This window comes from Camellia sinensis, chromosome 9, assembly GCF_055761805.1.
Source record: "Camellia sinensis isolate YWXY chromosome 9, ASM5576180v1, whole genome shotgun sequence".
Taxonomy (NCBI): Eukaryota; Viridiplantae; Streptophyta; class Magnoliopsida; order Ericales; family Theaceae; genus Camellia; species Camellia sinensis.
Window position 1 is genome coordinate 116,816,299 of NC_138969.1, and position 72,089 is coordinate 116,888,387.

Here is a 72,089-nt window from a genome sequence, read left to right on the forward strand (position 1 = left end):
GCACTCAGCCTCAGGTTTTCCCTTTACTTCTCCTATGTTTACTATTTTTGTAACTTTGGCATTCTTTAATTTTTTTTTTTTTCTTCATGTTTTCATAAACAACCACTCAAAAATTCAAAGTAAACACCTGTCGTTTATATATGTAGGCTAATATTTTCTGTATTTTCCTTTGTTTGATGGTCAAAAACTAAGTAAAATATTTTTTACCTAAAATATATTTTATCATAAAAGGTAAATTGATTAACCTATATAGATTTTTTTTTTAATCAGGCTCAATAGTATTCAACGTAGATTTTAAGTTGAGCGTCTTTATTCTCTCTATCTACATTTATATAATAAAATATCACCAAATAATCAAATAGAGATATGAAGAATGATGTAATCGAATCGAATATTCAAATAGCCAAATAGAGATATTTTTTTTTTGATCAGCAAAACGAAAGACTTTATTGATGAAAAACCATACAAAGTATGAAAAGATACATCAATAAAGAGGAGGTTGGAGCTAAACAAAGCTCCAACCTCCTAGTTGGTGAGAGACCAACAAAGAAGATAAAACCAGCAAAACCAGAGGAAAAGGGACCAAAACAAAACTACAATTTAAATCAAAGAGGCAGCACAACCCCAGCAGTGCAAGGGCAGAGGAAAACCCCAACAGTGCATAGCAGAACCCCATCAGTTCAACAGCAGCAAGAGAGTGAACTTGTGGAAGGCAGCTCAACCCCATCAACATAAACAAAAAACATCCACATAACAGCAGCAGCCTGCAGAGAATTTTTCTTCATCAGATTATTTCCCACCAGCAGCAGATCATCATTTCAGCAACAAAACCAGATCATCACTTGTTGATGATCTCTACTCTAAAAACCAGCAGAACCAATCACCCCAAAACTCCCACACAAAACTGCAAAGCATTCAGACTAAAACTCCCACACAAAACTCCCACACATATTGGCTGCTGAACTATACAACCTTAGAGTTACATTTAGGATCATGCTCATCAGAATCACACAACAGCAGCCCATAGACCAGCAGAATCACAAACAGCAGCCCATAGACCAGATCTGGAAATGGAGAAGCAGGACGACCTAGCAGAGAACCAAGTAGACCAGCAGCAAACCACTGGGCCATACCTAATGCAAAATTGGGTAGCATAAACAGTAGATGCACCCCCACCCCCCATAACACATATAGCAGCAGTTGGGAGAGGTTGGAGAATCCACCTTTCAGACCACAGCCACTCAGATCAACTGGCGGAATACACCCCGAACACCCACATCACCACAGCAGCTTATTAAGGCCCCCATCAGATAGGCTACTTCTGATCACTGCACTCTTCTCTGCCTCTAGGCAACCCAGAACATCGGTTCGGAATCCTCCACATCTTCAGACTATTGATATTATTTACCCCAATTTGCTCACCAATGTGGACCATAAAACCCCCAACAATACCACCAAGTCAGCCACAATGTAATGCATGCCTTACCTGATCCAAATTGGCCACCACATCATGCACTGAGTAATGGAACTCGCTAGAGGTTGCAGTAATCCACAGTGCAACTCTAGTTTTAATTAGCTCACAAACCTCCTCCAATATAGGTTGTTTTTTATTAAAGATACACTCGTTTCGAAGCCTCCACACAGACCACAGTGCTGCCAAAGGAATTGCCTCCCAGATTTTCTGTTCAAACTTTCTCCATTTGTACCCTCTCCACCAATCCAATAGCCCTTTGGGCTTTTCAGGTATCACCCAAATCAAACCCCACCAATTCAGCAAATTTGTCCAGATCCTCCAAACAAAGGGGCACTGCACCAGAACATGACACCCTGATTCCACCTCACAGCTGCAAAAAACACAGTTCAGTTGAGCCTCATCACTAAGACACCTCACTCTTTGGAGGAAAGCTCTTGATTTGATTCGACCCTTCCAAGCGAGCCAACCAAAAAACTGAACTTTTGGTGGAGAAATATTATTCCAAATCAACCTTGATGTCTCCAAGCACTGCTCTACACATCTTCTATTATACATTGAATTAACTGTAAACACACCTGAAGATGACGCCTTCCAAGCCAATGCATCAGCTTTTTCTGATAAAGACGGGTCATATGAAAACAAAATGGACTGTAGTCTTTCCATCTCAACCTCCTCCCAAACTCTCAGATTCCTTCTGAAACTCAACTTCCATTCAGATAAGCCATTTCTTTTATCCATCATCTGCTTAAGAGTGACCTCTTTTTCTACTGACAACTCAAATAATCGAGGAAAATCATCCTTCAAACATTTGTAGGAAGCCCAACTATCCTCCCAAAATCTAGCCCTCATACCATTCCCTACTTGAATGACAGAATTATCCATAAAGAAGCAAAATAGGTTAGAATTGCTGTGCTCCAACCTGAGAATATCACTCCAGACTCTTGAACATTGGGCACTGCTACCAGAATCTGGTCTCCACCTACCTCCAGAGCTGCCATATTTACTAATTAAAATGTCTTTCCACAACACTCGGTCCTCACTGCCATATCTCCACCACCATTTGGCTAGTAAACAATCATTGACTTCCTTCAGTTTCTTAATCCCCAAACCTCCCAAGTGCTTTGTTTTGGTAACCTCCTCCCATTTTACCAGATGGATCTTCTTTTTAATTTCTGAACCTCCCCACAGAAACCTGGCCTGAATTTTGTCCAGCAATGTTGATACATTTGTAGGCAATTTAAACAGAGAGAGGTAGTACACTGGTAGAGATGATAGCACTGCTTTGATCAATGTTAACCTACCGCCAAATGATAGTAACTTCCTTTTCCAAGACGCCAGCCTAGACTTGAATTTATTGATTACCGGCAACCATGTGCTTTTCTTCCTCGGGCTGGCCCCCAGTGGTAAACCAAGATACATGAAAGGTAACTTTTGGATCATACAATTCAATCTTCCTGCGAAAACATTTACCTCTGCCTCCTGTACACCTACTCCGCAAACTGTACTCTTATGAAAATTAATCTTCAATCCAGAGAGCACTTCAAAACACCTCAAGATTCTCTTAACGCTCAAAATGTCGTTCTCTTCGGCCTCACAAAACACAATTGTATCATCCGCAAATTGCAAATGGGTGACATTAACCTCCCTTAGGCCAATCACAGCACCTTTGATTAAGTCCAATGCTTTAGCTCTTTGGAATAATATATTCAAACCCTCAGCCACCATATTAAAAAGAGAGGGAGACAATGGATCCCCTTGCCTGAGTCCTTTTTCTGGACAGAATTCATTAGTCGGGGAACCATTGACAAGAACTGAAACTCTAACTGATTGTATACACGCCTTCATCCACCTAATCCACTTATCCTGGAATCCAAAGCTTGACATCATATTAAAAAGATACCCCCAATTTACCGTGTCGTATGCTTTTTCAAAATCTAGTTTCAAAATTACCCCCTTCTTCTTTTTCCTCTTCCACCAATCTATTACTTCATTGGATACTAAAATCCCATCTAAAATGTTCCTCCCCCCAATGAAAGCGGACTGAGATTCTCCAATTATTTTAGGCAATACCTTCTTAAGTCTAGAAGCTAGAACCTTAGACAAAATTTTGTACAGAGATCCAATAAGGCTAATTGGTCTATAATCTGAAACACCACCTGGATTCTCAGTCTTAGGTAACAATGTGATGAAAGAGCTATTAATACCTTTTGCTAAGCATCCATTATCATAAAATTCCTTGAAGAATTGCAAGATATCCTTTTTAAAAACTTTCCAACACTTTTGAAAGCAAAACAAATTAAAACCGTCAGGTCCTGGTGCCTTATTTCCATCACTCTCTCTAATAGCTCTCCAAATCTCCTCCTCTGAAAAAGGAATAACCAGCCCATTATAATCATTATCATGCCCAATGGTCTTGAAAACACCTTGGAGCTTAGGTCGAACTTTCCACTCTTCACAGAATCTATTTTTAAAGTGTTTAGCTACCTCAACTTTGATCTTTTGTGGATCCTCATGAATCTCCCCATCCACTTCAATTGAATTCAGCAGATTTCTATTATGCCTGCTTGTAGCTATGACATGAAAGAATCTTGTATTCTTATCTCCTTTTAAACTCCAATTAACTCTAGACTTCTGCCTCCATAACCATTCTTCTCTCCTATTTAATGACCAAACTTCCTTTCGAACTTCTCTCCTTCTTTTAACCTCATTCTGCAAAAGTCTTCTAGATTCAGCCACTAGATCAATTGCATGGAGTTCCTCCTCCGCTGCTTTCAATGAATGAGTAACATTGCCAAAGACCTCTACATTCCATTTTTTCAAAACTGAACGTAGAACCTTCAGCTTATTCATAATAATAAAACCTGCCCAGCCAGTAAAAGCAGAATCAACCCAGGACTTTTTCACAACTTCTCCAAATTTCGGATGTGAAGTCCAAGCGTTTATGAACCGGAATGGCCTTGGACCCCAATCCCTGCCATCCTCAACCAGTAGCAGGGGGCAATGATCTGAAACACTTCTCTCTAGACCCCATAACTTTAAATTCAACTTTTCCACCCACTCCGTTGACATGAGTGCTCTGTCTATTCTACTCCATCTTTCACCTTCATTAGAATTGCACCAAGTGAACTGTCTTCCCAACATGGGTAAATCAAGAAGCTCCATATTTTCTATAAATAGATTAAACTCTTTCATCCCTCTGTCTCTTCTAGAGCACCCCCTTCTTTCCCCAAGATTCCGTATCTCATTGAAGTCACCAACTAGACACCAGGGATTATAGAAGCTAGGTCTCAACCCATACAGGACATTCCAGAATCTACTTCGCTCATTAACTTCATTAGGAGCATGAACATTGACAAGAACACAGTTAAAAAAAGGAAGAAGAGTACCTGAGAGTACAATGCAATGCCTTGTACTACAACACTGGGATAACTTGAAAACAGTTGGTTTCCAAATGCACAGAAGCCCACCAGCTCTCCCTTCAGAGTCGACTGCCATGAATTCCATTTCATCCACAGGCCATAATGATTTTACAAAATCTGGTGTAACCTCACTTTTCTTTGTCTCTTGGAAAAAAACAAAATCAATTTTCCTATCCTTAAGTAGTAATTTGACCCTCCTTCTCTTTACAGATTTACCCAAACCCCTTACATTCCATGATAAGAGCTTCATAGAGACACATTACATAACACCTATAACCACCTGATACATTCAATCAATTCTGCGCATCAGCTCCCAACTGTGTATGTACAGCCCTTGAAGCTACCTGAACTTTATCCTCGATCTCCATAGCCTTTAATTTTTCCTTCACCTCCTCTTCCTTCCCACCGAAACATATGCCTAAGGCTTTGCCCATACGTATTGTTGCTTCTGCCTCCTCCTGAGGCGTCAAATCTCTATGAAAGTTTCTCCCAATCACCTCCAATTTTGATCGTGCCCCAGACTTTACTTTACTTGTGTCTTTCCTTTGTGCATCCGATCTTGCTTTTAACCCAGCTTTACCTCTTAGGACAGCACCTCTGCTCCAGCTTCCCATACCCACTGCACCTCCATTCCTTCGTACTAACTTTTTCCTCTGTTTTAATTCTCCTTTTTTACCAACTGTGTTGCCACTATCAACTGAAGCCTCAACACGAAGTGATGATGAGCCAACATCCTGGGCCTGTGACACCTCATTATCTGAATTACTGTGACTACCCATGAGTCCTGATCTAGGCCCATCACACTGGGTATGAACCAAATCCACTTCCGATGTTATCCCTTTCTTTTTTGTCTTCAGCCCATTAGAAAAGTTGCCATTGCAACCTTCATGCTTTGTTTGCCCCATACACCCACTAGGCCTTGTATCTGCCCAACTAGTAGTGGTAGTGAGATTTACATTTGGGCCTCTCACCCCAGCACCTATATTGTTCGGCTGAGTTTTCAAAATTTATGGTCTTACCAAAAAAAAAAAAACCTAGCTAGGTAAAAGTAACAAAAAAAAACATTCATAATGATTTTCTCTTTTTTCAGGAAAAAATAATTTTTAACAATTTGAATATATACATATATATATATATATATATATATCAGTGCTTATTTTCGTCAAATTAATTTCTATTTTGGAAAGAAAAAAAAAATGAAAATTCAACCAAACATAAACAATTTACTAAATAAGTTTTGAAAGTCAACACTCTGTTTTGTAAAATTTGTTTTCTATTTCGTTTTTATTTTTTATTTTTACTAAAATTTGTTTTTTTTTATTTGTTCACTATTTTTTTTTTTTGGGGGGGGGGGGGTAAAATCAACACTAGTTTGGTAAAAAAATGTAAGTGTAAATTTCAGATACATTCATTGAGATTTGCATCAAATACAAATTTGTAATTTTCAAAATTTGTCATTTAACATAATTGATAAATAAAATAAAATTTCTCACTATCCTCTTATAAAACAATGAAATTATTAGAATTGTTAATTGAAATATATTCCTGACATCGTTAAAAATTGTTACTCCCTCCATTCCAAAATATTAGTCCGTTATTTCATTTTTTATTATCTCAAAATATTAGTTCATTTTCAAAAATTAAGGATTAAAGGAACATAAATTTCTTATTTTTTCATTCTTTTAAATTCATTAACATTAATATTTTTGAAGTGTAATAATTGCATTACCAAAGTGTAGTTTTCGAAAATTAATATTTTGAAGTGTAATAATTATACCATCAAAAAAAGATAGATTCTCCATAATGGTTGATTAATGAAATGAGTTAATTGTGATGTGATTAAAAATTTCAAGGAGTGAGGTATAATTTCTAAAATCACTAGTGGTAATTAATATTTTAACCAAATCACATAGAGTATTTGTAATTTATCTAAAAATTCTAAAAAATAAATCATCATTTTCATATATGATTCTCTCTTTTGGGACCAAAATAATTTTTGAAATTTTAAAAATATTATAATTATTACTTTTTGTGTCAAATTAACATCTCTCTTTTGGAGAAGAGCAAATGAAAATAATGCCAAATGTATCCCAATACTTACTTGCTGAAAAACCATAATTTGTTCAGTGGTGACCAATTGATATATCAATTAGTGTACTAATATATGTTATAATATTACACTTTTAAATTATGGATCCTACCCATTATACAAACTATAAAGATCTAAAATCTTTAAAATTATATCACATTATTTGTTAATATATTAATTGATATATCAATTGATTCGAATAGATTTATTCAAATTTGTTTGGATAATCACAGGTTTATATTGTCTACATTGGAGAGCACCTTGGGGAAAAGACTTATCAAGAAATTGAAGATGCTCATTACTCTTATCTACTATCTTTAAAGAGTTCTAAACAGGAAGCTAAAGCTTCTCTGGTTTATAGTTACAAGAAGGTCATCAATGGCTTCTCTGCATGGCTCACCCCAGATCAAGCTGCCAAGTTAGCTGGTAAACAACCTTGTTATAATTACAAATACATCCCTTAGGGTTTGTTTAAAATATAAATTACTCCCTATAGTTCTCAAAATTACCTGCCACCTTTCAACTTTCTAATCGCATAATGAATGATCCCCTTTATTAATAAATTATGAAGTCAATTAATAATTTTTAATGATGTCGAAAATATATTTCAATTAATATTTAGGTAATTTTATTGTTGTATATGAGGGTAGTCAAGATTTTTATTTTTTCTTTTAATTTTATTAAATAAAAAAAATTTGACAAGGAAATAATTGTAATTTTCAAAATTAAGGGTAATCCATATTGTAAGTAAATCTCAGGAGGTGTGTTTATAATTTATCTTAATATTTTTAATAAAAATAACCGTTAATATTTTAAACTTCTTTTGCATAACCATTTTAAAAATTATTAGCATATTTAAATTAGTTAAATACTCCTTTTTGTTTGTGTGTGTGTAGTTTCCGTTTAGTGCCTTAACAAAAAGATTCATTCTTTCTGTTTTTAAAGATGAATTTCCTAAGCATGGTTTTTTAATGCCTACACGTATTACATTGAAGGTGGTGTTAAAGTTTTGTAATTTTAATATAAAAATAAAAATATGTTTATTATATATTTAATATATTTGTTTTGTGGTTTCATTACAAAATCAATGCATACCATCAAGTTTTCAAAATTAAATGTATAGTTAAACCTTTTTCCAAATTTATGTTTCTGTTACAAAACTAGCTTTATACTATTTTGAGTTCTATTTGATATTGATAGAAGGGAGATGTTATTTGATCACTATTGTTCATCCCGTTTAGCAACAAAAGCTATCATCTACCCGTGTGATTATTACCTTTTCTATTGAGACAATTTCCTTTATTTTATTATATTTTGGATGACTTTAGTTTATTGAACAAGGAACATTGTGAAAAAATAGAATTTATCTTATAACTCGTTCAATTCATAATATTGCAACATATGAATGTTTTAGAGATCAAACTCCTCCATCTCCAAAAGTAAAAATATTTTTTCAAAAACATTAGTATACCATTTTCAATCATGCCGTAAGTCGTCACGAAAAGGCTGTTAAAAAAAGTCAAAAAAAATTACCTATAGCAACAATTTAAAAAATGTCACTAATAAATCAATTTTAGGGACCATAATTTTGTGCTAAAAGGTTTACTATTTTTAGACGAAACAGTAATTCATTACTAAATATCTAATCCTATCATTAAAATTACAACAACCATATTCCATACTCAAAGTAATTTTGTCCCCAAATTTTTTTATATTAAAACTTAGGTCTCTTTTGCAACATCTAAAAAATAAATTTATTAGCTTATTTGAGTCACATCATTTCTTTATTTTTTTTTAACGTATTTTCATAATAAGTAAAAAAATCAGTTTATTATAAGTATACCCAAAACAAAGCTTAATTTCTTGTACTTTTAACACATTCACAAGGGGACGAGAAATATTTTGTGTTCTCCATTCAAATTTTTTAGTGGTTGTGAACCTGGATGAGACATACTTATTTGGGTCAGATTATCTCTTTACTTTTTTTGAACGTATTTTCATAATAAGTAAAAAAATCAGTTTATGAATCATACCCAAAACGATGCTTAATTTCTTGTACTTTTAACACATTCACAAGGGGACGAAAAATATTTTGCGTTCTCTATTCAAATTTTTTAGTGGTTGTGAATCTGGACGAGACATACTATAAGGCCCCGTTTGTTCGGAGAGTTAGAGGGTGGATTGGGATTAGTAGTGAGGTGAGACCCACTAATATTGTATTTGTTTTGAAAGATAGGGAAGGAATTGATAGTGAACTTCAGATTAGGATGGATCTCCCCAAGGAAATTCAGATAGGCTTCTAGGACTTGGTATTAGAAAAATAATCCGGCGGACTAAAAAAAAAATTTTTAATTTATTTTTTATTTTATTTTTTACATGTCGAGCATTTTTTTTTTTGAACATTAATGTTTAATTTTTTATATTTTTTGTTAATTAAAAATCATTATTTTATTTTTTTTATTTTTTTCTAAGGATTTTTTATTTTATTTTTAATTTTTAATTTTTTTTTACATTTTGGACATTTTTTTTTAAAACATTAATGTTTAATGTTTTTATATTTTTTTTATTTGTTTTATTATTTTATATTTATTTTATATAAAAATAATTTAACAATCTTTACACTAACAACTATCATCAAAACAAACACAATTTTATTTAATCTCATCACTATCAATCCCCTCACTAACAATCATCTCACTATTAATATCTTTACTATCAATCCTCTCCATTTTACTTCTGAAAACAAACGGAATCTAAGTAAACTAATTTTATCTTGGACATGCTTTAGTCCGTTAACAACGCAACTCCAGTCTCTCAGAGGCCAACTTTTCTACTTCTGCATTTAATGCAATATTTTGTGTTCTTGAATTTTATGCTTACTATTTTATTTGTTTAGTTTGGTATATGTAATTTCTAATTCGTTTGTGAATTTTACTATAGAAGTTCCAACAAACCTAGCTTGAAATGGATTTTTTTTTTAACAGAGAGGGAGGAAGTGGTTTCGGTTTTCAAAAGCGAGCCCAGAAGATACAGTCTTCAAACAACAAGGTCATGGGATTTTGTGAACTTGCTTGAACAACAAGGACAACATGGTTTCACCAACACAAACAATCAACAACTATTGGACAAAGCCAACTATGGAAAAGATGTCATTGTTGGAGTCTTGGATAGTGGTAATTTCAATTCTAAATTACATGATATGTATATATATATGTGTGTGTGTGTGTGTCTGCGCGCTGTGACGAATATTTTTTGCTAAGTGGTATATCAACTACTTGAAAATAATGAGTTCATTATATCTGATCCATAATATTTTTTGCTACACTATTGATTTAAACTACTACATAAACAATAATACATTGTGTTCCCAAAGTATCAAATAACTACTTGTTGTGAACAATGCAATAAACTCTTAACCAAAGAACATGTTAAGAAGAAAAAAAAAAGAATACATCTTATATATGAGAATAAAAATAAAAATAAAAAAAATTTCAAAACTGAGGGGAGGGGGGGGGGCACATGACCCCCTGGCCTTGCTGTGTCTCCGCCTGTGTGTGTATGATATATTCTATCATTCCATATGCATTTCATCCTTTTGTTTCACCTTCTACTATTTATCTATTTAGATTTTGATATTTTTCATTTCATAAATAAGATAGCAATTTTTTTTTTTTCATTTCATAAGATTGCATCACATTCAACTATTTATAACTTCCGTTCATGTCATTCTAAGTGGATTTGTTGATGTGTATCTTTCACAACAATTAACTATGAAATAACGATCTCCATTCCATGTATAAAATGTAAAGGAGAAATGTCATTTTTATATGCAAGACCTACGGTATTTGAAAGATAATAATTAGATGTACCATGTCATATGAAAAGTCACGTACAAAGTGAAAAGTTTCGGTAAAATATTCTGATAATATGTAGTAGTTGTCATGTCATATGTGTTATCTTTGGTTTATTTTTCTTTCTCTGCTCCTCCATTGTGGGTTTACCACATTGTTAATTTTGAGGGGGGAATACTACAATATGCAGCCCTAAAAAGGTATACATTATGGTAAAAGTTCTAAATGTTTAAAAAATAAAAAATAAAAAAATAATTAAAATTTCACTGTAATTTTACTCTATAGATATTTTCAAGAATTAAAATTTCAATAAAGTATTTTCTGATGCTTTTCTTTTAAACCCAGGGGTATGGCCAGAGTCACAGAGTTTTAGTGATGAAGGGATGGAACCAATTCCCAATTCATGGAAAGGAATCTGCCAAAATGGGGTTGCTTTCCAACCATCTAATTGTAATAGGTAATTTACTAAAACAACTTCAATTTATATAATTTTCCTTCTATATAATATGGATAATTTGGATATTCAATCCACCAAAGTCCAAATTAAAAGAGGACGATCTCATCATAGTGGATTATCTTGTTTTATCCTTAGATTTGGACAAATTATTTTCATGAATTAAATCTTATGACGAATAGTTTACAATAGAACAAATTTAACACTGAGGTAATGTCCACCGGTTACACACCATAAACTCAAGTTTCATGAACGCACATGATTTAGAATTTTTTTTTTTTTTTTTTTTTTTTTTGTAACAAGTGCTATGTACTCATATTTTTATTTTTAAATAGTATGTAAAATTTTAATGTATAGTATAGTTTTAAATTTAGTATAGTGTAACTCACACATAGTAAATTCAATTCACATATAATGTTTTTCTAGGAAATTAATTGGAGCTCGATACTACCTAAAGGGATATGAGGCATACTATGGGCGACTCAATGACACAGAGGATTATCGGTCACCCCGTGACAAAGATGGCCATGGAACTCACACAGCCTCTACCATCGGAGGCCGAAGAGTTGCTAATATTTCAGTCCTCGGTGGTTTGGCCAGTGGCACAGCCACTGGCGGTGCCCCACTAGTGCGTCTAGCCATCTACAAAGTATGTTGGGCAATTCCGAACCATCTTAAACTAGAGGGAGACACATGCTTCGATGAAGACATGCTGGCGGCCTTTGATGATGCCATTGCTGATGGGGTTAATGTGCTAAGCATCTCCATCGTACCAAGCAGTCTTAAACCCTACGAACAAGATGGGATTGCAATCGGTGCATTACATGCAGTGAAGGCAAACATTGTAGTGGCATGCAGTGCTGGTAATGAAGGCCCTAGTCTGTCAACTGTGAGAAATGTGGCACCCTGGATCATCACTGTCGGTGCAAGTAGCATAGACCGGGTATTCAATTCACCAGTTCTGCTAGGAAATGGCATGAAAATTGAGGTAAAACTTTAAATAATTTAAATCGATATCAAAATACAAAGAGAAGTATATATATATATATATATATAATACTCTTACAGGTTTTTTTCATCATGTGGATTTTTCGTTATTGGTTGGTTTGGGGTGTCATAAAAAAGTGCACTTTTTGTCTTTTTACGAAAAGATATGCAGAAAAGTAGAAAGGTGATGTGATGAAAAAAAGATAAAAAGATAAAAAGATGGATTATATAGGTTATGCCAAACGAGACCGATTTAAAATAATCAATCTCTATATCACACATAAAATGCTAATCCATTATTTCAAAAGAAAAAATAAACGTTTCTGATATGGAAAGTGATATACAAGTCTACTTTTTAGACCCACTTTCTAAACCTAATTATATGTGAAGAAAATGATTGGTTGACACATCACTGTGTCTATAAAATGGGTCTAATTTTTGTGCCTGAATATCAATATTCTTCTTGTATTGAATTTTATTCATAATCTTCTTGTATTGAATTTTATTCATAATGTTTTCTCCTCCATCTATACATAGGGACAAACAGTGACACCCTTCCAGCTAGACAAAATGTATTCACTAGTTTATGCTGGGGATGTTGAAGTCCCTGGAACAACCACGAATAGTACGACTGGGTAATTATTCATTTCTTTTTGTTCAAAAATGTACAGATTTAATTGATATTTGAACCATTTGAATTTGAGTTGTTGAATTTTTCCAGACAATGCCTAGATGGTACTCTCTCACCGGAGCTTGTGAAAGGAAAAATTGTTTTATGCCTAAGTGGGTATTCATATAATGTTAAGAAAGGTTTAGAGGTCAAAAGAGTCCAAGGAATTGGGTTCATTCTACAAAACCCTGTGAATGGCATTGGAATATCAGTTGATGCTCATGTACTTCCAGGAACAGCAGTATTTTCCAATGATTCAACCACAATTCTCAACTACATACGAACTTCTAAAAATCCAATGGCAACATTGATCCCACCGGAAACTATTTTGAATAGTAAACCAGCGCCTTTCATGGCATCCTTCTCTTCAATGGGTCCAAATGGCCTTGAACCCAATATTCTTAAGGTAAGAAGTATACTCATTGGTATAAAATTATACTTTTAAATGTCCATAATGAATCCCAAAAGGTGACACATTTTGTTTCTAGTTATAAATCGCATTAACAATCTTAAAATAAAAAAAAAAATTTAAAAAAAATGTTGGCAATACTATATTTAGTGCAGTGTGTACTCCATCCAGGACAATGTGCATCATTCTTTTCAATGGAAGTTTTATATCTTTGTTCATTATTGAGAAGTCCTAGAGTATTGGACATGCGACTGCAATATCATTATATATGAACAACAAGAATAGAAGAGGTTTCAATTTTAGAGTCTCTTTGGCACAATAAAACAATTTATTAGTAGCTTTTATGTCTTCATACTTGTGAATGGTTTCATGAACTGAAGGTTAATGGCTATGTTGGCAGCCAGACATTACAGCTCCAGGACTGAATATCTTAGCAGCATGGACTGAGGCATCCTCTCCCACAAAGTTGCCTGATGATCATCGAGTTGTCAAATATAACATCGACTCTGGAACTTCCATGTCTTGCCCTCATGTGGCAGCTATAGCTGCGCTCATCAAAGCCATACACCCTGATTGGAGCAGTGCTATGATAAGATCTGCCCTCATAACAACCGGTACACTTGCATGTTTTAAGTCATTACATGTTCTCTATTTTCTAGCTTTCAAGACATCTTTCATGTCCTAATTTTTATAGGTTTTTCTTCTTCTTTTGGCACAGCCGGGCTAAAGAATAACATGGGTCAACCAATTACAGATGCTAATGGAAGTCCTGCCACCCCTTTCCATTATGGTGCTGGCCACTTCCAACCTTCAAAAGCAGAAGACCCTGGTCTTGTTTATGATACCAGTTACAATGACTATGTTCTCTTCCTTCCCAACAATAGTACCAATAAATTTGTTCCATCACCAAGTAACCTTAACTACCCATCTCTTGCCATTGCGAAACTTGAAGGCATCATGACAGTGAATAGGACTCTTACAAATGTTGGTAGCAACAGCAGTTCGTACAATTCAACGATCATACCCCCAGTTGGATATTCTGTTGAGATCTCTCCAACAACATTGAACTTTAGTTATTTGGGGGAGAAGAAAAGCTTCAGCATAACAGTGAAATCAGAAATTGGGAGCAGGAGAGATGAGTATTCATTTGGTTGGTACATGTGGAGTGATGGGATTCACATGGTAAGAAGTCCCATTGCAGTGTCTTCTGCATAGCCAAGATTTCAAGAACATGAAATAGAAATGAAATCCTTCACAATTTTTTCTTTTTCTTTTTTCTTTTCTTTTTTTGCTAAGCTTGAGAATGAATGTGGTTCCTCACACCACTTCTATCTCCACATACAACAGTGTAAGTTGTTGAATATTAATGTACATAAAATAAAATTAATTTCTAAAATATTTTTTTGGTTCAATTTAATTATTAAAATATTATTTTTCTGTTATTTTTATTTAACACAAATAAGCAAATATTCATATTGAAAACAATATAAAAATTTGTAATTAAAAAATTTTAAAAATAATTTTTTTATCAATAAAAATTTGTTTTGTTACCGTGAAAAAAAAAAACTTTAAAAAAAAACTTTTAAAAAAAAGGTATAATTAGTTAATAATGGGACAGAAAGAAAATTACCAAATCGTTAGAGTTGCAAATACAAAAATGCTTTAGAGCACTAATTAGTGGTGGCTCTAATGATGTAGCAATGGGTCTCACCCACTACCACATGTGTTTTGTACCTTGTTTTTTTTTTTTCTTTTTTTTTTTCAATTGCCACCTCACTAGTGATGACATTAGTGATGGTAAATTAGTGGTCTATAACATTGCTCGTTGCAAATAATACTGTGATGAAATGCAAGTAAAAAACTTTAGAGGTGCAGCATGTTTGGATACTTTTTTGACTTGTCTAACTGATAAGTTATTTCTCTTAAAAAAACAAATAAATAAATAAATAAATAAATTTTAAATTTTTTTTATTAAGCTAGCGAGAATTTCCGTGCGGTGAAGGTGCGCTGTGATTGGATACAATCATGTGTTTTAGCTATCAATTGCTTACCGGTCCACTCCCTTATGATTTATTTAAGGGTGTAATTTTGATCCGGGCCGGACCCGGCTTATGTCGGATCGTACGGACTCTCGTCAAAAATAGGGTCCGGTCGGGCCGGTTCATGGGTCAAGAAACTAGGTTCAAATTCAGGGATATTTGGGTTTTGGGCAGGCCAGTGGACTAGACTTCGATCCGGACTGCTGGGCTCAGACTTTGGGCGGGTTTGAGCGGGCCTAAATAATTTTTAAATTTTTATTTATTTTTTTTTATCAAAATTTTATTATTTTTCATTAAAAATAAAATTGAGTCTCGGGCAGGTCGAGCGTTGGGCTGGGCTTTTGAGTGGGCCTTGAGTTAGCTGATGGATTGGGCCATGGGTCAGGCCAAGCGGACCGGGCCCATAGGCCAAGTTTCAAAACGATGGCCCAAGCCTAAGGCCTTGGGCTGGGTTTAGGCCAGGGCCTAAACGGGCCGGGCTCATCCCGAGCCGACTATGAGTCACGGGTCATTTTTACACTCCTAAATTTATTTAAGATGTTATTTTGGATTATTTAAACACTGCTGGAAAATAGGCTTTTAGTGGCGTTTAAAAAACGCCGCTATAGGTACCAAAAACGTCGCTAATTATTTTTGTGACGTTTAGTACCAAACGCCGACGACGCGGCCGTCGCTATAACTTTATGGCGTTTGGGAAACGTCGCTGTATAAGTGTATAGGCGGCGTTTTTAAAAACGCCGCCAAATATCCTACCCTAATAATACTATGACGTCACTATGATTTTAGCGACGTTTTTAAAACGCCTTCATAGGTTTTTTTAATTTTAAAAAATTCCACCTGCTATAGTGGCATTTTAAAAACGCCGTCTAATCTTTCTTTTTTTTTTAGTTTTGAAATTGTGCTAATTTTATGTGATTGAACTAAAAGAACACCAATAATAAAACTAAATAACACTAATATGAAATAATAACTCCCATTCGAATAACAAATATAACATTAATTCACTTCCCCATTCAATTTAACATTACCCTCCTCTCTCTCTCATCACTCCTCCATTTAATACAAAAAATAAGAAGTGAACCAAAACATCCACTGTCAGATCCGAGAAAAAAAAGAAAAAATAAGAGAAATAAAAAACCAAAGGATTTTAACACAAAATCCTGAAAAAATTGCTGGCCCTTTGGCAACTAATTCAGAAGTTGTGGTTGGATCCGATGACAATTTGGTAAACAACTTCTTCACTTCCTCAACAAGGTTCTCATGCTTCACAGCTCCAGAAGCAACAATTACCTAGAATAGTAGCTCCAGGTAGAACACCCAATGTTTAGGACTTCAAGAAAGTAAATTGACGGCATTGAATAATTGATAGATTAATGAAGGTGAAGCCAACATGTTAACAACTAAATAGAACTAGCAATAAATTATGAACAGACAAAATGCTCATAACTTTATAACACCACCTACCATTCTGGATGTAGTATAGTGTGTCGATATTTACTTTTGAAGATGATCTTTGGTGACTGTCCTGACAGTTTGAGCAACAAAGTGTTGTAGATCATGGAATGACAAATTATTAGGGACTTGATAGTATACATTATGATGCAAAACAAGAAACCTAAATTCTTTGGAGGGAAGCTAATCGTTGTGCAGACGAGCTAGCCAAAGCAGCTATATGTATGGATGTTAGGGATGAAACTGTGTTGACAGCCCCTCCTTCTCTGGAGTTGGCCCTAGCTAATGACAAGCAAGGAGGGAGTTTCCCTCGTAGTGTCAGTTTGTAGGTTTGGCTTCGGCCCCCTTGTAATCAAAAAAAGAAAAAGAAACCTAACTTGTTTTACTTAGGCAGTGTTTGGTTTACGGATTTGAGTAGGGATTTAAAAAGAGAAAAGTAAAAGATAGGTGAAATGTGAATGAAATATAGTTACATTACACATACTTTTTTCTTTTCCCTTTCCAAATTGCTACCCAAATCTATGATCCAAGCACAGCCTTAAGAGATCCCTAATAAGACATTGAACTAGATGATATAGATAGTTCCCCATCTATGTACCATTCACTAAAACCAGAAACTTCTTAATAAGTAGAAAAATTATATAAAAATAAAATAAAAATCCTGACATCCTGCCCCCATTCACATGAAAATCAGGAAATGGCACCTCAAAAGTCACAACCCAACACCTCTTAATTTCCCCTTTCTCCAAAGTAATGAAGAAACGGAACTTTGATCAAAATGTATAATGATCAAATTTGGAAAAACACAGAAATTTTTGGGCATGCATTTAGAGAGATCAAAGCAAAGATCGAACACCATAGATGAAGCCATTACCTAAAAACAGCATGAGTGCTGCAAGCATAGACTTCCATGGCCCCCTCCTCATGTAACAGAGCTGCACCTTTTGCAATAGTACCTACAACCCAGCAGCCATGTACTAGTTAACTACAATAAGTCGAAGACTGTATTTACAATCTAAAAAAAAAACCACCTTTGTGCTTTTTTTCAAACCTCCTGAGGAAGCAAAATAACACTCGGTTATTTATTGGAAACAACAAAATATAGAAAGTACTTCACATTGCCTAGACTGTAAGCTCAAGTCCAATCCGAAGGACATGATCATATTTGAGACCCAAAATTTAAAGCAAAGTGGAGAGCAAGATGCATAACAACTAGACATGATAACAAACGATCATGCCCTTACAAAAAGTTGTTTTCATAATATGTGATATTCTTATGGCTGTATATATACAAACATATTACACTAAACCAAAGATAGGTTGTTCTTAAAAATAAAATAACATAAGATATGAATGAAAAACGTGAGAGAGGGAACCAAGGATGGACAGTTAGTATTAACCAGCCTTAAATGCAAATGTAGTCTAGAAATTTTGGAGCATAAAGTGGTAGGATATTTGCTCATGATGGACAACACTTGGAAATTGAAATTAATAACTCGCCATGAAAATTGCATGATAAACTAAGTTTCTTTTTCTTTGAATTTTCACTTTTTGAAATCACTTCCTAATTAATGGCCTATAAGCTGGGATTTTTTACATCTAGATGACTTAACTCACCAGCAGTGTCAATCATGTCATCCACCATTACTGCAACTTTTCCTTTAACATCACCAATGAGATTCATCACCTGAACAATAGCATTTAAAATAATGGACATTAAGAAAATTTCATGAAAAAGAATAACAAACAATGAGCTGCAACAATTCTTTCCATTGATATCACAACTCTTAACTGTAATAATCGATCAAATCCCTGCACTTTAAAAAGGACAAAGCACAACTGTTCAATCAAATCATGGTCTATCTTACAACAGGATCATTATGGTTTTGACAAAAAAAAATAGTCCAACATCAATGATGTAACACATTAGCAAGTGATTGTACTAAAATAATAATCAATTTACATAGCATAAAATGCTTTCCAACACAAATGATCGTACATAATTCCAATTTCCTGTTAACTCGTATAAAACATTTTGAAGTACAAAACCCAGCTAAAAAATGTTTGAGTTTAACAGGACATTGAGCTTCTTTCAATGGTTCCTGACATCAGCCAGCTCCAAAGCCCCAGTTTCAAGCATACTGTTCAGGGTAAAGAACTGCAGAAGGATGACATAAACACTCCTAAGATGGCTCACAATTAGACAACTCATATTTTTCTTGCATACGGATTACATCTCATAGATAGATAGATATACCTTTAGTATCTAACATCTAATATCATGCCTGCACCTGTGTAATGTGTACTTATATATACTAGAGGGCATTGGAAGACCCTCTCTATGATCTATCTAGCAACAATATCTAAGGATACCTTGAAACAAATCCCAAACAAAATTATTTAATGGAATACAATTATATAAGTAAGCAAGTCACCCAAACCCTTAAAAAAGGATCCTAGAGAAAGCAAGACAGAGAAAAAAATCATTGTAAAATCCAATACCTCAGCAAGATTGTGCCCATACCGTCTTTTATCCACAATGGCTAAAGGCGCATCAGATAATTTTTTTGCAAAAGCACGTGCTCTGGCCACCCCTCCAACATCAGGTGAGACCACGACCATATCATTAGAGCAAATCATCTTGCTAGATAAAAATAATGAAAAAAAATATAAGGAAAAGGGAAATTTCAATATTGCCACATAAAAGCTTTTTTTTTAATCAAATCAGAGCCATCATCTAGATATTCCACATCACATGCATTGAGCAGTGGCAAGCTAAAAGCAAATATATTTTAGCCATTCAAAGGTCAACCAGAATTGTCAACTAAGTTGGTCAACCAGAATTAAGGTCGGACACCTCGATTGTTATTTAGTCGTTCCGATAAGAAATAATCACTTAAATTGCAAATTGATTGTAATTTAATCGTTCTTGTTTCTACTTGTGAAGATTAAGCCAAAACTGAAGAATCCTGGTTGTTCCCTATCAACCATGCAATGATAATTATGGTCAAACATGGCTATTTAAGCACAATCCTATAGGAATATAAATAGAACATAGGAATTAACACAGTGTAAAGCTATAGCATTGAATATTTTTGAAATGGAATTACCTCAACATTTCTTAGCATTGAATATATATATATATATATATATTAATTATGGGTCCTTGTGAATGTTGACTTGATGTTGTGTAGGATAACTCTTCACAGTTTTCTTCAAATGAAAGTAGAAAATTTAGGAGCCCTTTCACAAAATAAAATTATAGGGCAGATTAGTAGTATTGCAAACTGTGAGCAGCTAAAATTTTTAGAATTAAAGATGTTTGTCATTCTATGTTAAAATTTAAAATCACAATGGATTAAACTTATCAACTATTCAACATAGTCAGCTACACTCTGCTTGAAATTTTAAGTGGTAGCTAATGTACATTACCAAATGTGGTTATGAATATATCACTAAAATCTCAGTTAAAACCACTTAATGGGTTTACAAAAAGAACCATACACAAATACAAAGGAAAATGTTCTTCCATTATATTAAAATGCTACACTTAAAATTTGTACAAAAACTCTATTTACAACCTGATGTGACACCCACATCAACCTGTGTTTTAAAAAGAATAAGTTTACAGTTAATAATTTATACCAACAGGAAGAAGCCAAATGTGTAGTGTCACAAGCAAAGATAAACGAATTTCAATATAACGGTTCAAATAAATAAAACCACTTTCCTCTTTGTCATTTGACACACTACTATTAGACCTTGAATCAACATCAAGCCAATCCTCAAGAAGTATAGAATCTACTATGGTAAACAACAGAAAATGGAGACACAGATCATTAAGATAAAAGGTACACTCATTAAGATAAAAGGTACTATATGTAATACCTTGCTCAGAAGATATGCTATCCAAGTTAACACAGAACCAGTGGTCTCATGCCCAGAAACTAACACTGACAAAAGGTCATCTTGTAATTGTATGCTTGATACCTGCAACACAGTGGCACAAATGTAGAAACAAAGACCAAAACAATAAGAGCAAAACTTTGCATGTCAATTTAAATGTGAAAAAGCCCATTAAACTGAACAAAATATGTTATCAACCCAATCAAGCACAAGCATAACCAAATTTGGATGGCAAGATTAACTATTTTTTAGTTTATTTTTGACAAGTATGCCAAGCTTAACTGAAATTATGAGGAAACAAGTGCAGTGAATTACCTCTCTAGGCATAAGAGTTTTTGGAATCACCCTGCAAAAAAATAAATAATGGAGTTTATGAGTGGAGAAGAGAGAGAGAGAGAGAGAGAGAGAGAGAGAGAGAGAGAGAGAGAAATTACCCTAAGACGTGGTGGCCACCATCATAGACAGCTTGGGAGATTAGACCCATCAACCCTTTTGGAACCAAATGGTTATTTCAGCAAAGATTATTTCATATTTCAGCAAAGATTATTTCATATTTTTTCAGCAAAGATTATTTCATATTTTTTTTGTTGAATATGACCTTAAAATGCAAAACTTGCTTTCCACAACCCGTGACCTTGAGATGTAGCCATAATTTTTTCTTACTATTTTACTACCCTTGGAGCACAAACCAAAAACTCATTTATTTGGCTATAAGGTTCATTTATCCTGTTTAAGGGAAATGATACATACAATACATGTGAACAGATAAATATGCGTGAAGTGTATAATTGATTGCTAGATACATTTACTTTCTATTAACAAATAACATATTAGATATTAGATAAAATAAAACAATGAAAAGTCTAATATTGCAAACCCAGACATTTTATAACAGAGAATTTTCACTCATTCTCAGCAAAGCATTTCCTTTAAGCCAAGTGTAAGTATTTACTGAGCCTGAAATCCTTTGAAGCCACTGTTGTCCAAAATTGCATACAACAGTTAACGTGATTTGTAAGACATTTTACATACCCTTGTCAAGCTCCCAAACTGTTGTTCTCTTTCCAGGAAGACTGTCAGAGTCTTCATAATAGGTTATGTACTTTATAGTTAACCCAATTGAGCAGTACGAGACAATTATAAATCTTACGGCCATAAAAAAGTAAAGTTGCAGTCCTTCAGCAGGCCTATTAGCTTATTTCTCATGTTCTCAATGATCCAGGAGTGGTTACTATGTTTTATAGTTTAAGGTCCCAAACTATGAGATATGCTTTCTAGATAGGGCGGAGTGAAGCAGGAGGGTAAGAGAAAATGAAAATCAGCAGAGATGGTTCTAAAACAGCATGTCAAGTTTAAAAAATGAGCATACTAATAAACTAAAGTCAGTTGAAAAATGATCATTCTCCAAAGAGTGACAAAATAAACAATTTATTTTCAACTTACATGAAGCACAAACAAACAATTTACCAAAACAAGTCCAATTATGTTTGTAGGTTGCTCATAGTAGACTGGCACTCTTCTATGCCCTTTCTCCAAAATTAAATTCATCAGCTCCCTATTAGATATCAAGCATCATCATATATATGATCAAAACAAAGTTAAAAAAGACTTCAAGTAAACCTTCTATTCAAAAGTTTTCCAAAGCATGCAACACCTGTCAAGCTTGGCATTGATATCAACAGCAAAAGTGTCAGATATGGGAGTCATGGCATCACTGGCTGTTTTCTCAGTAAGCCCAAGTGCTCCAGCAATAATTGTTGTCTCATCATGTGTGAGTTCTCCACCTTTTCCAGCCTGTTTACAGGTAATCAGAAGACTATCAAGTCACAAGATAAAACAGAAGGAAAAAGAAGCTCTTTGCAATGGAGTTTGAAGTGAAAAATAAAAATGGGATAACATTAACTTCGGGAGACGTTTTTATAGACGAGAAAATTAAAATTCCTGCAAGCAGCACATTTTGTAGGAAAAAGGGAGGAGTATTGGATGGATGTTTTAAGGATTCCTCAATTGGAGACCTTTTTTTTCTTTTCGGTGTGGGTGGGTGGGTGGGTGGGAGGGGGACGGACCAGATTGCATCATAAATAAAATAAAAATAATGTCGTTAGTTCATAATACTTTCACAAATGTGTCTACTTACCTCATTACCATGCAAATCAACTAGTGTTTTCAACTCAACTCTACGGAAAAGTGCTACATGTCCATGTCCTAGCAGAAAATCTAATAGCTGAAAATCACAGACAATAAGGGTAGCCAAGAAGACTAATTAGAAAGACCAACCAATGAATTTGCTTTAAGTAATGCAATGCAATAGTGCTGAGCAAACGCAAGTACCTTGCTTATTGGATATGCTACAGGAAAACAAATCCAAACAAGAACGCGGACAAATGGGGCTACAGCTGCACCAATAGCCAACCCATGTCTAGAACAAACAGATTGTGGTATAATCTGTTCACACAGACTAGTAGTAATTAGCACATGCAAATTCACCATGCTGATTTAACCAGGAAAATTGAAACATCATGATGCGAAAAATAGATTTGAGTTTTCTAAAAGCAATTCTTTAGAAAATGTATCCATGCTACAAGAACATAATTCAAGTTTTCTAATAAGCACTTTTTCTATCAGAACAGATGGGCAGACACATTCAGATGAATTCAGACTAGCATTTATTTATATTAAAAAAATATATAGAATGGCAATTAAACAAAAGAGAGAATACATATAGAACAGAAACTCTTCAACTGCCTTCTCTCTAAGGCTTCCCCCAATTCTTGATCCTTCTCTGCACAAACGAAAATCAACAACCAAATCAACATTGTCCTTTCATAATGAAAGTGCTGAAAATGAACCAGATTTTTAGAAGAAAATTTGTCTATCACTACAACTCCTTCAAAACACTGATTGTAAACCCAAACACAACACTAAAAATATAGAAAATAAATTATTATTTTTAAATATTTTGGGAATAATTACCAATAAATGTAAAAGCGATGATGATCGAGGCTTCAATCAATGCATCGCCATAGCCCTAATGCGGGAATCAGGTGATGCTCACCTTAGTAGACGATGGTGTTCGCTCCCCTCGCCGGTGCAGATGGTGGCGGCGGTGGCGCTTCGAAATCAAGAGAGAGAGAGAACTTCGAAATCAAAATCGAAATCGTCAATCGCTCAGAGATTGGATTTGAGATGAATCCCCAACCGCTCTGAGATTGGATCTGAGATAAATCACCAATCGCTCTGAGATTGGATCAAACGGGGCTGAAGAAGGTTGATTCGATCGGTTGATTCGATCGGTTGAGAGAGATTAGGGTTTAGAGAGGGTTGTGAGAGAGAGAGTGAGAGTGAGATCGATCCAGAGAGTGAGTGAGAGAGTAAGCGAGTGTTTTGGGTCCTTGACCCAAAATAAGACATTTGAAGAGAGAGAGATAGAGAGAGCGCGCGCGCGTGGGAAAGTTGTACATTTGCGCGTGGGAGAGTTGGACATTTGGAGGCGCTTTAACACGCCCTCTCTTATAAAAACGGTATCGTTTTATTTTTAAAAAAATGTGGCGCTTATCAAACGTGATAAAATATTGAAAAAGATGACGTTTAAAAAAACGTCGTTAAATGAACGTCGTTAAATCTCATTTTTCTTGTAGTGAAATAAATAAAAATTTTGATTTTTGTATAAAAAAAATATAAAATATGAATTAAATTTAAAATGATATAATAAAGAAATAATGTAATTCAAATAAGATAATTGTGACAGAGGTAAAATAATGTGCAACATACCAAACACTTCCTAAATCTCAAGTAACCGAATGGACAACAAATGAGGTGGGACCAATCAAAAGAAGACGATTTAGGGGAGTACGTAGGGAGTGTTGACTTGGTTGACCAACATTGGAATGATGGGGTGATTTGGACGGCTGTGATTGAATTAAAAAAGAAATGATTAGGGAAATAGAAGTGGCCCTTGTATATTTGATAGTGGTGACCGCACGAGAACATGGGAACGTGTCCGGGTCAAACCGGACCAAATCCAAAACAAATTGGGTGAACAATACGGGGGTGAACAATACGGTGGTGGGAGATAGGAAAAAAAATTATTAATATATGGAGGATTATAGTCACAATTTTTTATTTGCATCCTATTACAAACATACTTGTATTCTTCATGTGTTTATAAATTTTTTTCTCAACTCCTAACTGTATATAATTCTCCAAACAAATTTCATTAATCCAAGAGACAATCCTGTTTGGAAAGTGTGATTTGAAATAAAATAGTTAATAAGAATAAAATAAGTTAAAATAGTTAATAAGATGAAATATTATATTTAAATTATAATTATTTTATTTTTTCTTACAACTATCAAATTAACTATAAAAAAATAAAAATAAATAAAAATCAATTATCATAAAAAACATAAATTTTTAAACAAAAATAAAAAAAAAAATCCAAAAAATAAACTAAAATAGTTAAAACAAGCCCAATAGACATTGGCCTCGTTTGGGAAGTGGGTTGGCTTTTTAGCTTTTTTAGCTATTTTAGCCTGAGTTAAAAAGCTTGGTTTGGGAAGGGTTTTTTGGCTTTTTTTGTGAGAGAATAGTGTAATAATTATGGGTTGGAAGTGATGTTTTGTTTTTTGTAACTAAAATAACCTATTTTGTCTTTTGTGACTAAAATAGCCAAAAAGCCCAAAATTCATCTTCCCAAACGGAGCTATTATCAAATTGGTTATTTCACTAGACATGGACAATGTGCTTGTGATTTCATTCTCACTTCAATTGTTTATAAATATACACATTTTTTTTATAGGAGAAATAACCTAATTATAACAATTCTGCTTTAGACTCGACCCATTTTCTTGAATTTGAATCCAAGAATTCATGTACTTAATTGTTGTTCATCTCATTTATATATTATTGCTTGTTGAGTTTGACTTTTAGGAGTTTTGGCTGGATTTGGAAACGGTTGGGAAGTCAGTTTTCAATAAGTTATTACCCATATTTTTGCATGTTCGCTCAAACGGTCTTTCTTGAGCTCGAGCGATCTTTTACAGTCTGCAAAGCTACTAAAAGTGTGATATCTGCGCTCAAGAGACACTTCTTGCACTCGAGCGGCCTTCTACAGTCTACAAAATTGCTAAGAATGGGTTATTGTGCGCTCGAGCAGTGGTTTGGTTGCTCAAGTAATGTCAACTTTTTGTGTCTGTTCGCTCGAGCGGTGTTTTTGTCGCTCGAGCAGTCTATGCGTATATGAATCCGAGAGAGGGCTATTTTGAGTCACATTTTCATCTCTTCTCTCTCTAAACATTTCAAAACCCTAAGAACCTTTACTCTCTCTCTCTCTCTCTCTCTCTCTCTCTCTCTAGCTCTTACTTCTATCTCAAAATACTCTTTATCCTTTGATCTTCCTTTGGAGAAAAGCGTTGACCACATCGAGGGTTACGTTTTAATCAGTGAAGTTATTATTTTTGGCCCTGACAAGTTCTATCCCTTGTTTCCCTCTTGTCTTTTACTTTGAGGTAGAGATTTCTTTAGCTCTTTATATGATTTTTAACTCAATTATTTTCTTTTTGAAAAGGGTTAATGATTTGGGGATTTTGAAAAAAAAAAAACCTAGGGTTTGGGTTTGAAATCAAAAGAGGTGTTTTCCAAATGGGTTCTTGAAAATGGTTGTGGAAATGTGTTTTTGGCTGAGATATGTTACAATGATGGACATTTCTTCTTGAAATTAATTTGTAAGAAAACGGGGTTTTGTCCTAAATTTCGGATATTTTGAATTGTGTAAGGAAATGAAAAATGTTGTGAGTTTTTGTAAGATTGGAACGATGAGGATGAGGATGACAGTGATGATGATGGTGAAGTTAGATATGTAATATCACTCCCATTGTAAAAGAATGGAATTGTATATTTTGATTCGAAACTATTTGTGCATAGAAACAACTGTTTTGAACAATCGGTAGAGGATAATCTTGATTGTTATAGACATTGCATGAGGATTAGGTTAAATTGAAACTAGTTTCTCATACATTGTGCAGTAAGCATCATTTCATATTGAACATTGTAAATGTAATGATTTTGAGAAAAATGAGTGAATACCTTGGTAAATCTGGTTAGGGGGTGTGGTTGTGGTTATGATGTTGGTCTGTGTGTCCTTGGTGAAAATCCAGAAACTTGCGCAGTCAGGTGCCAATCCTTCAAGTTAGTATCGGTAAAATGGCTTTGGTAGTGCTTGTATAACTTACTGGCAGACACGTGCCTAGAGATTCCTAGTGTGTTGTATCTACTACCCTATTTTCTATTATAAAAGGATTATTTTCATGAACTATATTGTAATGTGACATTACATTGTTTTGGAGATGGAAAACGAGGAATGTTTGACAAATAGCATATATATGCATTCACCCTATAATTTTGCTAATATTCATATATTATGTTAGAGTATCTCTACTGAGTTGTGGCTCACCCTATGTGGAAAAATAAGTTTCAGGTGCTGATGATATACCTCTACCAAGGACATAGTTTGTGAGGACTTAGATCTAGAGGCTTCATTTTTGTTTGTTGATGTAATTATTTTTGTTTAAGCCCAAGCTTTACTTGTATTGAGTTTAAACTCATTTTGTAGTAACCAAACATTGTCTTGAAAAGTTGTAGTCATTAGTGCATTTCATTACTTGGTTTTACTTTTTTATTTATTTATTTTTATGTATTTATTTATTTTTTTACTCTTGTATCCATACCATATACTATAGATTCAGAATCTGGGATTTGCGAATATGTATTGTATATGTCATCTTTTGTAATGATCAAATATATAATGAATAGAAATTATGAGATTGTTGATCAATTGTAGCACCATTATGAGATGGGTTAATGCTAATTATTTTGGGGCATTACAACTTGATATCAAAGCTACCAGGTTAGAATACGTTGGAATCGTGGGATGTGATTTTTACTACAATGGGTTCTTTTGCTTGATGATAGTAGAAATAGACTTGGTATGCTATGTGATAACATGCTTATGCGACTTCATGGGTATGAGATTTAATTTCTTAAATATTGATTGGGTCTACGAGTTTCTAGAAGTCCTGTTAGAATAGCACTTGATCACTACTATTTTTAACTAGAACTCTGGCAATGTCGCGGGACGGTTATTATCTAGAAAGGAAATTCGTTTGTGTTTATTTGCTTAAGTGCTTAAGTGGAGTGAGTTATTTGTTGTACACCGCATTAGGACGTGAGTGAATTAGTTTCGACACATTTGTGAATGTGCTAATCTGTTGTGTTATCTTTATTATGATGTCAGGACGAAGACGTGGACGTGGTGGTGATAGGTGTAGTAGGCCTAGACGGCAGGAGGTGTCGTTACTGGGTGACATTCCGGCGCAAGAAGAAGGAGTTGGTTAGGCTAACATGGTGGAGCTAGCAGGTTAGCAAGCCATGGGCACTTTGGCCCGAGAAATGGCTAGTGCTTTATAGACATTCTCAGGGCTGAGAATCAAGTCCAGGCCCATGTTGTCGAGACAAGGTCGTCTTTTCTGAAGAGGGAATTATTTCGGTCTAATTCGGATGAGTTTTGGGGGACCCGAAAGAGCCACTGACGGTAAATGAGTGGCTTGAGCAGATGCTGAAGACGTTCAAAATGCTTGGTATCGAGGATGATGGTTTGAGGGTAAACTTCGCATCCTTCCAACTGAAGGGAGATGCGGGTCAATGATGGAAGTATGTGTGTGGTCACATTAGGGTGACTTGGGAGGCCTTTGTCAACGCCTTCCAGGACAAGTTCTTGCCTCCCACTGCTAGGGAAAAGTTGAAGGATCAGTTCTTGAAGCTCAAGCAACTGAACACATCTCTAGCAGAGTTTGAGGTAGCTTTTACTAGCCTCTCTAGATTTACACCAGAGCTTGTGGCGACGGAGGAATGCTGTTGTGTTGAGTTTGACAAGAGACTGAGGACCGAGCTCCTTTTCATGGTGGTCGGGTCTATAATTAGGAATTATGGTCATCTTGTGGAGACAACGGCTTATTTAGAGATCGTGATTCAGGCGAATGAGGAAAATGATGAGGGGCTCCAAGTAGAGGAGTCAGAAGGTTTAGTAGGAGACGCGGGACAACAAGAGACAGAGGGATTCCACCTCACAACTATCCCAAGAAGCACAATTCAGATCCACTTTTCATGTATCGAGTTCTGGTTTAGGAAGAGGAAGTCAGGATGGGATCACTTACTTTAAGTATGGCCAGCTGGGCCACAAGTCTTCAATTTGCCCATAGAAATGAGGAAGGTAACAGTCTGCACCGTCAATGGCTTGTTCACAAAGCCAGAATCAGGAAAGAGGGCAACCGCCTACCTGTTATCAATATGGGCAGTCAGGGCACTTGATGAGGTTTTGTCCTCAGGTAGGTGGCACACCTGGTGCGTCTAGTTCGAGGCAGACATAGAGTCATCAGCCTACCCAGTCAGCTCAGGCCTCGAGGGCCACATAGGGGCTCAATCAGTGTACCGGTCTTATGCTCCAAAGGATAAGTAGGTGAAGTAGAGACCTATAGGGCGTGTGTATACTGTTACTATGCCAAATCAGTTGCCAGCACCCTTTATTATGAGAGGTAATTTTCTGTTGTTCAATTTGATTGTTAATGTGTTGATTGATGCTGGTACATCTCATTCCATCATTTCGTCTGCATTTGCATCAGTTTTGGGATTAGAGGTGGCTCAGTTAGCATCTCCGCTCAGAGTAGAGTCTTCAGTTGGAGGTAAGGTTGACTTGGACCGGGGATGTCGTGGTTGTAAGATAGAGGTTGTCAGGCACCGACTTTTTTTGCGTTTGTGTTGTTAGACATGTCGGGTTTCGATGTTATCCTAGGCATGGACTGATTGTGTCACGACGCTACCCAAACCTGCCCCTATAGGTTTAGCGTCGTGACCGACCAGTAATCTTAGAATTACCAAAGGCCTCTGAATGGATCATCATAAAATAAGGGGCTGAGGAAGCAAATATAAAACATTTATCATCTATTGAGCTATGCTGACATACATATGACAGGAATTTAAAACTTAAATATATACATATGATGTCAAAATTATATAAGTCACGCATCACCATACAAATATTATCAAAAGGGACTTAGCCCAGTGTACGGATAAACAAAAACAAAAATAAATCCTTAACATAATCCATGAAAAACTTGACTTCTTCAAACGGGAACCTCCCTAGGAGGTGCAAAGGTTGGCTGACAACAAACTTCCAAGCAGCCATCACTGAGCCTGGTCATGCTCCTGATCACCTACATACATAATATAAATAGTGAGCGAAAGCACAGTGAATAATAATAGAGTTTGGCTTCTCCAGGCGGGAACCTCCCCAGGAAGTGCAAAGGTTGGCTTACAACAAACTTCCAAGTAGCCATCACTGAGCCTGGTCATGCTCCTGACCACCTACATATATAATATAAATAGTGAGGGAAAACCCTGTGAATAATAACAAAGTAAAGGATTTAATGAATGATGTCCCATAAATAGATTCATATTCTTATTTAGAGTTTAGAAGCATATACTTATTCAATTTCACAGATGATCATACGTGGTACACCCATTAGCGCTAACAGATTAGATACAGAGCATTAAGGGTCATACTTGACTAGTTCCATAAAAGAACCTTTGGTACCAAGAATAGATAACATACTTAAGCCACGATATTGTTACTCCTGGGCGAGAGCCATGTGACCACAATATTATAACCCCGGGCAAGGGCCACGAGACCACGGTATTGTTATCCCCAAGCAAAAGCCATGTGCTAAGGCTGCCACGAATACTTTTCAATACTTGGACAATCATTCATTGATACAGAACATAGCATTTCAAAAACAGGTCATTTCTTGTTATATCATATAAAAAAATACTTAAACGTGAACATAATTTCACAAAGTTATTACTCACAAATGGCTCCAATAGCAAAACAGATACTTGGACTCCTTTTATATACAAAGAAAGTAATGTTGCATTTTTTTTTTTTTTCAATTTTGCTTCATGACCCACTCCAATAGAACAACCATTAAAATGAAATGTTATTTTCAAACATTTTTTTAACTATGTGAATAAAATTGCACTCGTGCGGATAGAGGCATGTACAATTTTTTTATTATTTTTATTTTTTTTAAACACGTCAATAACAATTCATTCTTGGCAATTTTAGTAATTTCATTTGAGGGGATAAATGTATTAAAAAAGGAGCTTCAATTTACACACCATATACCATAAATGTGTCAAATTTGTATTACAAAAAATGGATGGCTATTCTTGAAATTATATTTGTCATCTATTTTTTAAAAACAAATATGATTCAAACATATAACTACTGATGTCCAATCATTTTTGATTTTTTGCATGAATATTCTGCTTAACGAGTCGTAAAAAGTGAATGGTTTGGATTATCAAAATTGATTCCAAAATGAGCCTACCAAACTTAAATGCTCTCTCAAGTTGAGATAATATGGGTATTTTAGTCTTTTTGATTAAATCATTAATAAGCTTGATGGTACATTTTAATCCACAAATCACATAATACTGTGATTGTTTCCAAATGAAAGAGGAATAATCCAAACTACAAATTGGTAAAGTGAAATTGTCTTAAATTATTACTAATCAACTCTACCAAGTAACCACTAGGGGTGGTGCCAAAGTGGATAATGCAGAACTTTTCCCACGAAAGGCAAGGCTCAAATTCTGGAGGGGCGCGAATAACTTTGCCTCTTGTTGTAGCATGTGGGTGAGGTCCATTGTGTGCTCTTGTAGTGGGTCCCTTCTTATAAGTTTGGTCAAATCTGGCTGGCAACTGGTTACTCAAAGACTAGGGCACACAGATGCTATGATGTTCTCACAAAACGTCCTTTTTTAAGCGTTAAAAAAAAAAAAAAAACTACTCTACTAAGGAGATTTTCGGCTATGTTAAGTGTAGATCTACCCTCCTAGGGTGTAAATATGGACTTTTTATGTAAAGAATAAGGGTTTTGTGATATCTCCTTCAATTCCTACATAGATTTTTGGTATTATCCCCAATAGTTCTTTACTGTTGTGGGGTTATTAAGCTTCAGCCTTCTGGTGTAGCGGCAATAGTGGTGGAGTTTGAGCAGCAATGGCAGTGGACGACGTCATCGGTGACGGCGACGACAGTGGTTGTACGCTTGAGGCAGACCTTTCATCTTTAGGTTGGAATCCCATACCATGTCTGCAAGTAGTCCTAGTCTTCTTAAATCATAGTTGTTTTTTGTGGCTTCTTTATAGTTTGTATTGTTATTGTAGTTTTTTTCTTTGTTGTTTTTGTACTCTGTTACATTCTTTTAATATATTGCATGTTTTTTAAGTTTAGAAAAAAAAAAAAGAGTTCCAAGTAAAAATCAAAATTGTTTTTATGGTGTGAACTCAATAATAGTGTTTGACAAAGGAAATGATGGTGTGCAAATAGGAACAAAAGCAACCGTTTCTTCCCTGCATTTGGGTTATTCTATTTTCACATACTAATTCTCATTAGTTTATACACTTCATGAAATTTTTCCTTAATACAATTTTATCCTAAAATAGAAATACAATAGGACCCTTATCTTCTTTTACCAAACCCTTACTCTAAAACACCACAACTATCCTCCATCACCAATGTTTCCTCTCTCCTTCGCCATCTCCTTTCGTCACCGCTTTCCCTATTTGCTTGCGACAACCTTCCACCATGAACTACGGTTCCATAAGTCTCCCATCATGAGCCAATTACTTTCAATGTTAACTATGAAGATCTAGGATAAAAGGTGAGTTTGGAGTGACAATCATGATGGCGATGAAAGGCTAAGGCCATGTTTGATTGGATAGATTAGAGCATGAGATTGAAATTATTAATCCGTGAGCCCAATTATCCTGTGTTTGTTTTAACAATTTGGTTTAAGATTATTAATCCAATGGATAATTAATCCAATAAATTTGTAGGATTATTAGTAATGGGGTAGGGGTGAGATTATTAATTCAATGGATAATTTATCCTATTAATCTAATTGGATAGTGAATATCACACTAATTTAAGGTCATTTTTGATTCATAAGATTAATAGTGAAGTATTAATAATCCTATTAAATTAGTGTGGTATTCATTATCCAATTAAATTAATATCCATTGGATTAATAATCCCATCCCTACTCCATTACTAATAATCCTACAAATTTGTTGGTTTAATTATCCATTGGATTAATAATCCTAAATCAAAATATTAAAACAAACATAGGATAATTGGACCCACAGATTAATAATTTCAATCCCATACTCTAATCCACCAAATCAAATATATTCTAACTAGCGATAACCCGTGCTATACACGGGCAAGTAACAAAAAATGGTAAATAATGTTGAACATGCTAAAAATTAACAATTAAATACTATGATATTAATTTAGATGGGTATTGAAATAATATATTTAGTGATTTTACTATATTTAATTAAATAAATTTTAGAAGAAAAAAAAGTTCAACTGAAAATTAAGAGTAAGAGTGGATTCTGTAAATATAAGATATAGATAAAAACAAATTAAGTTTAAATTTGAAGATAAATTATATATATATATATATATAAAAGAAAATTAGATAAATCCTAGAAAAATGAGGTAGAGAGAAATTCAGTAATTGAAAAAAAAAAAAGTTGAAATTTAAAATTAAAAAATAAGATAAGACAAACTTGAAAAGAAAAATAAAATCTAATATAACTCTAACAACAGAAGAACTGGAGAGGGTAATAATTAAAAAATTAGATAAGAGTGAAATGCCACTTCTAATTTTTTAAAATTTGTAAAAAAAAAAAAAACTAAAATAAAATCGAGGTAGTATGTTAAAAATCAGCTAAGATTTAAGTGCCACTTATAATTTTTTAAAATTTAAATTTTGTGTAGTTAAAAAATAAGCAATTATGTTATCTTATTATACAAATTTTAACTCTATTTTGTGTCTACTACCTATAATTTTAATCAAATTTTGTCTTCTAAAGCTACTTAATTGAAATAAGAAAGAATAAAAAATTATAAGAATATAGAAAGTGAAAATCAGATAAAAAAAGAATAAACTTAATTGAAAATTAAAAGCAAGAATCGATCCTGTAAATATAAGATAAAGATTAAAAAAAAAATCAAATGTAAATTTGAAGATAAATTATACGAATATAGAAAGAGAAACTTAGATAAATTGCAAAAATGAAAGAGAGAAAAAAATACAATATGAGATTTAAAACATGTGCTTCTTTTCACATAAGATGCCAAAAAATCTTGCATAATTGGTTAAATCACCCGTTTAATTTCTCTACAACGTTATGTTTGTTCTCCAATCTTTTTGCCTAATTTCATATTGTCATAGAAGTTAGGTTTTGAGATTTATAAATTTATTTATTTCAAATATCCTTGGGTAAGACATAAATTGATGAAGAAATTTGAATTAGAGTCAAACTCATCTTTTATCTTTAAATATTTTGAAAATCTTTTATCTTTAAATATTTTGAAAATCTTTTATATCCATGCCATAAGTAATCAAAAAGTGAAATCAAAAATATAAAAAAAAAAGATAAGAAAAAATAGGAAAATAGAATGAGAGAAGAATGGATGTGCCACGTAGGAAAGAGGTTCATGAGATGTTAGGATTGAGAGTTTGAAATTTTTTAAGAGACCACTATATTTGCTTATATATATAGTATAGATAGATAGTATTATTAATACCTCATTGTTAGTCTTGTGATTAATATTATTATTAATACCTCATTATTAGTTTTGTGATTAATATTATGAATCAAACATGTCCTGTATAAGAGTATTATTGAAAAAGGAAAAGGAAAATTGTATAGTGAAAATAGAATTACTCCTCTCGTGTGTTGGTGACAGACTACCTCTGTAATTCTTACGCCCAGAGAGAGAGAGAGAGAGAGAGATGGCAACAGAGGAGAAGAGGATCAAACATTTCAGCCACAAGCATATGTTGGAAGTCAGTAGTTGGGAGCGTGACTGTCGAATGTGCAACCAGGACATCCCTGACGATCCCATCTATTATTGCCCAATAGGCTGCCTCTTTACCATCCACAAATCATGCTCTTCAACAATCCAACAATCTCTTCACCACCACCCCTTCCACCCTCATCACTCTCTCTTCCTCTCCGACGACATTCATCCCCATTCTCTTTGCAATGCTTGTGGCTCCCACTCTGTTAACATGTCTGCATACACATGTTTCGACTGTTCCTTTACCCTTCACGTTGTCTGCGCTTCTCTAACCCCCACCACCAAAACCATCCAATCTCAGATTCAGCTCCAACCCACTCACCCCCATCCCCTAATTTCATGTGATCTCAACAACAACAACAACAACTGTAAGTATACATATACTTGCAGTTGTTGCTCTCAACCTTTTGATGATGAGCGTTCTGTGGTCCATGTATGCCTCGAGTGCAAGGGTTTATTGCACAAAACATGTGCTCAATTGCCGAGAAAGATCGATCACCCTTTTCACCCCTCTCATCCTCTCTTCCTCCTCCCTCAGAAACCTCGCTTTTTCGGATACACTTGCGGGGCTTGCAGCCAGTATAAAGACAGCTTTATCTATCATTGTTCCGACTGTGAATTTTACCTTGACATAGCTTGTGCTTCTCTCAGCCCTAACCCTGCTGAAAACAATGAATTCGGTCAGATTCGCCGATTTAGCCATTCCCATCCATTGATTTTATGTGATAACAAACAGAAATTTGAAATTTGTTGCTATGCATGTGAGATTCCTTTGGGGGATTCAATTTGTTTTTGCGCCCAATGCAAGGTTTTATTGCACGAATCATGTGCTGATTTGCCCCACGAAATGAAGCACATGTTTCACCCAATGCACGCTCTCACCCTCCGCTACCATCGGTATGGTAAATGCGAGGCTTGTTTACGTCATTCATCTGGTTGTTTCTACGAATGTCCCCAGTGTCAATGGTACATAGATGTTAGATGTGCTCTGTCAAAGCCCAAAACCATGATGTCTAAAATTCACCCACACCCTCTTGCTTTGTTTAACAAGCCAAATTATGATATACTATGCACTACTTGTCGCCAGTTCTGCGTTACCCCTTTCTTCCGTTGTGTGCTGTGCCATTTTGATCTCCATATCTATTGTATTTCAATATTACCACCCACACTCAAGTACTTCAATCATGTCCATACCCTCACTCTCACCCGTTCTCCAATTAAAGACTATCCTGATGAAGATGATGATGCAGAGTTTTACTGTGACGCTTGCGAAGAAAGAAGAGTGCTGGCCCACCCAACTTATTATTGTAAAGATTGCCATTATGTTGCTCATTGTCATTGCACCGTATCTGAGGTACTTCTGCATTCAGTTTTACACATCAAATTAAAATTTATAAATCATATTGTTTGATTTATCTGTTTATCTTCATTTTTCTTTACTTCATGCACATCACATGGAATGGATGATGCATTTAATTTGGTGGGCTGAAGTGTCAAAATTTTCTTAACACTGTGTTTGGTTGGGGGATTTTAGAAAGGATTTGGAAAGGGAAAGGAAAAATGTGTGAATGATTTGGAAAGGGAAAGGGAAAGGGAAAAAGTGTGTGAAACTAGGTGAAATCCATCTCTTGGCATTTGTGATGAAAATTGAACTCTAATTCTTTCTTTATGTTAAATATGCTAATCTAGAAAATCTGCAAATGCTTTCATAACCAGTAAGAAGAGGTAAAGGGACACGGTGTTATCTTGTTTGATCCCCGTTCTCCCTTAAAAATCCCATTGTATTGCACCATTTTAAACAATGGAATATCTTACTATGAAAATTCACTCTTTACTGCCAAGTAAACATTGAACTTGGATTTTTGACTTCGTGGATCAGCACTACTGCTGTAGAATTCCATTCCTTTAATATTCATCCTGTTTTGAAGAAAATTAATACTGTTTTTGTAATTTCATCTACTACAAGCGCCCAATTCTGTTGAAACCATAACAGGTGTTTTGTCCCTTTTGATTGAAAATATTGTTGTCATTTATTTTTTATTTTTTTAAATCTCTCCTGGAGTAACAGGCTTTTGTAAACCTTCTTTCTGCTCCCTTGAAGTTTCTGCTTCATCACATCTCCAGGTCTTTGTTTGGAATTTACAGCTTAAGGATTATTTGTTCCTACTTCCTAGTAGGTTTTGGAAGTAACTGATAGATTTTTTTTATTGCTTTATTTTCTTCAAAAGTATTCCCCCTTTGGTCTATGATATTTTTTCCTTGGTTCTGTTCCCACAATTTCTTTTTTCATATGTTTTTTTTCTTCCTTTGTAATATGCTGCTTCTACATCGTTGAAGGTGATATGCTTCAAATCTTGTTTTAATCATCTATTTCATCCTTATTTTGATCATATAATTGCCATCAGAATCTTGACACCCTGATTTCCTTAGACAAATCTTTGAAATTTTCATGTATAATCCAAAGAAGTTGGACGTTTAGGCAAAGAACTTGGAAAGTTCCCTTGTATTCTTATAATCCAACTTGATAGTTAGGGCAACTGGACAGTGCTCTGAACATTTGGTGGCAAAAATTTAGGTTTGGTTCCAGAAAAAAAATTGTTTCCTTTTGTCATTAATGAGTACCTTGTCCAATTTGCTTTAAATGGTGTCCAGTCCCTCCATTTTATCATTCTAAGGCAGCCAAAATCCTCTAGCATTCATCTCAAACATCCCAAGTTCCCTCAGGCATTTATTCAATGTTTCAGTTACATTATAGTAATACCAATGCCTTCCTTTTCTTCATGAGCTCCGCCGACTACATTAAAATATCCCATGAGAATCGAGTGATAATCATTTGTGGTTTTATTTCATCGCGTTAGATGATTTTGTAAAGCTTTTCTTTCCTTCTCACCATTGTGCCCATGTATCATGTAACATGGCGGCGTTTAAGTGTTTTCATGGTCCTTTTACTTATCATCCCAGCATATCCATATCCATATTGATTCAATATTCTCTTTATCAATATTTTGACCTTGCAATCTGTAAAACAATTATTAGATGTGCTTTCCAGATTATCTTGCTTAATCTTTTCTCTGTTAGATTGGGTTTGAGAAGATTCTTGACTTAATGTTTGGTTTACAGGGTCAGTTAAACCCCTAATATTCTAAGCAGCAACTTTGATAATTTGTGCATCTGGGGTTCTTTGGTTGCAATCCCTTTGCAGGGTTTCTCATTTCCCCTTGGCCTTTCCCCTTTTTTTGAACTTTCTCTTCCCATTTCTTTCCATCTGAAAGTTGGGAGATATCTCTATCTCTGTTTCAGTGACCTAGGCAGCTTTAGCAATACTATTATCCTGACATAATGAAGTTCCCACAATCAAATCCCTAACATTTTTCAAGAGTGCAGGGGTATGCCCTTGTTACTTTTGTTATTGTGTTTCCTTGTGGAATAAAATTTTAAGTTACGAAAAAAAAAATTCCTTAACATTTAGCTGTGTGGACTCCAAAATTTCAATAATACTTTTTTACCGGCCTTTCACTATATCATATTACTATTAGTGCTTACAACTGATATAATTTCTTCTGCAACCAGGACATATATATGTATATATATATTGGCATTTTTTTTGTTTCTATATCTTTGAGTACATCTGCTGAGTTATGTACAATTTCACTTACTATTTCTAATTGTTGTGGTTCTATGATGAAGGACAACTTTAGGAAACTTGCTGTTATGGTGAGTTTAGGGTTGGATTAGATTCTAGGATTTAGGGTTACATGACGTAGAAGAAGAATTCAAGTGTTTGCAAGAAGGAAGAAGGTGAAATTCTCTGCAAACAACTGGGTTAGATTTCTCTGTGCAGCTTTGGAATCAAAGGTTCAAGCATGCATTAAATGGCGAAAGGGTTGGGAGTAGAGCTGGGGACTATTTTAACTTGATTGGCTAAGGTTTAGGGGCTGAAAAGGGGGCTGTTGTATGGCTGTGAACTGGGAATAGTAACCTGAGTATGTATGCAAAGAAGAAGAACACTTTGCCCTTGCAACGGTAAATATCAACTTTGTTGAATCAATGAGATTACACGTAATCTACGTTACACGGACTCTCTGTTTTGTGAGAGGTACCCGTGTCGTCACGACACAACACGACACGACACGGGTACGGGTATGGAATACGGCCGGGATACAGCTAGATACAAATGGATACGATTGAAACTCAGAGATGGAGAGAGAGAGAGAGAGAGGGCGGGTTGAAACTCACCTTTGCGAAGCAAGTCGAGTGGCGAAGCAAGATCGAAATGCTAACGCTAGACGTGAGCTTGACTGAATCGAAGGAGATCATCGCGAAGTCGATTCCACCTAAAAAATGATCCTAGGGCTTCAATTCCCCTTTGGTCTCTCTCTCTCTCTCTTCTATCTTCTCTCTGCTCTCTTTCTTGATCTCACTCTGCATTCTTCTCTCTCTCTCTCTCTTCTTTTCGTCTTCTCCTCTTTGTTCTCTGCATCCTTCTTTTATATTAGATTTTTATTATATAATATAAATTGTATTAATATAATAATATATAATATTATTCATATTACATATTATCATTCAACCAAAAAAAATATTGTATAATATAATATAATATATCATAAATAATATAACTCTTTTATGTCTAAAATAATTTTTATTTGTTATTTTTTTAATAAATTTGTTATTCCTTTAACTTTTTTTAACTCATCTTCATATAATAAATATATTTTAAAAATAATTATTTAACGTATCCCCGTACTTGCATTCAAATTTGGATCTATATCCACATATCCTCAATTTTTAGTTTTGAAGTGTCCGACCCCTAGATACGCACTTGCACCCGATACCCACATCTGAGTCCGTGTAACGTAGCATGCAATTATAGGGCTATAAGACTCTTCTACTTTTAAAGGATTATGACTCCAATTTAGAAATTAAAAATATTTGGTAACTACAAATATTTTACACCAATATTACTATAACTTGTAATCACATTTACACTGTGATAATGAATTCAAAATAGAAAAAAATTGATCCTTTTGACCACAGAGACTATTTTAAATATAATAATACCCATATATAATGTCCTATGAAGCACGGACACGGACATGGATACGGATACGAGACACGGCAATTTTCAAAAAATGGGGACACGTACACGGTAGGTAGAGGTGGGCGCGGATCGGTTGGGGCCATGAAACCTCCAATCTGCCATCTGTCCGCCAGATTGGCAGATTGGAAAAAATCAATCCGCATCCGCCCATCCGCATCCGTCCGCCAATCCGGCGGATGGATACGAATCGGTTTGGCGGTTTGAAATTTTACAAAATTTCAACATACAAAAAAAAAAAAAAAAAAAAACACCCCTAGGCAATGCAATATTTATTCATTCACATGTATGAAACAACCTGGACAGTGCAACTTGGATTGCAACGGATATAATTCAATATTGGTTCCAATGGGCATAATTCAATGTCACCCAAAACATTGTGCATCCAATGTGCATTAATCATCTAACTTACATAAAACATAAGGAAACCATTGTGTATCTAAGTGACAGTCATCCAAGAGTTCCAAAAATGAAAAAGTTACAGTCATCCAACAAACATTGTGCATCCAACAAACATTGTGCATCCAAAAAAAATAAGTTACAGTCATCCAACAAACATTGTGCATAAAAAAAAAAAAAAAAAGTTACAGTCATCCAAAAAGAAGTAAAAACCCATTCATTTCCTTTCACCAAACCATGAGCCATGTAAACTTGCATAACAAAAAAATGAAGTTATTTAATAAAGAAAACACTAAAAAGTCTTAAACTTAAAACAAGTAAACATATGTTAACAACATTTAACCAAGGGAAAGTATTTTATCAATGATATTAAACTTCAATAAAATTACTCTGTGGACTTGGGCTTGTGCATGAACTTGATTCCGAAACAATTATACGAAAAACATAACACAACAAAAATGTGTAAGGTGAAGATAATAAATTTTGAATAATTCAAAATAAATGAAATGGATAAAAAAAAAAAAAAATCATTGTATATATTACCCGAATCATATTGTTCAAATTGTTCAACATCCTCTATTGCTTGTCGAAGGCATATTGGAATGTTAGTTCGAAGCGAATTTTGTGTACAAACAAGAACCTGCACCATCTTTAGAGCAAGGGAACTGCGGAATGGATCAAGTACACGACCTCCTGTACTAAAAGCCGACTCAGAAGCAACATGGAAATAGGCATGGCCAACACATCTCGTGCTATAAGTGATAATACTCTATACTTTGTTGCATTAACCTTCCACCACTCCAAGATATCAAATTGAGGATTATTCCCACCTTTCGCAATATCACCCAAGTACTTGTCCAATTTTGACATGCTCCCACTACCAGAAAATTGCCCCTCCAAAAATGAGTTAAATTGAGAGTTCACAATAGAGTGTGAGTCATTTTCATCTATCACCATATCTACTCTTTTATTTACATTGGAGGCATGCACATTTGTTGACTCAAGTGAGGCATAGTGATCATACAATTGACTCAAACAATTGCTCGCCTTGTCCAACATTTCTTTCACTTTCACCACATCTCCACCAAAAATTGTTGAAAAACAAAATTGCAAGTATGTCATTTTTCTTCGGGGATCAAGCACAACTGCAACATACAAAAGTAGATTGATTTTATTCCCATTTCCCCAATACTTGTCAAACTTCTCTTTCATTTTCTTTGCCATTGAAGACAAAATAGGATCGTTGTCTTTGATTAATTGTCCAATCATATTTTCAATAACAAAAATTTCAGTGTAGAATGTGTTTGAAGTAACAAATAAACACCCAGAAAATCTCTTTGCGGCATTGTAGAACATTCTAAGAAATTTCAAAAGCACCCTACAATTATCCCAATTCTTGGCTATAGGCATCTCTCTCCTCTCACCCCCTTCATTACCCAAAAAGTAGTGTTTGTAATTGTAGTCCTCCTCACCCATTCTTTGAAAAGCACTCTCAAATTTTTCTGCCGCCTCCAACATAAGATATGTGGAATTTCACTGTGTTGGCACATCTAGGCCCGAGAGACTCTTACTCTCGATTTTCAAACTCTCCACATACTTTTTAAAAGTGTCAAGGCGATTTGGAGAAGACCTCACATACCTCACTGCATGCCTCACATTCGCTATACAAGACTCAAGATCCTTCAATCTATCACTAACAATGAGATTTAGAATATGCGCAAAACAACACGTGTAAAAATTCATGGCCCAAGACAGTTCCCTTCCACAGTTTTGTGCTTCGTTTCAAGAATCTAATGGTTAGATTATTGGAATTCGCATTATCAACAGTTAAGGTAAAAAGGCCATCAATGTCCCACTCTTTTAAGAGCGCCTCAATTTTTTTTGCCAAGAGTTTCTCCTTTGTGGTCTTCAACTCAACAAAAATTTATGATTCTCTTTTGTAACTTCCAATCATCATCAATGAAATGTGTAGTTAGATGCATATAACACAAATTTTGTATGGAAGTCCATGTGTTTGTGGTAAAACAAATTCTACGCCCATTCACAATTTTCTTCAACCTCTCCCTTTCATTAGTGTATATGTCTAGAATGTCCCTAACAACGGTATATCAAGATGGGATCTTAAACTTGGGTTGCATGACATTACAAAACCTCTTAAAACCAACCCCGTTCACAAATCTAAAGGGCAATTCATCAATTACTATCATCTCCGCAAGATACCTTCTAGCAACTTCTATAGAAAATGACGTAGCCACAACATCAGCAACTCCCTCCCCACCAACTTCTCTAGGTTTAAATCCCAATGATTGTTGCCCTTGAGTATCCCTATATGGATACTTTGTACAATTTTTCAAATGACTTAACAAATTACCTGTTCTATGACTCTTAGAGCCTGCCATATATTCTTTCTTACAATACTTGCACATAGCCCTATCTTTTCCATCAATGCCATTAATCTTTTCAAAATGATCCCAAGCCTTTGATGTTGTTCTCCCACTACTACTATTAGTTTTGGCTAGGGGTGGTCTAGGAGGAGGAGGATTAGGTTGGGTGGAGGGGTCAATAGAAGATGATTCGGGCTTAACATTAGGACTCACAAAAAATGTTTCATCACTTGAAGGATCCATGACCACAAGATTATCAAATATACTGCCAAAACCAACAAAAATTCATTCAAAATATGCTTTTCAAATCCATGGTCTAACAACAGTTTAACAAAAAAAAGCTTGAAAGAAAATAAACCATGTATTTATTAATCAATGCATGAAGGACTAATATAAACAATTAAAAAAGCATGAACAAGTAATACTATTACATATGCACGTGAATTTATGCTAATATTATGTTTATGTGGACATATGTATCTGTGACCGAAAGAATCTAAGTTTTGGGGAAAAAGAGGATTAGAAAGAACTAGCATAATCATTAAAGAAAGCAAAGGGAACAGGCAAGGGCAAAACTACAGATGATAGTAAGATCAAAGAAAAGTTAATCTGTACTTTCAAGCAAAAAACAATAATAGTTGCCAGCCATAACCAAACCTGATAACTATAATCAATAAACTTTTCGATTAATAAATTATTTTATTCAGCAACTTTGAACATCAAAGGCTACTAAATTAAGTTTTCATTTTCTATTAACCAATTATAAAACTTTGAACATCACTGATAAACAATTAATTATATAATTAATTTCCCCTGATAGGGGTATTATCAGTGATGTTCAAAGTTTGGAAAATTCAATTAACCAATTAACCAATTATCAGTGATGTTCATTTTCAATTAACTAATTATAAAATTCAATTATTTTATATTAGTTTCTAAACCAATGGAGAGCCTGGAGACAACAACAACTTTTCCATTCAATAGAGATGCTTAAGAGAATTTCAACAGAATTTCAATGTCACACAATTTCAACATGTGATGAATTGAGAGACAGAAAAGGTTGCCCACGAAGGCAACCTGAACCATTGAGTGTAGGTCATAAATTTAACACAGTCAAATACTCAGAAAACTAAGAAACATGATTAAACATGAGTGTTTGATCAGCAACCTAAACCACAAATTACATGTCTTTTTATCAACTCAATCAAAGGGAAAAAAAAAACTAGTCTTAAAACAGGACGAACACACACACACAAACGCGCGCGTGCGCACACACACACATACATACATCAAACCCTCTCATGCATGCTACACAGAGACGAAGATTCTCAAAAGATCAACTCAATATACGATCTCAGAGGCCGATTACTCTCAGAGGCTGAAATTACTCACATGCCGATTACTCAATATACGAAGATTCTCATACGATCAAATGAATATATATATACAGAGAGAGGCATCTGAAAATCTTCTATCTAGAGAGAGAGAGAGAGAGAGAGAGAGAGAGATACCTTAGTGTAGATCGATTGCTGTTCAGTGTAGATCGTTGGCCGGAGGTTACCATCGGATGATAGGTAGGGTAGAGAGAGAGAGAGAGAGAGTGTGTGTGTGTGTCTTAGCGTGTGTGTTGTTGTGTTTGTTTTGTTGGGTTTGCGAAGAAATTAGGGCAAACTCTAAAGAAAAGGGGCTGAGGCGTGTAATAAAATTGGAAAAAAAAAAAAAAGTCGCGGGCGGGTCGGGTTTGCTGGGTAAAATGATGGATCGCCCGCCACCCGATTCGAACCCGAGAAACCTAAAAAACTGGGCCCGCACCCGTCCGCCACATGCCATTCATTCATTCATTGGGGGTCGGGTCGGGTGGTTCTAGTGGGTCGGCGGATCCGCTGCACAGCCCTAATGGTAGGGGACATAGTGAATTTTTTTTTTTTTAAATATATTTTTGTGTTATGTAGATTCATAGTACATTCATCCTAAATTAAAATTAACAAACACTAATATAGTGACATTAATTCAATAAATATAACCACTACATTAAACAAATTAATAGATCATCCCTTCACAAAAAACTCATAATAAACGATAACAAGAATTAAGACGAGAAGCGGAAAACATTCAACATCCAACAATATTCTTCACAAAAGCAGTAAATAAGAGAGGCAAAAGAAGGGAGGGAAAAAAAGAAAAAAAAAGTGAGCCCCGCCGTGTCCCATGTCGCGTCCCCACTGTGTCCCCTACAAAAAAAAAATCATTAAATTAAAGGGACACACTAGATGGCGTGTCCCCGTGTCGGACACCGTCACAGCACTGATTTTGGAGTGTCCATGCTTCACAATGTCTAACTTATTAACTTGACCCACAACAAGATCCATGGATCCATACTAGAGCCCAAAACTGTGACAAATCCAGAATGTACTAACATTCCATCTGCTCCTAAAGCCTACCATAGACACTTCTTGTTGGACGAAAAAGCTTATTTATGGTCTGAGAGGGTGAATTGTGAGCTGGAGTTGGGCCGAGGTAACGGCCGAGCAAGTTGAGGGCCCAACGGTGCATAGGTGCGAGACGATCGACTTTTTGCCCAAAGTGGGCTGCCAGAATTTGGGCCGGGCAGAGTACGGGCTGAGTGTCACCCCGGACCGGACAGAAATTGCTCGGTAAGGCAGTGCTCGGTCGGACCAGGGTGCCCGGTCCGAGGATGGCCAAAGCCGGATTGACCGAGTGACCGGCGGCCAGGAAGGCATGGACAACCGAGGAAGTTGAGTGGCCGATGCCCGGAAAGGCGTGGTCAGCCGAGGAGACTGTATGGTCGGCAGGAAGGCCGATCAAAGTAAGTATCCGGGCTAGGCTCGGCCGGGATGCCGCTTAGCCCGGTCCTCCGTTTGTTTATCCGGTTAGGCGCTTGAGGTATGAAGCATGGTACGACCGAGGTAGGGCAGCTCGGCTGCCGAGCTCCAGCTGTGCTGACAGGCAGTTGAGAGCAGGTGATGAATGGCATGGTTTATGCTGACAGATGGGATAGCAGAGCCACGTGTCAGGAGATGACAGAGAGTGGATATGGGGCTCAGAAGGTATATAAACATGTCTGCGCCCCCCATACGCGACACACGAACACTCTGTAAGGAATTTCTTACACTCAAACACTCTCTCCCTTCTCTCTATTCCCTCTAAGGTGTGTGCTAATTTGACCGTCGGAGGGTGTTTCCGGCCACACACCGCCGGGTAGCTCACCGTTATTTGCTCGCAGGTGATCGGATATCGACGGAGCTCGGAAGAAAGGAATACGGGCACGCCGGAATATTTGCTCCCCGTACAATTGGATGGCGGCGGAGATGGAGGATCTTAAACGGCATGTCAAAGGGAAAGGTGTAGCTGGAGTGGGAGACCACAGTGAGCGCACCCCGTCCCGCCGGTCAGGCGATCAGAGTCAGCGACGTACTCAGTCCATTTCCATCACCAGGAGTTACCAGGTTGGTGATTCCGACGTGCATGCAGAAAAGTCTAGCGCGCAAGACAGTACCTACAAACCCTCACGTCCGGTGACGACGTCGAGGTACTCTTATTCTGCTCAGTCAGAGGACCTACGGGCAGTGTTAAGGGAGCGGGCTCGCCGGCGCGAAGCTCAGAGAATACCAGCTTTCCAGCGGCTCTCCTACGGGGTTCATGCCAGCGAGGAGGTCGGAATGCCTCCACCTCGCCAAACAGTGCCAATATTTGAAGATACAGACCTGGCCAGGCTGAGTGCCACCCCTTTTTCCCTGGAAATAGAAACAACACCGCTTCCGGCAGGATTCCACCAGCCTAAGTTCATGCTCTACGACGGCAAAACCGATCCTTATATGCATGTGAGCCACTTCCGTCAGGTCATGGCCGGACATAGGCGAAATGACGGACTTATGTGCCTAATCTTCCCGTCCAGTTTAGGTGAGCTGGGCTTAAAGTGGTTTGAGAGATTGCCGGAAGGGAGCATACAACGGTGGCATCAGTTGGCCGAAGCGTTTGTTACGCGCTTCAAAACCAACACAAAAATACCAAAGGAAGTCGATCACTTGCTGAGTGTCAAGATGGAACCGTGCGACACACTGAAGGCATACAATTCAAGGTATTGGGAGACCTTCAACGAGATCTTGGATTGCCCGGTCAACCTTGCAATCACACAATATAAGCGTGGTCTCCCGGTCGGACATAGACTGCGGGACTCGCTTACCATGCACCAACCGACCTCCATGGGCCAGCTCATGCAGCGCATCAATGAGCACATCCGAGTAGAGGATGATGCGTCAGCTTCCACCGTGAAGGCGACTCCGGTCGGAACAGACAGGAAGACAGCAGGCAAAGTGCACGCAGTTGGGCAAGAGTCCAGCCGCTCAAATGACCGAGCAGAGGAATCAGACCGAGGTTCAAATCGTAAAAACCGGGGTAGAGGACGTCGGAATGACCGGGATGACTACCCCCGAGATGACGTTGAGGACGCAAACAGGAGAATGAAGGCAAGGACTGGCATAACCACGGTCTTCAAGATTCCAATCTATCGCATACTTAGCGAAATCCGAGACGAGGAGTATGTCCGGTTTCCCGCTAAGTTGGGCGATGGACAAAATGGGTACAATCCGCGGTATCGTTGTACGTTTCACCGGGAGAGGGGCCACCGGACTGAGGATTGTTTGCCTTTGCGACAACATTTGGAAGAATTGGTTGCGGCCGGGCATCTGGACCTTTACATTGATGGCGGCGTGAAACCAAATCAGGCTCCGGTCGATCCCAGGGGACAGGATGACCGAGATGCACCACCACAAGGAGTTATTAATGTCATCCACGGCATCGTGGAACCGGAGCGCGTTTGCGAACTCCGGGGTATGATCAAGAAGGCTGAGCATATGAGGGAAGTTTTGTCAGTACAGCCTGCCATCAAAAGGGGGAAGACAGAGGAGAAAGATGTGATTAGTTTCACTTCAAGGGATTTAGAGCGTATCCAGACGCCGCACAACGATGCTCTTGTAGTAACACTACGCGTCAAAGAATTTGATGTTAGACGGATCTTGATCGATCAGGGAAGCTCGGTCGAGATCATGTATTATGATGCGTTCAAACAGCTCAAACTCCGTGAGACAGACTTGGCTCCGGCCACTTCACCACTGGTTGGATTTAACTCGCAGCCGGAGTGGCCATTGGGAAAGATTATCTTGCCGGTCAAAGCGGGATCCGTGGTCAAACAAGTGGAGTTTTGGGTGCTACAAGTGCCTTCAACGTACAACCTTATCCTTGGAAGAGGATGGCTTCACGCCATGCAAGCCGTAGCATCGACCTACCACCAGGTGATGAGATTCCCCTCGGCTATGGGGGCAATCGAGGAGATTTGGGGTGATCAGGTCATGTCCAAGCAATGTTTCGTGGCGGTCAACGGGAGCCGGGCTGCCAAAGGATTCGTTCAAATGATCGAGGGACCGGAGGACCGGAGTGTCTTGGATGATGTTGGCACCAAAGCCGAAGACAAGGCTGTTGAAGAATTGGTTGAGGTGCGGATTGATGCCGAGCAGCCGGACAGATTCTTCTTGCTCGGTTCAAGTCTCTCGGCCATGGAGAGAACCGAGATGGTTGAGTTTTTGATGGCGAATATCGAAGTCTTTGCATGGTCGCCCTACGACATGCCTGGCCTTGACCCAAGCTTTATCTGCCATCACCTCAATGTCTTCCCTGGAGCAAAGCCAGTCATCCAGCGAACAAGGAGATCGGCGCTGCATCACGCCGAGGTAGTAGCAGAGGAGGTAAAGAACTTGCTTGAGGCACGAGCAATACAGGAAGTGCACTACCCTCGGTGGATTTCCAACACGGTAGTGGTGCCTAAGAAGAATGGAAAGTGGCGAGTTTGTGTCGACTACAAGACAGTCAACCGAGCTTGTCCAAAAGACAGCTTCCCTTTGCTGCGCATTGACCAGCTAATGGATTTGACGGCTGGACACAATCGGCTCAGTTTCTTGGATGCATACCGCGGCTATCACCAGATTGCCATGCATGGGCCTGACCATGAGACACCCCCCCCCCTCTCACCATTATTCCGCCCTCTCTCCTTCAAAGGGAGACAAAAATTGAACTTTTGAGAGCTTATAAGAGCGAAACCTTCCATCCCCTCCCCTTCCGTCACCATTATTCCGAAATTTCCAAGCTAAAACAGTAACTAGACAACAACTAAAACCTTCTAAGGGCTTGGAGACTTGAACAAAACTCAGCACCTAAGCTTGAGGGAGGCCCACAAGCAAGAAAAACATAGCTTTCTCACTTTGTTCTTCGCATACTCTTTGGTTCTTGAAAACCAAAAGGTAAGACACTCTTCTTTTCTTATTTTTAGTAACCATTTTGCTTTATTTGAGTAGTTAGTCATGGCTTAGGCATTCATCCATTGTCTCCTCATGTAGTTTGCCTGTTCTTCTTGCTTTTTCACTTTATCTCGCATGTTTCCTTTGTTTCATTAGAACAGGATGTTTTAGGTTTATTTTAATCATGTAATAAGCATGGATGACCCGGTTTGAATCATCATATAGGTAGTTTATATTTTTGCTTTTATTTGCTATTTGCCTCTTTGTGCATAGTCATCATGTAGTAGTCCCAAACTGGGCTTAGGATCCTAGTTTGTATTAATAGTTGCATATTAGGAAATGTTTATTTCTTGTACTGCATGTAAGATGTGTAAATGGGCATTGGGAAAGTTTTTCTCCAATCCCTTTGGCATATATGTGCTATTTGCATTGTCCTTTTCAATAATCCAAGTTAAATGCTCCCTATGCAAAATTGATTGTTGTGGATGTTTTTAATAAATATTGTTCATTTTAGGTCATGTTTATGGCCACGAAATATCTAAAAATCTCTTTTGTGGAAAAACCATTATTTTATGGAAATTTGGCTTTATTCATTGAATCTAAAAGGATATGATTTTTATTTTATTCAATCATCTAGTTTTAGGTTAGTTAAAAGTTTTAGACTTAAAATGAATTTGTATGAAATATTTACTACTAAAATCATAAAATAAAGAGTAGAGGCCAATTTTCAAATTGGGCAAAAATGATGTTTTCATTTAATGACTCTCTCTTTTTGTACTTAAGCTCCTGAGCCTAGACATTTTTTTGGTTATGACGGACTGATCCTTAACTTAGTTTTTATCTTTAAAGGTTTCTTAATTCCTCTTTAAAAATTAAGTGACGACTCTTTGTTGTCTAAGCAAGTTAGTCCAATGTTTGTATGGGAAATGGGTCTTAGACTCAAAAAATACATAGCGCCCACAGGTAGAAGAGGCAAATTATGGAGGCTAGGCTTGACTTTGTGACATTCAATTAATAATCAAATGTAGAAAATTTAATGTATAAAGAGAAATAGAGAATTGTATTATTGATTGATGTATTGATACAAGATTGATTAATTACAATTCCTATACAATCTATATATAGAAGAAAATGTGGTAGTAGGTGTAGTGGAGGTGATAGTGGGTTAGGTGAAGTGGAGTGTGTGGTGAAGTGGAGGTAGGTGAAGTGGAGTGTGTAGTGGAGTAGGTGAAGGTAAAGATGGGAAATTCTAACAGCCCCCCGCAAACTCAAGGAGGAGAGAAACTAACCAACTTGAGTTTGGAGAGAGTAACAAAACAAGAAAATACATAAAAATAAAAAAGGATAGGAGACACTGTATGGTCGTGTCAGACCGTTGGTGAAGACACTGTATGGTGGGGTCATAACGTTGTAGAGGACACTGTATGGTGGTGTCATAACGTTGTAGAGGACACTGTATGGGGGTGTCATAACGTGGTAGAGGACACTGTATGGTGGTGTCAGATCGATGTAGAAGACAGTTTATGGGGTCATGTCGGACCGTTGTAGAAGACAGTTTATGGGGTCATGTCGGACCGTTGTAGAAGACAATGTTGTGACAGTTTACGGAGTCTTGCTGGACCCTTGTAGAAACTAACCGGAATCAATGTCGGGACAGTTTACAGAGTCTTGTCGGACCCTTGTAGAAACTAACCGGAATCTATGTCGGGACAGTTTACAGAGTCTTGTCGGACCCATAAAGGAGCTAACCGGAATCAATGTCGGGACAGTTTACAGAGTCTTGTCGGACCCTTAAAGGAGCTAACCGGAATCAATGTCGGGACAGTTTACAGAGTCTTGTCGGACCCTTGAAAAAGTTGCACCCTCAAAAGGTGTGCCCAAAGTTGTCAAAAAAGGCGTGCCATCAAAAGACGTGCCCAATTCATCAAAAAGTGTGCCGGACATGATGGCGAGGCACGTGGGCGCCTTGGCGTGCGTGCCTGTTTGTCGGCTGGTGGCAAGAGGCGCGCGATGCGCGTGGCTTCCTCGGCTATAAGACGGAGGCTGAGGCTGAGGCAGAGAAAAGCTGCGAAAAACCTCTGAAAAAAACTTCGTTGTGCTGAGAGAGAGAGTCTGAAAAACTCTTCGTTGTGCTGAGAGAGAGAATCTTTAACACTCTGTTGCGAGAGATATTCTGTAACACTCGGTTGCCCAGAAAATGGCCTCGTCCTCGTCTTCCCGTGGACTGCTCACCCTCTTTCCCGACCTCAATGAGTCAACAAGAGAGAGAACTGGTGCGGTGGCACTGGAACCTCAACCAAGCGCCCCGGAGTTTGCTCCGTTGAACTTTCCGATGCGGTCGGTGGAGCAAAGAATGGCAGTGCAGTCAGATGTGGAGGCCAATCAGTATACTTTGAAGGCATGTGTGGAAAGCATGACGGCGGTCACAAACTTGTCGAACCGGCTGCAGAGTAGGACAAATGAGGTGCAGCATTTAAATTCCCAGCTGGCTCTGCTCCAACGCATGTATAAGGATGCGCGAGCAGAGATCAGTGTGCTAAAGGCAGAAAATAAGGAACTGAAGCGGAAGGCCACCGTGATGTTCCGATTTGGAGGGCCGCCATATGCTGCAGTGGAGGAGTATGGGGGAGTGAACGTGCTTGGCGGCGTGGGTAGTATGGAGGCAGCGCCGGTAAGGGACACCCAAGAGAAAAGCAAGAAGAAGAGACCTGCAGCAGAGTAGAGAAGAAAAATCCCACTGTGGGTGCGGGTGTGTTGTGGTGGTTTGTTTGTTTGTTTGTTTGTTGGTTTTTTTTTTTTTTTTTTTTTTTTTTTTTTTTTTTTTTGTGTGTGTAAAATTGTGATCGGGGTTGATCCCTGAGATGAATAAAATATGATTTGGTGTGCAAAGCTATATGGTATGAAGGGAATTGGAAAAAGATTAAAAAGAATGTGAAAGAAAAATAAAGAAAAAATAATAAAAATATATTTGAAATCAAAAAATGAAAGATGGAGGAAATAAGGAAAGTGGTTTGGAGAAAATAAATAAAAATAAAAATAATGGAGTTGGAAATCAAACGGAGGAGAGATGAAGATTTTTTTTTTTTTTTTTTAATATAATATAATAAAAAGAGATATATATATATATATATATAATAAAGAAAGTGGGGAACAAGAGTGTAAAGAAAAGAAAAAGTATAGGTTGCATCGTGGGTCACATGGGTGAGTAAAAGAAAACAATAAAGAAATGAGTGGGTGCCCCCCATGTGCAAGGATAGTGCTGGCACTTCAATAGGTGGTACAGCCTGCTGAGCATCAGCTTTGACAGGAGCTGCCTTTGGACCTTTTCTCTAATAAATGCATCAAACTGTTGCTGTTGGTGTTATCAAGAATGTGGAGAAGAGGAGGCTTGTCTGATGGCCTCTTGGGCTGTGTAATCATATCGAGGTTCGTGGACCTCTCAATCATGTTGTCACCCTTAAAACCAGAGATGGGGACAAAAGGAATTTTGTCAGGGTTGTAACCAACCTTCTTCAGATAGGAAGAGACTTCTTGCACAATTTCATCATACCTTGCTTTTGAGTACTTAGGAGTGGTGAAGTAGGTGAGGTGGTGTGGCAGTCAAGAACTGGAGCATACCCATTACCAATCTGACCCGGGTGATTCATAATAATAACCTGGGAGGTGAAATTTGCAGCTTCCTTGGCTGGATCATCCTTTGAGTTGGATGCAACAAAACCACGTTTGAGATCCTTCACTGCAACATTGTAGATGAAGACGATCGAGACGGTGGTGTATGGGAGGACAACAGTGAGAGGAGAGGCAGTGGTGGTGGACTCGAAGAAATTTCAAGGTATGTGTAGAAAATTTTAGCAGATTAGGTTGAGGTCCGGCGGGCGGCCAAGGCGAGGTTGCCGCCCGCCGGTGAAGCGAAAAATACTAAGTGCTTAACCTTGCTCTGATACCATGTAGAAAATTTAATGTATAAAGAGAAATAGAGAATTGTATTATTGATTGATGTATTGATACAAGATTGATTAATTACAATTCCTATACAATCTATATATAGAAGAAAATGTGGTAGTAGGTGTAGTGGAGGTGATAGTGGGTTAGGTGAAGTGGAGTGTGTGGTGAAGTGGAGGTAGGTGAAGTGGAGTGTGTAGTGGAGTAGGTGAAGGTAAAGATGGGAAATTCTAACATCAAACATAACAGCTTACGTACCTTAATAATATTAGGTTCAAGGCCATTTGGACCCAATGAGGTAAAGGGAGCCATGAATGGTGCTGGTTTACTACCCAAAATAGTAGTTCCTGGGATTAATGTTGCCGTTGGATTCACATTAGTCCTTGTGTAATTGACAATTGTAGCTATGTCATTCAGTCCTACTGTTGTTCCTGTAAGTAATTGAGCTCCAAGGGGCATACCACTGTCACTTCCGTAGGTGTTTACTAGGACAATACCTACACCTCCTACTCTTTTCACCTCCGTAGCACTCTGGACATTGAATCCCAAACAGACAACAATCTTTCCTTTTACAAGCTTTGGTGAAAGGGTACCGGGGAGGCAATTTCTGAAAAATTCAATCAAATATTTGATATCAATGTATACCCCCAAAACAAAGAAAGTGAACACAAAAATGAGAATGGTCACTCCAATAAAGAAAGATTATTTCTAAAGTTTTTTTCTTCAACATTTTCAGAAATTTGGCAATAAATTATTATTCCTAGCGTTTTTAACAAACTCTGTAATTTGTACTATAATTCTCAGTGTTTTCTTAAACAAGAAGAAAAGCTTCACAAATTTGGCAACAAAATAATATCATTTTGGTGAAGGATGTCAGATAATCATCAATAATTAGATTTTAATGTTTTCTTTTTCTTGGTATTTACTGAAACTCTGCAAATTATATCCTCCCTGCGAGTTTTTAGGAAACTCTATTTTTTTTAGAAAACAAAACAATATTGTTTCCTTCCAATTGCTTGCATGAAAGGTACCAAGTAGACACTGTCTGGAAGATCCAATCATATATTTAAGATCAAGTCATGAGAAATTAAAACAAAAAACAAAACAAAACAAAACAAAAAATTGAATATAGAAATGTGAATGATTAGTAAAGTTTAGTACCCAGTTATATTCGGGGTTGTTCCTGGGAGTTCTGCATCTTGTGCATAAACCAGGTGGTGCATCCTTCTTAGTTTAAGCGGAGTGACTGTCTGTCCCTGTTTATTAAGAAAGTAGCCAAAATGAAAAAAGAAAATTTGTAGATAAAATTTTTGTAAATTTTGGGGATCAATTTGACTAAATTAAAAGATCGCAGACTAAAGCAACAAAACACGTTTTTTCAAGGTTCCAATCGTTTGATTATGCCTTGAGGATTACATAATCTTGAGATTTTCACATATAGATATAATGGTTGAAAGTGCTTTGAGATAAGGCAATGTAATGATCTAGGAACAGAGGATCTAATGTCATATATATATACATATATATATATATATATATTGTGTGTAAAATTAGAGTTTTACCTGAATTTTCATTTGATTTCCTAGCACAAGGGGTGAAGGAAAAACTCTATCAATGCTACTTGCAGCAACAGTGATGATCCATGGAGCCACATTAGTGACAGTTGAAGGAGTTGGACCTGAGTTGCCAGCACTACATGCCACTACAATGTTTCGCTTTGCAGCATGCAATGCTCCAATTGCAACCCCGTCTTGTGTGTATGGAATGCTTTGATTACTTCCAAGGGAGATGCTAAGAACTTGAACACCATCGGCAATTGCGTCATCAATGGCAGCAAGTATGTCATCGTCTAGGCATGTGTTTCCGTCAGATTTGGGCTGGCCTGGAGTTGGCCAACATGCTTTGTATATAGCTAGTCGGACAAGTGGGGCCCCACCGGAGGCAGTACCATGGGCAAAGCCACCAATGGCAGAAGCGTTCATAACTCTACGGCCTCCAACAATCGATGCTGTGTGGGTGCCATGTCCGTCCTTGTCTCTAGGTGACCGGTAGTCCTCTACATTATTGAGACGACCATATGTTGCCTCATAACTCTTTATGTAGTATCGAGCCCCAATTAGTTTCCTACAATGTAAAAGCCCATTTTAATAATGCCACAAACTCAAAAAATAAAAAATAAAAAATAAATAAAAAAATGAGGATGCAGTGTGGTTGGTTGGGGTGTTGGCTGCATCTAAGATTTATACAATGCTACTAAACTTCGTTCTTGAAGTTTTTGTAGAAAAAATATATATTCGCCTCGTTTGGGAAGTGGTTATTTTAGTAGGCTATTTTAGTTTTTGGCTATTTTAGTAGGTTAAAATTTTTGTGTTTGGAAAGATGATTGAATTTTTTTGTGGTTGGATGTGATGTTTGTGAGAGAAAAAGTGAAATGATTATGGATTTGATGTGATAGTTTGTCTTATTAGCTATTTTAGCCTATTTTATCTTTTTGTGAATTTTAGCCTAAATTAAGCTATTTTTTTTCTTCCCAAACACCCCCATTATATCTTCTTGTACTTGCACAAAACCTTTGTAGCCAAGGGACAAAAACCTTTGTAGCCAAGGGACAAAGCTCAAATTACAAGTTTCCTAATTAACATATGATGTTTTCAAACTAATATCCCTGTATATGTGATTGCCTGCCATTCACTTTTTTTCCTATGTAAATACAAAATCAGATTTGTACAAATTTATATCAAATTTGACATATTGTTCTTATACTCATTATAAAATAAATAAATATATAATCCAAAAATGGTGTCTTAAAAAATAAATCAAAAAAAAAAAAAAAAAAACCACAAGTGAAAGTGTTGTTCAAATTCGTTCTTGGTATGATTCCATTGCAAAAGGAATAAATTTGAGACCCAACAACAATATTCAAATTCATGTTTGCATGTTTAAAATATGGTAGTAGAAATAATTACATAAAATGAAATTACCTATTACAATGGGATTGGTTGAAAGCAACACCAGTTTGGCATTTTCCTTTCCACGACTTTGGAATTGGTTCCATCCCTTCATCGCTGAAACTTTGTGACTCCGGCCATACACCTACACCATTAAAAAATTATATAAAATTAAGTAGTACAAAGACAATAAGTATAGCCCTGGAAGATCAATCCGTCAATACAAATCAATTTTCTGTTAGCATTGCGCAAACGACAACGGGGTAGTCCAAGTGGTAAGGACCTCCTTTACGACACAAAGTCTGGATTTCGAGTCTTGTTCTCTCGATATACACTTATGTTGTAAATATTATTACCTTCTTAAAAACTAGTATAGTGAAAACAAAGAGAGAATAAAGAAGGGAACCAAATAGAAAAACATAAAAGTAATTCATGAGTAATTCATGTAGATTGACTCACTTAGGAGCATTTGGATCAAAGAATGACAAAATGATTAACTAATAAAATTCAATGTTATGCAGTGGCCTACTGTAGATTTTGGATAAATTATTTGGTTTAAGCATTCAGCAAATTTATTTGTATACATTAGGGTGATTAAATTTTGGTGAGTAATACTAATTTTTTTACAAAGTTATCATCTTTCTGTTTGTTCGTGATTGTTTTTGTTGCATACTAATTGAACTCATTGAACAAGACTATTGTTTATATATCTAACTTACCACTATCGATCATTCCAACGATGACATCTTTTCCATAACTGGCTTTATGCAATAGTTCTTCATATGGATATGGATGGTTGGCCTCTCCATTACCTCCCTCAAGCAAGCTTATAAAATCCCATGATCTTGTGGTATGAAGCCTGTGCTTTTTTGGGTGGCTGCGAAACACTGAAACCACTCCCTTCATCTCTGTCAAGAACCACAACTTCCAATGTTAGGAAATGAACCAAATTTGTGTGTAATGGCATAGGAAGACAAATAGGTATCGAACGCGGTGTAGGGTATCCACAGTATAAGCGTTATGTATTGGGTGACCGTAAATTTTTTTAAATCACTAGTAAAAATAAATAAAACAATTTTATAACAACAAACCAATCGATTTTGAATTATCACGAACCAACTTATATACAAGTATTATCGATTTTAAGGTGCATTTATATTAAAAGGTCAAAAGACCAATATATATCAGTGATGAACAGTGAATGAATATCATGTTTGTTTTGTTTATGGAGGTCTGGATTCGTAGTCTCGAAGGGCCTTGGGCGAGTGGATTACAAGTCTGGGCAAGGAGATGATATTAGAAAATAGTCCGTTTGGCTTGAGGTATTACTGGATGTCCATCCTACAAGTCAACCGACCAAGTGCAATTTTTTATTTTATTTTTTTTACATGTTGAGCAGCATATTTTGAAATAGTGTTATTTGATAAATTGTATTTTTTTGTTAAGTAAAAACCATGGTTTTTATTTGTTTTATTATTTTATATAAAAATAATTTAACAATCTCCAAACTACCAACTATCATCAAAACAAACACAATTTTACTTAATCCACTCATTATCAATCTCCTCTATTCTACTTTTGAAAACAAACAAGCTCATATTCATATGTATTTGTAAAATATATCATAGAATTATCTCTTTAACTTTTTAAAAATATTTACTAGCTCTATATTTCATTAATTTTTCAAAATGTATAATAAGATGATCTCTATCTATTTCATATACTACTTAAATAGCATCAATATGATGTATTCAATTTTATTTATACAATAGGTGTATATCACTTCTTTTTATTTTTTATTTTAAAAATAAGAAAGACACATGCTTTTATTTACTACATTTTGTCAACCAACAAAATGGCTTCATTAATAGTTCATAGCTTTAGAAAAGAATTGAAAAAAAAAATGTTAAATGCATTTTTTTCTCCATAAAGTAAATTTTTCACATCCCTAATGTAAGAAATTACTTTCTATTAATAATGTACCAAATTATTGTTTTTTACGCTATCACATTGGCCCTCCATATATAATTTTTGGTTTCACCCTGCTACCAACTAATATTTATAGATTTGGCCGTGTTTAGTGGACTGGACTAGTCCAGTCAGGCTCGTAGGTCCACCACAAGTCTTATTTTATTGATAAGAATTATTAATTTTTTAATTTATAGTGTGTAAATTATTTATTTAAAAAACAATTCATATTAATCCTGTAATTGTAATCAGACAATTCTATTATATTTATTTAAGAAAATGTAAAATTATAATTCTAAAAATAGACCATATTTTTTGAAGACACGTATAGTCATTATTATTGAATCAATATGATATTTGACAAGAGAGAAGTTGCATTCAATTTATATTATAAGCTATTGATGTACATTATCTTTGCAAATTCTAATTTTTTTAATGCCAAAACATTTACCTGATAATTTGGAAGCTTCATCCTGTGTGAGTAATGCCGAGAAGCCATTGATGACATTCTTGTAGCTGTAAATAAGAGAGGCCTTAGCTTCTTCTTTGGAACCCTTAACAGAGAACAGATACGAGTGATGATTGTCTTTAATTTCATGAGACTTTTTCTCTCCACTGTGTTCTCCAATGTATACAATATAGACCTGTCAAATACATATTTATCATGATAATTCATAGTAAAAATCATGGAACAGAGAGCAGATAAAGGATAAATGAAGCAGCTGAGGCAAAACCTGGCGTGGTTGAGGCTGCTCACGGTGTTGTGCAGATGATGATGAAGAGGCAGAGAGATGAAGAATGAGGAGGAGGAGAAGCCAAAATATATTGGAAGATTGGTTCTTCATTTTTCGTAGATTGATTTTTAAGATTGCTTGCTTCCACAGTTTGTTGGTGTACATTTGATATTAGTGTAGCATTTATATGTGGAGAAATGAACTTGACCTTGTCTGCCATTCTATTTATCATTATATTTAATTTAATAGAAAACGTATATGAAAGAAACTGCATGCGTAAGATGAATATGTAATAGTACTACTCTTCAAATTGGAAGGAGTCATGCTTGACCCAAAAAAACAAAACAAGAAAGGAGTATTTATCCGGGAAAAGTTTGAATAGGTTCTACTTTATCTAAAAAAAATTCATTGAATCGTATTTCAATATAGGAATCAACTTTCTCAGCATAAAGTTGATAGGTAAGTGAATTTTTTTTTTAGAGGATGACTTATTTGATATTCTTTCTGTTCCGGCTATTTAGTGTTTTGCCAAGTTTTTTGATTCAATTTTGAACTTTATTTTTTAATTTTTTTTGACAACTTAATGTACCACAGTTCCAAACTATGTGAAAAAAAATAAAATAAAAATCAGACCTTTTGAAATCGCATATTAAAATCACAATTTCATCAAGTTGTGATGAATTGGTCAGATGTCATCTTGATAACTTTTTTTTTTTTTTTTTTTTTTCCTTCTTCGAGCATCTCCAACGGTAGTAGGCATTTTACCTATCCAAATATTACTATAAAGTATATATTTTATTTTGCCTATCAACAGTTTTATGTTTTTACTCCAACCATGCTCTTTATTTTAGCTATTTATCTAAATACTATTAATTTTATAGACTGTCACGTCAACAATAAAGATGGAGGGAAATGATCCTAATGATTGAATACATTTTGCCTAGCGTTGAAGGCTAGCTACATGTAGCTAGTGAATATGAGTTGAGCCAAAATGCCTAATTATATGCTTAGTGCATTGGAATTGAAAAAAATGAATCACACTAGGCATTTTAACTAACAAGTATTATATGCCTAGTGCATTGGAGATGCTCTTCTTCTTTCTTTCTTTTTCTTTTTTCTTTTTTTCTTTTTCAACTGGTAGTAGAGTAATTTCAATAGAGCGATTGACTCAATTTTACCCTAAATTTTAGATATTGTATCAATTTGATCTAATAAAAAATGATTGCAACAATTTTTTACAAAGAATTCGCACGGGAAGTGCACGTGGGCAAAATTGAAAATTTATAAATCTATCAACTCTGTGAGTTAGCTCACACTCAAAAAGCTAACTCATATAAATAAGAACATATATATAGATAGAGAAGGAGAAGGAGAAGGAGAAGGAGAAGGAAAAGGATTAGTGTTAATTATGTAATTTAATTTTGATAATATCTAAAATATAATTTGATAACTTGTAATTTTTTAATATATGTATTTTACATTCTTTAACACAAAATATTATATGTTTAAAGTATATGTTGTATGACGTATTTATTATAAATATTATTTAAATCGAAATTACTGTGCAAGATCTGATTAAGTTTTTTTTTTTTTATAACATTTACTATTTACGTTTTGAAAAATACGGTTGGTTACTATTTATCTTTTGACATGCTAGTTATTGTGCAACATTTGAAAATCATAAAATTTTAAAGAAAATCAGCGATTCATAGAAGGTGACCTGGCAAATATTTTCAAACGGAACGTTGCTCTGCATGCTATAAAGTCAAGACAAGGAGCGTCTGCCTCAACAAATATAATTTTGTGTATATATAAAAGTGTTTTGGTAAGAGAAAAATAAGAAACGAAGAAGAGAAAAATCTGTGATATTGAAATATTCTCAAATGTTATATTGTATTTCATTGAGTTATATTTTCTGTGAGAAAATTTATTGAGAGTTTGAGCAAAATTGTAAAAGGGTTTTCTATCCCTTATTCATATTATTCTTGTAAAAAGAGAGTTTTTGTGAATGGATTTTTATGATAAAATCACTTGAATGATGTGTGACTAGGCATCGAATTCTAAACTAATCGCAGTAATCGGGATTGGTCATTTGTTGTAAAGGTTCACTAGTACCCGTGAAACTAGACGTGTAATTACTATTTGAAAAATAGTGGGGAAATTCTTGAGGAGGATACTTGGGGAGTGAATGTAGTCCCGGCGTGCCGAAACACTATAAATCGCTGTGTTTGATTTCTCTTCCCTTTGCTTTTTTTATTTCATTACTTTATTTTATATTGTTGAGCGTATTTATTTATTTATTATTGGAGTTAATTTTTAATTTGACAATTTATTTGAAAGTCCAATTCACCCCCTCTTGGATTGCTTACCTAGGGCAACAATTGATATCAGAGCAAGGGCTCTTATTTATTTTTTGACTTAATCGTCTAAGAGTACATCATAGCAACCAATTTTGATTTTTATTTTGTTAAAGGTCAATTGCCCTCTAGACCACCATTGTTTTATGGTTCAAATTATACATCCTCGAAAGTAAGAATGAAAATTTTCTTTCAAGCTTTAAACTATGAGCTATGGAGAACTATAGTCAATGGTCACAAGATGCCCTCCAAGACCATCCAAGGACAAATCTTGCCCAAAGAAGAACACAAATGAGACAATAATGATTTGAGAAGCATTCAAATGAATGCCAAGGCCATGAATCTTTTATTTTGTGCTTTAAATCTAATGAGTTTAATAAAATCTGTACATGTAAATTAGCCAAAGAAATTTGGAATAAATTAAAGACCATACATGAAAGTACCAACCATGTTGAAGAATCTAAAATTAGTATATTGATTCATGATTATGAGTTTTTTAATATGGAATCCCGTGAATCTATTTCTGAAATGTTTTCTAGATTTACTAACATTATTAATGTTCTAAAATCTCTTGATAAATCTCATATTAATGTTGAGTTGATGAGAAAAATTCTCAAATCCCTGCCAAAAATTTGGGAGTCAAAAGTGACTGCTATTTAAAAAGCAAAGGATTTAACAAGATTGAAAATGAAAGAGCTTTTGGGGTCTCGTGACCCATGAATTTGTAATGATGAATGGAAACAAAAAGAAAATTAAAGCCGCTTGGGGAGATGATGATGAATGTTGCTCCAATGAGGAAAGCAACAACAATGAAACATCTCATCCATGCTTAATGGAAAATGAAGATGATGAGGTATGTGATTCTAATAATGAACTTTATTCTTTTGATGAATTACAACCCGCATTTGAAGAATCGCATAATGAATTTCGAAAACTTGACATTGAAAATATTGCTCTTAAAAAATTGCTTTCAAGTTCAATGAAAAAAAATGAATATTTATCTAATAAAATTGAAATATTACAAAAAGATTTTTTAAAGATAAAAGAAGAAAATGACATTTTGAAATTAAAAGAATCTCCTATTTTGATAAATGAATTAAATGATTTGAAATTTGAAAATGATGTTCTGAAAAATGAAACAAAACTATTGAAAAATAAAAATGAAATCTTTAAAATGAAAATGAAACTTAAAATAATAAAAATGAAGGGTAAAAAAGGTAATAAAAATGAAAGTGTAAAAAGGGAAAATGATTTCAAGAATTCTTCAAGTGATTTGAAAACTGAAAATGATTTTTTAAAAGAAAAAATTGAAGATTTAAATAAAACAATTTTCAAGTTTACCTAAGAAAAAAAAAATTTAAATAAATTACTTGGAAATCAAAGATGTATTTTTGACAAAGCCAGTATTGGGTACAAACCCCACAAGAAACAAATGTTTTAAAAAAAATTCTTTGTTAAAGAATCGTCATTTAGTAATTCTACTATTGTATGTCATTATTGTAATAGAAATGGTCACTCAATTTTATCATGTCAATTTAAAAAGGGATTACATGGAACAAAAATGATATGGATTCCAAAATCAAGTAATTCTGAAACTAACATTCACGGACCCAAAAAAGTTTGGGACCCAAAAAAGTTTGGGTACCAAAATCGAAAACTTGATTTTTTCTGTAGGTGCTTTCAAGGTGAAATTTGGTAGAAGAAAATTGTATTTAGACAATGGATGTTCAAAATATATGACCAGTTATATTCACCACATTTTCTCAGATGAACAGTAATCATGCAATATTTAGAAACAACAATAAATAATTGGTGTAAGTAGTTTCGTGGTCGTCTTTGTGGACGATATCTTGATTTATTCGACCTCCAAGGAAGAACATGAGTTGTGAATAGTGCTTGACTCTCTTAGGGTGCACCAATTGTATGCTAAATTTGAGAAATGTGTGTTTTGGTTGACTGAAATGAAAATTTTGGGGCATGTTGTGTCCAGAGAAGGAGTAACTGTAGATTTTTCTAAGATAGATGCCGTGCAAGATTGAGAATAACCTAAGAATGTTTTTGAGATCCAAAGTTTCCTAGGGTTAGATGGATATTATCGTCGTTTCGTAAGGGACTCCTCTAGACTAGCTGCACCTCTGACCAGGTTGACAAGGAAAGGTGTCAAATTTGTATGGAACGAGACTTGTGAGAAGTCATTCCAAGAACTTAAGAGTAGGTTGACCATAGCATCGGTTTTGACAAGTCCAGAAAGGGGCTTGGGTTATATCATTTATTGTGATGCGTCCTGGGATGGACTTGGTTGTGTGTTGATGCAAGAAGGGAAAGTTGTGGCTTATGATTCACGACATTTGAAAACTCATGAGAAGAACTACCCCACCCATGATTTAGAGTTAGCGGCGGTAATTTTTTCTTTGAAGATTTGGAGGCCTTATTTGTATGGCGAGAAGTTTGATGTTTTCTCTGACCATAAGAGTCTAAAATATTGTTTTCCTAAAAAGATTGGAATTTACACCAATGGAGATGGATGGAATTTATGGAGGATTATGACTTTGAATTACACTATCATCCAGGGAAGTCCAATGTAGTGGCCAATGCGTTGAGTCGGAAATTAGTAAGTAGTGTGGCAATTGTGGCCATCCAGGAATGGGATATGCTAGGTGATATCGGCGAGTTTGATTTACATTTGGGTGAGTCTAGAGAGGGTGCTACCTTATTTACTTTAATTGCTCAACCTACCTTGATTAGCAGAGTCATAGAGGCACAATAGGGTGACCATGAGGTGGAGACAATCCGTGAGGTATCTAGACCATTTGTTTGTATTGAAATCTTGTAGAGATAAGGTACTCTAAGAATTTCATCACTCATGCCTTGCGGTGCATCCAGGAGGCACAAAAATGTATCATGATCTTAGTCGTCAATTTTGGTGGAGGGTATGAAACGAGATGTTGCCTTATTTGTTTCGAAATGTCTTACTTGTCAACAAGTAAAGGCCGAGCACCAAAAGCTAGTGGGTTTGCTACAGCCCTTACCTATAGCTGAGTGGAAATGGGAGAATGTTACTATGGATTTTGTAGTTAGGCTTCCGAGAACACAATGGCGTAATGATGCCGTTTGGGTGATTATTGATAGATTGACTAAGTCTATGCACTTCATTCTGATGCGCACCGATAATTCAGTTGATTATTTGGTAGAGTTGTACATTAGAGAGATAGTTCTACTTCGTGGGGTTCTCGTGACCATTGTCTCGGATAGAGACTCTTGTTTCACTGCCTAGTTGTGACAGAGCCTTTAAGAGGCATTGGGAAATAAGTTGACCCTTAGCATTGCTTATCATTCCCAAATCGATAGGAAGTCAGAGCATATTATTCAGATTTTGAAGGACATGTTTAGTGCTTGAGTTTTTTATTTCAAGGGGTCTTGGAAAGACACCTATCGTTGATTGAGTTTGTCTATAACAGTAGTTATCAAGCAAGTATCAGGATGGCACCATTTGAGGTCTTGTATGGACGACCTTGTAAATCACCAATTTGCTGGGCTGAAGTGGGTGATGCACCAATATTGGGCTCGAAGATTGTTAAAGAGACGATTGAGAAAGTTGCTCTCATTCGAACAGGTTAGCTACGCTCACAGCCAACAGAAGAGTTATGCCAATAAGAGAAGCCGATCTCTATCTTGCAAGATTGGTGACCATGTGTTTCTTAAGATCTCACTGAGATGCGGTTTGATGAGATTTGGTAAGAATGGGAAGTTGTCTCCAAAGTTTACTGGACCTTTTGACATTTTAGAACGGATTGGAGAAGTGGCATACTGTTTGGCCTTACCGCCATAGCTTTCTGGGGTTCACAATGTGTACCATGTATCTATGCTTAGGAAGTACGAACCTGACCCTTCACATGTACTTGATTGGGTTGATTTGGAGGTAGATGAGGATGCCTTATACGAAGAGTGATCGGTCATCCAAATTTTAGATGTCCGAGAACAAGTGTTGAGGGGCAAGACTATACCTTTAGTGAAGGTGTTATGGAGACACCATGGGGTTGAGGAAGCAACTTGGGAACAGGAGGCAGAAGTCCGCTCCAAGTATCTAGATTTATTTGTGAACACTTAGTTTGTTCCAAATTGTAATTTTCTCTTATGTTTGAGAATAGATTGTTGAAATTGTAAACCACTTGTTGTGGTGATGGTTGTTTTTCTTTTCTTTTGTTTTTTTTTTTTTTAAAGCATGAAGACTGGTGTAGAGTTGTCACAATTGTTGTTGAACATATGCTTATGATTATCATATTAGTGGTTGTTGGATTGTGGCCTTGGCCTATAGAAAATTTCAATGATGATAGTGAAATGTTGTTGAGATTGAGATCTCCATGCTATAATTGATTTGCTGTTATTATGGATTTCATTCGTGTGGTTGTTACCACTCTAAGCTTTTTGTTGTTGTATTGCCCTTGTTCTTTGGAGGTGGTTGGTGAGAGGCGTAACCAAATTTGGAGGTGGTTGGTGAGAGGTGTAACCAAATTTCAGGGGTGAAATTTCCTAAGAGGAGAAGATTGTGATGTCCTTAGTATTCGACTTGGCTAGTATTGTGTAGTTTGATAGTGTGCTTTACTTTCGGCATTTGTTTCTTGTATTGGGTCATTGATAATTATTTTATGCTTTTACTAAATTCCCCTTAACATTTCTGGGTTAAATTTTTTGAGTTTTGGGCGTTGGAACTTGTTTTGGGTTGTGAAATCAAATTCTTGGTTTTCTGGGCAAAACTGCACGTGCGGATTTGGCAACCGCTAGAGTGGAATCATACAGAGTCTTTTGAAAATATTTAGCCAAAATTGCTTGTGCGGATTTGGGTTCCGCTCGAGCAAATTTTTTGTGAAAAATTTGGGTTTTCTCTAGAGTAAACTGCCTGTGGAGACACAGAGTTCGCTCGTACGGAATTGGGATTCCGCTTGTGCAGAATTGAAGCCGCTTGTGCGGATTTTGACGTGTTTGTCTCAAAATTCGAGCTATTTTCCTCAAAACTGATGCCAAAAACATGTTTTGTGCACTTTTTCAATTCTCTCTCTCTATACTTATCTTTTCTCTTCCTTTTCTACAAACACACCCAAATCCAACTTCTCTTTAAGACTTAGCAAAAATCTTCAAGAATTTGAGGGGGCTTTTTACACTAAATCGACAAGGGCTACGCTTACATTGATTGAATCGAGTTTTCATCAACGTTGAGTTTTAGGGTTTTCATTCCTTTCATCTTCCACGCTTGAGGTAGGGATATTCTTATAGTTATATATATGTTTTTGCAAGTCTATACTTGTTTAGAGTATTTCTTCCTGTTTTCATGGTTTTGGGTTGATGAACCCTAGATGATATTAGAAGTGGATTCTTCTCTATTTTTCTTGAAGCTTTTGAGAGTATTAGCTATGTTCTAAAGTGTGGGTGTTATTTTGAAAAAATCTTTTCAAAAATGGAACAAAAGCCTAGCTTTGGTGAAAACCCTAGAATTTGGAGATTTTAAGAAAAAGTTGAGATATTGTGAAATTTATGCTTGATAAGTTGTTATGTGAATGAATGATGGAGGAAATGTCTATAATTGTATCAAAGAGAAAATTTCATGAGAAAATGAGAATTGTATAGCTTATTGTTGTTTGTCTTGGAAAGACCAAATTTTAAAAATGATGATTTATATGTGGAGAATGCATGAATGATGGTATGGTTATATTATCTTTTGGAAAAAAATGTATTATGATGTTACACTGATAAGAGATATGGAAATTTGATCACAATGGAGGATTGTGTGGTGGAATTGAAAATGAAACTATATTAATGCATTGTTACATCTTGCATTGCCTTTCCATTTAATCATTGTTGCAATTGATTTTGAATCTTGCATTGGAAAATTATTGCTTTGAGGAAGGAATTATTTTGTGAAAGAAGATCATTTTGATGTGTTTTGGGTAAATACGTTGGTAAGTTCGGATAGGGAGTATAATTTGGTATTGGTTAAGTTGGCCTGAGTGTCTATGGTGAAAGACCGAAAACACACGCAGAGGAAGTACCACGTGCCTTCCAGTTAGCAACTGGTAAAGTGGTGATTAGTAGTGCTTGATATGCCTACATGCTGACACCAACTTAGGGATTACCTGAGTCGTATTTACCACTCTTTGAACTATATTGAAATCATTGAATTGTTGTGTTTTTAAATTGCATTAAGTACAAGGTTTTCAAAAGATAGAGATATATGTTTTGAGCATGACATGTCATATGCATTCATTTTAGGAGATCGTATAAAATATATATACTTTGTTAAGATCTTCTTAATGGGCTTTGTGTTCACCCTATGGGATTTTGTGCAGGAAAGGATGTGGTAATCCAGCCGAGTTAAAGGTGTGGAATGTATTTTGAGAGCACAAGGCTCTTTTCTTTTGTTGTAATTATTTTTGACAAGCCAAGGGCTTTATATGTATGGGTTCGAAAACTATTTTTGTGTAACCAAGCATAAGCCTTGTAATTTGCAGCCCTTGAGGGCATTAATTTGTACTTGACTTATTGTGTAACATGCTATAGATTCATATTCCAGGAATGTTGAATGTATAATCGCATGTGAAATATTTTTTTATAAATCTCTAGAGTTTAATGATCACAAATGTTAGAGATTGGTGATGATGTTAACGTTAAGGCTTTATATTTCGTATCCTTTAAGTAATGGAAGCTATTAATTTTGGAGAATAAGATTATGTTGTTGAAAGATAATGAGTCTATTTAGGTTAATTTCTTTAGGGCGTTACAGCACCTATTGAAATCTTCTCATCTTTAAGTTTATCCATTTTTATTAATGTGGGGGCTGAAAATAAAATGAGCCATATATTAGATAGCTGAAACTGGGCTTTACCCTCAAGATTGCCGACCGAGAAGGATGAATATGAGTTGGCCTGTGGCCGGAACCACTTGAACGAAGCCGTGGCCGAGTAGAACCTAGCTCACAGGCCAAATAGGCCACGAATCCAATGGAATGTCTGAGGGGCCTAATTGTGAGGGCGTAATGTCCATAATAAGAGAGTGGGCCCCTGGAGAGAAATATAAAAGGAGAAGCATCAGCCAAAGAAAGGGTATGGGAGAAGTAAGTGATAACTTGTGACTAAAGAGAAAACTTGAGTAAATACTAACTTGCTCCTCGGAGTGCTGATTCCGGCATCACCGACCGTAGTGTTTGTTCCTACTTCAGGTATCATCACGAGGATCAAGGAAGTTTGTTAGGATCAGAGAGTATTTCAAAACCACTTCACCACAATTGGCGCCGTCTATGAGAATACTCAAGCTCGTCTATGGTAGACACAACAATAGGTGATCCTTCGCTCACTACGGACGATGTTACACCAAGAACCATGTTTGGGCTAGAAAATATCACCGCATGAAGAGCTTTGAACTTTGATTCACTAGCTCCATGCTTGCCTTCTACCTCGGCACAGGAAACCATGTAGATGATAATGGACCAAGCAAGGCGAAATAAGCAATGTCTGGAAGATATGGTGGCAGATAGTGAGCGTCTACGTAAGGAACTAGCTGTGAAGTTAGCAAAATCCCAGCAAACCATACCACACCATGACCGGGGTTGATCGCTAGGAAAGAAGAATGAAAATCTACGATGTCAGCATCAGAAACACGACAGTAGCAGCACCTCTGACTCATCATCTCAAGAGCCCAGGAAAAAGGGATGAGTTGACATTTCCAGCTCATTTGAGGGAAGTCCATATGTGCGGTACAGGTGAGGAGAAGGAGATGATGACTTGAATAAAGAAGATAAACATGATTGTTTCGTATGACGCATTGCAAGGGCTGCTTTGCCTAAAAACGTTAAAGCACCGACGTTTACTCTATATGATGGCAAAACAGATCCTATAGATCACATTTGTCATTACAAGCAGGCAATGACATTGCATGCTGATGATGAAGTACTCATGTGCTAAATGTTTCCGAGCAGCCTAGGACCATTAGCCATTAGATGGTATTATAAACTGGACCCTGCTTCAGTGAAAAGTTTCCATCAACTCTAAAAATCCTTCAGGGCAAGATTCATTACCAACGAGATCCAACCAAAGCAAGTTGACTTGCTCTGGGCAATGCAAATCAAATCGGAGGAGACCCTCCGAGAATACTCGGTGCGCTACTGGGAATGTTTTAACCTGGTGGACGATGCCTGCAATGATTCCATGGCCACCACTACCTTTAAAATGGGGTTACACCCCGATAGTCCACTTAAAAGTTCGTTGACTAGACGGCCTCCCAAAACAGTTTGGGCGCTAATAAAGAAAGTTGAGGAGTATTGTCAGGTGGAGGATGATGCCCTCCGCGTCAAAGCTAGGTAGAAAGTCGTGGAGATGGCACCACTTGGCTTGGTACATCCGATAAGTGCTGTGCCACCAGAAAGCCTTGAGCCGAGAGGCTGGGCAAAGAGAGACAATCGGCGATATTCACGCCGATCGAATGAACAGTCCTCACGCTGCTCGAATGAGTAGTATCAGGTGGATAGTAGAAGCCCCAGATATTCAGACAAGAAGTATACGGAGCTGGGCTAGCCGATCAGCAAGATCCTGCCTAAAATCTAGTATCTATCGTTCTTTAAATGGCTGTCTAAGATGAGTGGTCCCCTAGACATGAGATGGAGAGATAGACAGTGTGAATACCACAAGGACCATGGCCATGAGATTAACAGATGCTATGCACTGAAAGACCATCTCGAGTAATTGGTACAAGATGGCCGACTGGCATAGCATGTCCGCAAGGACAATCCACCAAACACAATTGCTCTTCGCCCGGACTCACCTACACTGTCATGATTCACATGATATATAGTCTTCTACCACCAAATCAAGTACATACAATTCAGCTGCAACCCTGCCCATCCAAGCCATTCACACTAGCCAAACGGCCTCATAAGACCAGCAAGATTAGCTTCGATGATGTTGATCTTGAAGGGGTGACTCTCCCCTACGATGATGCTCTTGTCATCGAGTTGCGTGTAAATAGATTTGCCGTCGAACTTGTTTCGATCTATCAGTGGAGCACCTCCGAGATAATGTATCACAAGATATTTATTAAACTGGGCTTCACCGATTCGGATTTGTTACCGGTCAAATATTCCCTATTCGGCTTCAACGCCAACACCGAATACCCTCTGGGCAAGATCATGTTATCAATGCGTGCAGGCACTAAGTCACTCGACGTGGAATTTCTAGTCGTCAAACTTCCATCACCATACAATCTCATCATGGGAAGAACCTGGTTACACGCAATACAAGCCATACCTTGCACCTACCATCAGCTACTCCGCTTTCCAACGCAACATGACATTGAGCAAATATGAGGTTCTCAAAAATTGGTGAACGCATGCTACCTTACTGCCTTGGCAAAGAAGCCAAGGGACCTGGAAGTGAACTCAATCGAAATGCTAGATCGAGAAAGCCTTGAGGATATTGAAAAAACCCCCCACTGAGAAGGCAACCAAAGATCTCGATCAGATCGGAATCAAAGGGGAAACTGACAAGTTCTTTACGATCGGCACTACTCTGAATCTAGTTAAGCGACAAGAGCTGGTTTCTTTCTTACTCAGTAACATTGGCATATTCGCCTGGACACCATATGAGATACTAGGGGTGGATCCGAGCGTAGCTCAACATCGTTTAAATGTCGATCCAAAAGTTAAACCAATCACTTAGTGAAGTCGCCGGTTGGCAGCAGAGCATACTTCGGCCATCGTTGACAAAGTCGATAGGTTGCTGGAAGCTGGGGCAATCCGTGAAGTAACCTACCCCACGTGGTTGTCCAATACCGTGGTTGTCAAGAAGAAAAATGGATTGTGACGTGTTTGTGTGGACTTCACGGACTTGAACAGAGCATATCCCAAGGATTGTTTCCCTCTTCTTGAAATTGATTAACTTATGGACGTAGCTGGGCATCACCAATGCATGAGCTTTCTGGACGCATACAGGGGCTACAACCAAATTTCCATGCATTTAGAGAACTAGGAAAAGACAACATTCCTCACTCTATGGGGAACCTATTGCTACAAGGTCATGCCCTTTAGACTGAAGATTGCGGGGGCAACATACCAGAGGCTGGTCACCACTATGTTTAAAGAACAACTCGGCCGAACCATGGAAGTATATATTGACGACATGGTGGTAAAATCCAAGGAAAAGCATGCTCATTTAGCTGACTTAGCCACGATCTTTGACATTCTTTGAAAGTACAAGCTGAAACTCAACGCCTCGAACTGTGCATTTGGCATCAACTTTGGCAAGTTCCTCGTCTATATCATAAATCATCGTGGAATAGAAGCCAACCCAAAGCAAATTATGACCATTCTAGAACTCGGCTCACCTCAGTTAGCCAAAGAAGTTCAAAAGTTGATGGGAATGGCCGCGGCTCTCAACAGGTTCATCAGTCGTTCCTCGGACCGTTGCAGACCATTTTTTCACAAGCTCCAGCAGGGCAAACCATTTTAGTGGACCCCCGAGTGCCAGGTCGCGCTAGACGGATTGAAAACATATCTCCGTTCCATCCTACTCTTGGCAACCCCATCGCTAGGTAATCCACTCATTTTGTATTTGGTAGTATCTGATTGGGCAGTTAGCACCGTGTTCCTAAAGGAAGAACTTGGCGAGTAACGGCCCATCTACTATGTAAGCAAAGCCATGGTTGACGCCGAAACACAATACCTTCCACTGGAAAAGGTCATCCTGGCTCTTGTGATGGTTGCCAGGAAGCTGATGCACTATTTCCAGGCTCATACTATAGGGGTACTAACGGATTACCCTCTATGAGTAATGCTCTGTAGCGCGGAAGCATCAGGGCGAGTCTCAAAATGGGCATTAGAACTCGACTAATACGACCTCCAATTTTTGCCCAGAATAGCCATTAAAGGGCAGGTGATGGTCGACTTTGTAGCCGAGTTTACAAGATGCCACGTCGATTTCAAATCTGACCAACTCGTCGTTTGACCTCAACCAGACTAGAGAGTGTCTGTTGGGGACATTTGGCAGATGTATTGCGATGGATCATCCAACTAACGTGGGAGTGGGGCAAGAGTGGTAATCATGACCCCGGAAGGGGCGATAATCGAGCAGGCAGTTAAACTTGGTTTTGATACGTCAAATAATGAGGCCAAACATGAGGCATTGTTAACAGGCCTCCGCAACGCGCTTCACCTAGGCGCCAAATGAT

General features: G+C 36.5%; 6 protein-coding genes across 6 annotated transcripts; 2 read left to right on the forward strand and 4 right to left on the reverse strand.

The window, feature by feature from the left end:
• Positions 1–5,670: 5,670 nt before the first annotated feature.
• Positions 5,671–14,859, forward strand: LOC114310014 (subtilisin-like protease SBT5.6). The gene is made up of 9 exons (XM_082889316.1): positions 5,671–5,700; positions 7,216–7,408; positions 9,967–10,155; positions 11,179–11,290; positions 11,714–12,275; positions 12,812–12,909; positions 12,996–13,350; positions 13,754–13,967; positions 14,072–14,859. The coding sequence occupies exons 1-9, from the start codon at positions 5,671–5,673 to the stop codon at positions 14,566–14,568; spliced, it is 2,250 nt and encodes a 749-aa protein (XP_082745442.1). The 3' UTR covers positions 14,569–14,859.
• A 2,183-nt stretch (positions 14,860–17,042) lies between these two features.
• On the reverse strand, positions 17,043–23,240 carry LOC114285122 (DUF21 domain-containing protein At2g14520). Its single transcript, XM_082889317.1, has 5 exons — positions 23,082–23,240; positions 22,888–22,974; positions 22,405–22,544; positions 22,218–22,305; positions 17,043–17,126 (listed from the first exon to the last, which is right to left on the reverse strand). The coding sequence occupies exons 1-5, from the start codon at positions 23,238–23,240 to the stop codon at positions 17,076–17,078; spliced, it is 525 nt and encodes a 174-aa protein (XP_082745443.1). The 3' UTR covers positions 17,043–17,075.
• On the reverse strand, positions 17,057–19,475 carry LOC145798730 (ribose-phosphate pyrophosphokinase 1-like). The gene is made up of 3 exons (XM_082887486.1): positions 19,347–19,475; positions 18,462–18,531; positions 17,057–17,800 (listed from the first exon to the last, which is right to left on the reverse strand). The coding sequence occupies exons 1-3, from the start codon at positions 19,464–19,466 to the stop codon at positions 17,715–17,717; spliced, it is 276 nt and encodes a 91-aa protein (XP_082743612.1). The 5' UTR covers positions 19,467–19,475; the 3' UTR covers positions 17,057–17,714.
• Positions 23,241–34,672: 11,432 nt separating the features above from the next.
• LOC145799694 (uncharacterized) lies at positions 34,673–38,475 on the forward strand. Its single transcript, XM_082889318.1, has 2 exons — positions 34,673–36,094; positions 38,428–38,475. The coding sequence occupies exons 1-2, from the start codon at positions 34,673–34,675 to the stop codon at positions 38,473–38,475; spliced, it is 1,470 nt and encodes a 489-aa protein (XP_082745444.1).
• Positions 38,476–40,888: 2,413 nt separating this feature from the next.
• LOC145799695 (zinc finger BED domain-containing protein RICESLEEPER 3-like) lies at positions 40,889–41,713 on the reverse strand. Its single transcript, XM_082889319.1, has one exon. The coding sequence runs from the start codon at positions 41,711–41,713 to the stop codon at positions 40,889–40,891; it is 825 nt and encodes a 274-aa protein (XP_082745445.1).
• Positions 41,714–42,345: 632 nt separating this feature from the next.
• LOC114310163 (subtilisin-like protease SBT5.6) lies at positions 42,346–58,895 on the reverse strand. The gene is made up of 8 exons (XM_082889320.1): positions 58,525–58,895; positions 58,242–58,434; positions 56,542–56,730; positions 55,856–55,967; positions 54,437–54,998; positions 54,036–54,130; positions 53,110–53,481; positions 42,346–42,886 (listed from the first exon to the last, which is right to left on the reverse strand). Exons 1-8 carry the CDS (start codon positions 58,687–58,689, stop codon positions 42,346–42,348), a joined length of 2,229 nt encoding a protein of 742 aa, XP_082745446.1. The 5' UTR covers positions 58,690–58,895.
• Positions 58,896–72,089: the final 13,194 nt, after the last annotated feature.

Bases quoted from the DNA above. Each gene is read 5' to 3' on its own strand.
- LOC114310014 (XM_082889316.1), top strand. From the start codon at position 5,671: ATGAGTCCTGATCTAGGCCCATCACACTGG. The intron at 11,291-11,713 runs GTAATTTACTAA...ATGTTTTTCTAG, and splicing joins CAACCATCTAATTGTAATAG to GAAATTAATTGGAGCTCGAT. The intron at 13,968-14,071 runs GTACACTTGCAT...CTTTTGGCACAG, and splicing joins ATCTGCCCTCATAACAACCG to CCGGGCTAAAGAATAACATG.
- LOC145798730 (XM_082887486.1), bottom strand. From the start codon at position 19,466: ATGGTCGTGGTCTCACCTGATGTTGGAGGGGTGGCCAGAGCACGTGCT. The intron at 18,532-19,346 runs GTATTGGATTTT...GCTATTGTTCAG, and splicing joins ATGGGCACAATCTTGCTGAG to GTGATGAATCTCATTGGTGA. The intron at 17,801-18,461 runs GTGAGTTAAGTC...GCTGGGTTGTAG, and splicing joins TGACATGATTGACACTGCTG to GTACTATTGCAAAAGGTGCA.
- LOC114285122 (XM_082889317.1), bottom strand. From the start codon at position 23,240: ATGGTGAATTTGCATGTGCTAATTACTACTAGTCTGTGTGAACAGATT. The intron at 22,545-22,887 runs GTAAGTAGACAC...ACCTGTAAACAG, and splicing joins TTGATTTGCATGGTAATGAG to GCTGGAAAAGGTGGAGAACT. The intron at 17,127-22,217 runs GTAAATTGTTTG...GCTTGTCATTAG, and splicing joins ACATAATTGGACTTGTTTTG to CTAGGGCCAACTCCAGAGAA.
- LOC145799694 (XM_082889318.1), top strand. From the start codon at position 34,673: ATGGCAACAGAGGAGAAGAGGATCAAACATTTCAGCCACAAGCATATG. The intron at 36,095-38,427 runs GTACTTCTGCAT...TCTATGATGAAG, and splicing joins GTCATTGCACCGTATCTGAG to GACAACTTTAGGAAACTTGC.
- LOC145799695 (XM_082889319.1), bottom strand. From the start codon at position 41,713: ATGGGTGAGGAGGACTACAATTACAAACACTACTTTTTGGGTAATGAA.
- LOC114310163 (XM_082889320.1), bottom strand. From the start codon at position 58,689: ATGTACACCAACAAACTGTGGAAGCAAGCAATCTTAAAAATCAATCTA. The intron at 55,968-56,541 runs GTAAGTTAGATA...TTAATGGTGTAG, and splicing joins CGTTGGAATGATCGATAGTG to GTGTATGGCCGGAGTCACAA. The intron at 54,131-54,436 runs GTAAAACTCTAA...CTTAATAAACAG, and splicing joins GAAATCAAATGAAAATTCAG to GGACAGACAGTCACTCCGCT.